We start from the raw sequence: 70,443 nt of genomic DNA, 5'->3' as shown, positions 1-70,443 counted from the left end.
GGTTACGAAACATTTGGACACAGGAGGAGGGGTGGATGTCGTATACTTAGACTTCAGGAAGGCCTTCGATATGGTATCCCACCCCATGCTGGTGAACAAGTTAAGAGACTGTGACTTGGATGACTACACAGTCCGGTAGGTGGCGAATTGGCTGGAGGGTCGCACCCAGAGAGTTGTGGTGGATGGGTCGGTTTCGACCTGGAAGGGTGTGGGCAGTGGGGTCCCGCAGGGCTCGGTCCTTGGACCGATACTCTTTAATGTCTTCATCAGTGACTTGGACGAGGGAGTCAAATGTACTCTGTCCAAGTTTGCAGATGACACAAAGCTATGGGGAGAAGTGGACACGCTGGAGGGCAGGGAACAGCTGCAAGCAGACCTGGACAGGTTGGACAAGTGGGCAGAAAACAACAGAATGCAATTCAACAAGGAGAAATGCAAAGTGCTGCACCTAGGGAGGAAAAATGTCCAGCACACCTACAGCCTAGGGAATGACCTGCTGGGTGGCACAGAAATGGAAAAGGATCTTGGAGTCCTAGTGGACTCCAAGATGAACATGAGTCGGCAGTGTGACGAAGCCATCAGAAAAGCCAATGGCACTTTATCATGCATCAGCAGATGCATGACGAATAGATCCAAAGAGGTGATACTTCCCCTCTATCGGGCGCTGGTCAGACCGCAGTTGGAATACTGCGTGCAATTCTGGGTGCCGCACTTGAAGAGGGATGCGGATAACCTGGAGAGAGTCCAGAGAAGGGCCACTCGCATGGTTAAGGGCTTGCAGGCCAAGCCCTACGAGGAGAGACTAGAGAACCTGGACCTTTTCAGCCTCCACAAGAGAAGGTTGAGAGGCGACCTTCTGGCTGCCTATAAGTTCATCACAGGGGCACAGAAGGGAATTGGTGAGGTTTTATTCACCAAGGCGCCCCTGGGGGTTACAAGAAATAATGGTCACAAGCTAGCAGAGAGCAGATTTAGATTGGACATTAGGAAGAACTTCTTCACAGTTAGAGTGGCCAAGGTCTGGAACAGGCTCCCAAGGGAGGTGATGCTCTCCCCTACCCTGGGGGTCTTCAAGAGGAGGTTGGATAGGCATCTAGCTGGGGTCATCTAGACCCAGTACTCTTTCCTGCCTATGCAGGGGGTCGGACTCGATGATCTATTGAGGTCCCTTCCGACCCTAACATCTATGAATCTATGAATCTATGAATAAAACAAGGCCAAGGGAATGCCCCCCAAAGCAGTCCCCAAGGAAAGGCCTGCGGGACCAAGAGCAGGATGAAAGGAAAGCAGATTAAACACCCAGGAAAGAGAAGGGCTCCCTGCTGTCCCCACAGGGCAGCACCTGGAACACAGTTACCACAGCTCCCAGGAAAGCATTTGGTGGGGCTGGCCCTAGCACACACAGTGTGGGATCCCACTGCCCATCCAAACTGACTACCCACAGCCACCTGCACATGCCCTACATGGGGCTGCACACTGCAGAGTCCCTACATGTCAGGGAAGTGTGGAAGGGGCTCCCCATGTGCCACCACAAAGGACACTCACCCAGGACATTCCCTCATTGTTCTTAAGGAATGGGAAGAGCTCCCAACCATCTACCCATCACAGAGCCCACACTGGGGAGTGCCCCTGTCAGTGCCTCACCTGTAGGACAACTCCAGCTGAATCCCTCCCCAGTTCCCCCACTGTAGAGTGACCTTCCTACACCCAGCCTTCAGAAAGGGCTACAGCATGAGGTCCAGCCTCCCCAGGCACCAGCACACCCATTCAGGGAGGAGTGTGAGAGGGTCTCAGCCAGAGTTCATTCCACACTGCTACTTGCAGTGTGGAGAGAGAAGGGGCAGCCTCTATTGTCCTCAGTGTGGGAAGAGAGAGACACTGTCCATTGCTCTCCACATGATGGGTAACTGGGATCTTTCCCTTGCTTTCCCTTCTAGGAGGCAGCATCCGCTCTCCATGTTGGTTCAAAAACTGTCTTTCCTGCAGGTAGGGGTGGGAGGGGATGCACTCCACTCTCCCCCTGTGGGGAGGGAAGGGCAATCTTTCGTGTTCTCACTGAAGCAAAGGTATTTTGAAAATGTAGCCCCAATTGCAGAGAGCTCACCTGCTGTAGCACAAGCAGGCCCCAGCTGCTGTAATGGGGCTCCACCAGCTGGTGCATTGTGTTACCTTCTCTTTTTATGCTAAGAATCAGTATAATTCTTCCACTTCACCCCTCAGTTTCTCAGAAAAATCCACAAGGCCATTATACCCAGCTTCTTGCAGATCCTCCTCTAACTCATCTGTTTTAGTTCCCACAAACACTCAACAGCTGCTGGCCAGCTGGCCTACAGGGGCTGCTCTGGCTGTCCTGGATCATGTTCTCTCACAGGCCCTTGTGCACCCCATCAACCCCTGTGATATTCCACATCTGTAAACTCTCCAAGGCTTATATCTTTTCATTCTGTGGGTACAGTGCCTGGCACAAGGCACCAATGCTACCAATGGGCATGGAGAAGATTCCTGGAGAGGTTGTTCACTCTAGCTCTGTTTTCTTCCTGTGAAAAGCCAGAGGAATGGAGTTCTTCCATCGCAGATAAGCAGGCACCTTTTGCTGTAGCTTGTTTTGTTGGAGCTCACTGGAGTTGTGGCTTGTCCATCTCCAGATTAGAACTAGCCCAGGAAGCAAGTGGATGCAAGAAGGAAAGGACCACACTGACTTCCCACTTTCCTATCAGCAATAGCAGAGGACACAGCACCTCAGGAGCATTGGATTTCATTCCCAGGCTAGGTACCTAATACTGTGAGGACACCATCTTCAACCTCTCTCAACAGGATGATCTGTACAAGACAGACAACCTGCTGGGGCTCTGTTTTCCTGTTGTGGAGGTGCAAAGAAAGCCAATAAAGCTTTTCAACCACAAAATCATTGTTCTGTTTATTTTTTACCTTAGAAATGTCAGGAGTGGTAGGAATCATCTCACTTGGTTTTGCTGGTGGACCCTGTGGAGGGCCTATAGAATAGACCTGACAACCTCCATCATCCTTAAATGAAGCAGGGGTCAGGGAAAGCTTTTGTACTGAATTTGTAACACAGAGAGCTTCTTTTCAACTGTGTACCAGATGTTTGAGCGAAACAGGGGTCAGCCAAACCTAGCAAACACAAAGGCCTTGAAACAGAGTGGTAGCACCCCTTCTTCCCTTGCAGTGGCTCCCCTGGTCCTGTGACATCCTTCCCCCATTAGCCCTCCAATGTACCCAAGCCCTGCATTTCTCATGCATGTGACAAACACAGACAAAGGTTCTGAACAAGGAAAGCCCCCTTGGTCCCTCGGTGTCCAGCACACAGAAGCAAAGGAAGAAGGGCTAAAGTAGCCTGATGTCTGCCCTGCCTGAACAGGAAATAAATCCCACAGTCAGGTGGGCAGATTCTGAGCAAATAGTGTCTGCTCCCTGAGCAGCTGGCCTAGCACTGCAGCTGCCTTCTCACTAGTTTCACCGCTGCTTTCCTGATTCCCTGGGCAAAAGAAAAACCAAGGCCAGTGGAGAGGAACCATCTCAGCATCTTTCAATACGTGTTACCTCCTCTGCATTCTTGGTGTCAACTCCTCTCCCTGAAACCCCTTGCTGCTCCTCAGTGCTGTAAAATGCCCTCAGTGTCCTTGTCTTGCCTGGCAAGGACCTCCACTGAATATCTGGTTACTCAAGGGCTGTGCAGGTGGACTGGCTGCGATTCTGCTGCCCTAACTCAAGCACTGACAGGATACCAGATACTTGGGATCACCATGTCAGGTGGATTAGTCACTCAGATACAGACAGGAGGAAGTGGGCAGGCCGACTGCCCTTTCTCCAAGCTTCCCCAAACCCTGGCAGGATAGCCATCAGGGCATGTCCTGGGGTTCATCTTTCCCCAGAGAAGCAGGAACTGGCCTATTGGGAACCAAACAGAGGGCAAGACCCAGGGTATGAGACCCAGGGAAGGGCTGACCCCATGCCCAGGGACAGGATAGAGCTTGATTACTCTCTCTCGCCAATGAGTGAAAACAAGCAGCCAGGGGATGAAGCTACCATAGGAGTTCCAGGGAAAGCTGTGAACCCTTTGGAGAGGTCAGGCCTGGGACACTGCCCACGAGTCACCTGGAGAGACTGTGCCTGCTTCCCAAAATGTTGTGCTGCAAAAATGCGGGCTCTTGGATACAGTGAAGTCCCTGTCAGCCCAGTCTGGCCCTCTCCATCCACTGGAGCAGGGAACTCTCTTCACACGCTCTGAACCTGGCGGCTCAACTCTGGCCTAGCCCTGGAAACAGCCTGCTCAGCCCTCAAACGATGCTTCAGCCGCACAGCACATGCACGGTCTGCAGCACCTGTTTCGGGGGAACTGTGGCTGGGTCGTCACTGTTTCCCGGCACAGCCCTGAGGGCTGCTGTGTGACTGGCTTCTCTTTGGAGGATGTTTTATAGGTTAAGTCTGCCTCTGGCCTGCAAGCTACCCGAGGATGCTCCTTCTCTGACTTCACTGCCAAGAAAGTAGCCAGGTCCAGGTCAAGCATGGCAACCCCGCCACGGGGGGTGGGGGTGTTTTGGCGACACTGGGGGCAGGGGATCCACCGCTGCTCATTGGCTACAGAGTCGAGGCGCCTGATGCAGGCCTGGCAGAAGGTGTGACCGCAATAGAGCCGGCGAGGGAGCCGGCTGGCCAGGTCATAGGAGGAATAGCAGATGATGCAGTCGATCTTGTGGCTGCCTCGGCTGGGCGTTGGGAAGTTACCCTCAGCTGCAGGCTCCACTTCCTCAGTATAGTCACTCCCCATGGTCTGAGACATCCTGAAGGGTAGAGGGGAGTGAGAAGCCTGTCAGCAATGGCTCCATACTGTGTTCCAGGGCTCCATGACCTCCCCAGGAGCTGCTCCAGGGACTCAGAACAAAGAAGGGTCTGGAGGTATAGAAATGCAGCCAGATCTGCTGCCTCACTGAGAGGCCACCGAGACACAGGGGCCTGAGACCTGGCATCCCAGCAGGAGGGAGGCACATAGCAGGGCAACAGGGATGAGTGCACAGGACAGAGCAGCATGTACAGGCCAATGGCTTTCACCTGAGGGACAGCTGGTGATTGGAACTGGAAACAGAAGTTGGGGACTCTGCAACTATCAGAAAAGAAAGGTGAGAGATGGTGAAAGAGGGGTCTGAGAGGGGGAGAATATGAGGGAAGTGGGGGAGAAAGAGAGAACATAGGAGAGAGGGGGAAGCAACGATAGGAAGGGTGGAGGTCCAGCACGGAGGAGCAGGAGGTGAGGCAGAGCTGGGAGAAGGGAAATGGGAGAGAAGCTAGATGCAGGTGACATCCAGCCTGGCCCAGGCCCCTTAGCCTACCTTGTCACCCACTTCTCTATGGTTTGGCATCCTTGGTCAGAGGAGAACAGTGAAGCCAAACTGCCTCAGGGCCTTTCAGGGAGTAGGAGTGCACCCACAAGTGCCGGCAAGCCTGCTTTGCTCCTTGGTGTGTGCCGGCAAGTGCCTGCACACACCCAGGGCCCAGCACATCTTCTGTGGGCCTTCACTTGCAGGACCCACTGCCTGATTCCTGCCCAGCTGCCCTTACATCCAAATCCTTCAATGTCTGACCCCAGCCTCTCAAGAGGGCACAGGTGATTTTTTCCCTTTGGCATCCAACTGGGCTCCAGCTAGCTGCTCCTTGGCACCCCAGCCTTTGGGGAACATATACTGCCTGGAATTAGTAAAGAAAGGGTCTGCTTTCTGGTGGGATATACACACCAGGTGGAGGAGGGGAGGAACACACAGAGCCAGTTCCTGGCAGAGCTGTACAACTGGGAGTGCTCTTTACTACGGTGGGTGGCTATAGAAATAAGAGGGGTCAAGCAGGAAATACTAAAGGGGCATGCATCAGAAGCTGAACACCCTAGTTGTGCAGAACCACAACATGGGCAGGGATGTCTCCTACCCCTTGGACAGGACCTGGCTCCCGTCACACACTCTGAGGAGGTGACTCCCCAGGAGCACACAGGATAGTGGTGCTTCTGCTCCCCCCTGCTATCCTTCTCCAGTCTCAGTGATGCCAAGTAATCAGGGTCCTGTGGAATAAAAATCCAATTCCTACCTGCCCCAAGGATGCTGTCACCTCCCCAGCAGGGCTCAGGCAAAGCGGTGTGCAGGTTGCACAGCCCCGGGGGGCTCTGGCTGCTGGGTGCTTCTTGTGAGGTGCATTGCAAGGTGCTGGTGTGTGCAGCTCTTGATCCAGATTCCAGCTGCTGCTCCTGTCTTTGGTAATTATAATGGGCTCACATTTCAGGACAGTCCCGCTATTGTATCTGCCACAAGGAAGCCAACCCTGTGAGATTGAGTTACAAGCACCTGCTAACAATGGCCTCTGAAATCCAATAACTCCCTCCCTCCGTCTTCCTATGAGGTTTTAATACCGAGATCTCCCATGGCTGATGGTAGGCAGAGGAACACTGTGAGAAGCCAAGGAGCCCTGGGTTTCACCCATATGACCAAACACCCAAAATATCAGCTGTCCCTCGGAGAGCAGGGCTAGCAGAACAGTCCATGTAGTTGGTCTCGTCAGCACAGTGCAGGGCTGCACTCCAGCCAGAAAGCAGAGTTCTCAGACTGCCAGAGGGATGCCCGTCACCTTTTGCCAAACAGCAGGAGGTAACCTGTAGCCTGCATGCAGGCCAGGGTGTCCTGCTCACCACAACAGAGGCCCTTCCACAGTAGAGCTCCCAATGGAAATCCCTTTTGTATCCAGGGAACTCTGTCACAGAACGCATCATCTGAGCTGTGTGCTGGCCAGGATAGCCTTTGAGTGACTTACCTGCAAAGTGCAGTTGCATGTGCTGAGTGAAGGGAGGAGCCAGAGGTCACAGCTCACACCAGTGCCTGAGATGTAACAAATGCTGGAAGAGGGGTAGGAACCAATATTGAGATCATTAAAGAAAAAGCTACAGTCGGAGGTCCCTGGGGGAGTTTTCTCTGAATGGGTTCCAGGGCCAACTGGACAAATTGGAACAAAGTCATTCCCAATGCACTGGAATTTATCATGTAACAGATGTTCTAGGTCTTAACCAGTGCTGTGACACCTCTCCAAGATGGTTATACTGGGCTACAAACTACACACAGAGAAAACAGTAAATCAGAGAGTTCAGAGGGCCACGCTGTGCTTAAAGGATTCCAGTGAATCTGATAAAATTAGAAAATAAGAGTGGAGAGGTTGCACAACTGTAGGTATCTAGATGCAAACCCCAAGCCATAAGATTGTGTTACCAGCCTCCGGATCAGGGGAAGAGTTAGACCTAGCAACCACACTTGACATGATTCAAGAAGTTAGTGTAACTAAGCTATTAAGCAGTGGTGGCCAGGGTAGCACTAGGTTCAGCATCCTGTGTTCAACATCTGTAGGTGACACTATGATCTACAAAGGGGGAATCAAGACCAAATGAGGAAGTTAAATGCTTAGACTCAACATAGAGGCTATTCAGGCAACCATGAAGGGCCTAGGAAAGATGTGAATGCCTACATGAGAAAGGACAGGTAAAGGCAAGAGAGAATAGTGTTGACAAATGGCAACGTGGCTTTAACCAAAGAGGGACCTCCCAAAATATGAGACCCAGCCCACATGACACCAGTGGAGGGCCCATGGAAGAGGAAGAAGAGCAAAGAGGCAAAGATATGAAAACAAATGGGAATTCCCCAAGCTGATCAGAGACAGGAAACCAGGGAAGGGTGAGGTAGGAGGGACAGGAGCCATTGAGAAAGATAAATAACCCTACATATCTCCTTCTTGCCTAAATGCTATGATGTTCCTGAAATGAAAATATTCTGGAATTTCCCTTCCTCAGTAAATGCCAACAATTCTGTCTTTTTTGCTCTGAATTGACAAGTCCTTGAATCTACCTGCTTTGGTTTGTAACACAAGTACCTCAGAGCCCCATGCCATGCTGGCAGCTGGGTCCTGCGGGACCCATCCTACCCATGCCCCTCTGGGAGGGGTACAGGGCATTCAGGAACCAAGCAGGAGCCCTGAGGTGGTTGGTTTCTCCATTCTTTTCTTGTTAGCATCCTCTAGAATCCAAGCTCCAGGGCAATATTGGTGCTGAGATTCCTATTGCCACGTGTGCTCTAACTGGGTAAGGAACAGCACATAGCAGGTACACATGGCAAGGCCAGGAACAGACCTGTTGTAATATGAAATCCAGGGAGATGCCATCTTCTTGACCATAGGGCAACGCAAGACTGTGACCCCATTAAATATCAGCTCAGCATCAAAGGTCCCAGCATGGGAGCAAAGAGTGGCAAATTTGCGTAACGCTGCTTCAGAACGAGCTGCACTTCACATGGAAGCCAAGGTCACCTAGGTTTAGGTAGGTTTCAAGCATCAGAACCAGAGTCAGTTTCTCACTGAGAGCCAGACCGGCCACAGCAAGAGGCATCTGGTCAAGGTAAGGCCTGAAGCAAGTCTGCCATTAAGCCAGTGATTCTCAGCCGGGGTGCTGCAGCACGCTTGACATCCTTTTAAGGGTGATGCACAATATTAGCACTGTTAGGTGTGCAAACACCTGCGTGTGATTCACAAGATAAACCCAGAGATTTCAAAAAAGAATCCATAGTGTCAGAAGCATTTCTGACCTGCTGTGCTCTTTCTGATATCTTTGCAACAGAAGAATTATTCTGTTTTTTTTCCATAACCAAAAAATGAGTGAAAGCTAAGAGCTGGCATTTTCCGAGGGGAGCCTGGGGTCTAAAGGGGCGCCTTAAGGTTAAAAATGCTAAGAAAAAATCATGGTTGTAAGCAAAGGTGCCTGGCTGCAGTGCCAGTAGTAGTCAGGAGAGAGCAGCAATGCCACGCTCCCAGGCATTGTTGGCCATATATTACAGAATGCTGGTGGAGCTGCTAAGGCAATGGAAAGCATGAGGCAGGGCCTGAAATAGTACAGGATTCACAAAATAGGAAACTCCACCTTGGTTCTTTTTTTTGCATCTGGCTTTGGAGTTTATAGGTCATGCTTATATCATGTCTCCAGAATTTCTTGGCAGCCCCAAGGGCAAAAAATAGATTTTTTTCTTCAGGGGCTAAGATGTCACATAATCTCAGGATTCTGGGAGCTGAAGCCTTAAGAAAAACACTGGTATCCTCATGCTCAAAAGAAGCCCATGAGAGCTGGCAGCACTGCAGCCCCAGGGCCTGAGAAGCCACCTCCCCTGTGGTGTCAGCCCAGATTATAGTTGGTGTCAACATGGGTCCCCACTTTGGAAGCATCTCTATGTTTTGGCAAAGTTGCCTGAATCCATACATGCTTCCCCCATGCTGCCAGTGAGGTTGTAATGGCACTGGGGAAGGGACTTCATCTATCTGTCAAAGGAGTGGCATCTCCCTTGCCTGCACCCTCTCCAGGCATTTACACTTGTGCTAGTGGGTGTGTGAAGGTCCTATTATCAACTGTACTCACTTGGCATCTGTGTAGCTATAACTCCAGGGTAGTGAGAATAATGCTTGTGCCAAGGACAGCCCCAGCTGTGAATAGTTATGCAGGCTGGAGAACAGACAGCCAAGACAGCCAGATGGGATGCCAATTCTTGGGCACCTTCAATGAGCTCACGTGCCAGGCTCAGGCAGCCTTCTGCTTTTGGTTTGGCATGTTTGTGACCATTCTGCTCCCAGTCAGGCCCCTATTCTGTGCGAGTGCTTTCTGGTAGGGTATCTTAGCCTCACCTTCTACCATCCCCACAGGGGCAGCAGAGACCAAAAACAGAAACCCAATCAGTTTGACCTCAATCCCTGGAAAAATCCTGAAAAAAATTACCAAAGAATCCATTACTGATAGTTTAACTGAAGGCAGCATTCTAAAAGATAGCCAAATGGCTTTGTTGCGGGAAAGTCATGCCTGAGCAACCTCATTTCCTTCTAAGATCAGGTAACACACCACCTGGATAAAGAAGATGAAGCTGATGTCATATATTTGGATTTCAAAAAGACCTTTGACTTGGTCTCCCATGATGTCCTCATGGAAAAATTGGGGAACTGTGGCCTCAACAACTTAACATTTAGGTGGCTAGGGAACTGGTTCTGAGGCAGGACCCAGACAGTATTAATAAATGGAACTGAGTCGACACGGCACATGGTAACCAGTGGCATCCCTCAGGGTTCAGTACTTGGATCAGTGCTTTTTAACATATTCATTAATGATTTGGATTCAGTTATTAAATGCGTACTGGCAAAATTCGCAGACAACACCAAATTATGGAGGAGTGCAGTTACACTGGAGGATAGGCTAGGGATACAAGCTGATAGAGACAGACTCACAAGGTGGGTGGATCAAAATCTGATGACGTTTAACACTGAGAAGTACAAAGTACTCCATCTGAGGAGAAATAAGCTGCAACACACTTACAGGCTCAGTGGCACTACACTTGCCAGCACCACAACTGAAAGAGACCTGGGGGTCATGATAGACCATAGAATGAACATGAGCCACCAATGTGATGCTGTAGCCAGCAAAGCAAATAAGACACTGGCATGCATCTACTGCTGCATCTCAAGCAAGACAAAGGATGCCATCCTCCTGCTCTACTTGGCTTTGGTGAGGCCGCAGCTGGAGTACTGCATTCAGTTCTGGATGCTGCACTTCAGAAAGAATGTGGAAAAGCTTGAGAGAGTCCAAAGGAGGGCTACACATATAATTAGAGGTTGGGAGAGCAGGCCATATGAGGAGAGGCTGAGAGCCTGGGACTGTTCAGCGTGGAGAAGAGAAGACTTAGAGGGGACTTAGTAGCAGCATATAAGTATATAAGGGGCGCACATCAGGGCCTGGGGAAGCATCTGTTCACCAAGGCACCCCAGGGGAAGACAAGGAATAACAGTCTCAAATTGCTAGAGGTTCACTTTAGATTGGACATAAGGAAAAACTTTGTTATAGTTCAAGTGTCCAGGGTCTGGAACAGACTTTCCAAAGAGGTGATACTATCACCTACTCCGGAAATCTTCAAAAAACGTCTGAATGCTCACCTTGCTGGGGTCATCTGACCCCAGCAGTCTTCCCTGCCCAAGCACAGGGGGCCTGGACCTGATGATCTTGTGAGGTCCCTTCCAGCCCCTAATGTCTATGAATTTATGAAACCCCTCATTCTGGGAGCAGGGCCCTGGCTTTGCCCAGCCAGCTCATTGTTTAAAACCCTGGGGCTCCCAGCCCCTAGAAGGACCCCAGCAGGGCTAAGCAGAGAGGGTTGGGAGGCTCCTGTTCTGAGCTTCAAACTGGGCCGGTGGGGATTGGAGCTGCGCTGTCTTCAAATGCCAGCCCTATGCTGTGGCAGTGCCGGCAAGCCTGGTCTGAACCTCTGCTGTGCTGGCTGCCATCCAAGAGGTGCAGGAGCTGCAGGCTCTGGTAGACCTGTGGCCAGAGACAATGTTCACTTGCCAGACTGGTTTCTGTGAAACCTGTTGAGCGAGGTGGAAGCAGGTCTCTTACCTGCTCAGGGCCAGAGCAGGTGTCTGCTGCTTGGGATTCCTGGGATTCCTTCAGAGCAAGGCTGAGCACCACCATCCCTCCACTGGGCCACAAGCACTGCAGTGGGCCCTGATGTCCTGCCCCTTTCACCAAACCCCACAGTGACACACCTCACTCAGCCCCTCAGCCTAGCCTCCTGCCCCATTTGGGTTCTCCTTTCCTCAACCCCATAGGGACACCCCTCATTGTGCCCCCCAGTACTGTCTCTGCTGTGTCCCCATCCCCCCACCTCATAGTGACACCCCAATTTCCCCCTTCCACAGTGCCCCTCACTGTGCTCCTAGACCCACCTGATCAGCAACACACTCCCATCCCCCCCACCTTATCTCCATCCTGCCCAGGTCTCAGCCAGCACAGCAGAACATGCCAGCAAGGCATCACAGGCACTTTGGCACGAGGACGCCAGGGCCAAGCTGCCTTGCCGAGAACAGTGGTTTCCATGGTGCTCAACAGGGTTGTCAGTGTTAATGAGCCCTGTGAATGGTGATTGCTGCCATCTGCACAGTGCATGATCCCTGACTCAGGGGGGGAGCCATGCTGCAGGCTCTTCTTCTCTTGTTCAGCTCCTTTGCCCATTTCCCAGAAGGCAGACGTGCATGCACACTCGCTCACAAGGTCCTATCGGCACCTGCACATGCCTGCCTGCATATATACATATAGCCGTGAGCACACACACAGGCATGTACACACACCGATTTATGACCTACTTGTGTACACCTTCCCATGTGCACGTGCAGACTGGCCCCAGACACACTGTGAACACAGAGGAGCATAGAAAGTCTGAGATTCACACAGGAAAACAATCTGTTTCCTAAAGACAGACAGAGTAGACACACTCTCCTGACGCATTGCTGGGCCTTTGCCAACTGCATAAGCTGTGCATTTGTTCTGGGCAATGGTAATTTGGCAGGTCACTGTGGAAGATTCAGGCCAGCGGTAGCTGCCTCCAAGAGCACTCAGAGTGAGAGAGGCAATGTCCTTGGTGCCAACTGACAGCCAGGGAGCCGGGCACCAACAACAACAACGGACAGGGCTCCAGAACTACCTCGTTTGCAAGGTGCCTGTTTCCAGGGACACCCATAACACATCAGGCCCAGAGGCTGTCAACAAACCATTCCCCACAATGAGTCACAGTGTAAACACCTGGCCAAGTTAAGTCATCTCTTCCCTGGGTGAGGTCTGGGCTGGGCACTTGTCTGCACTCACAGGCCACAGAAAACATGAGCCCTGCAGGTCTGGAGAGTGAGCAACAGTATCTCTCCCAGCTGGCGATATCAACCTGAGTGCATGGAGGGGGGTGCCCACACACTGCACCTGTGGAGAGACAGCTCCTTGTCAGCTGCACCTTCCCCCACTACTCCCTTCCCTCACACACCCTGTGCTATCAGGGCAGTCCCCTGCCTCCCATCATGCTGCCCAAGATTGGGCACACCTAAGCCTGTTAGGTTCTACAACACTGTTTTTCAACTCATGGATCATGACCCAAAAGTGGGTCACAAGAATATATGAAAGGGTTGCAAACAAACTTTAAAAATGGATTCTTCCTTAAAGGAGAAAAACATGGGAAATGGGGTTTTCCCCTGCAGGCTGGCAGAGTTCCAGCCACAAGGGGCTGCTTGAGGCCCCCCAGGCTCTGTACCCTCCCTCCCGCAAGAGTCAGGGCTGGGAGTGAGGGGCACCAGCAAGGCCAGGGGACTGTTTTGTATTTAAACGATTTACTGGGTCAGAACTGGCCATCAATGCTTACCAATGGGTCCTGGTACGAAAAGGTTGAGAATCTCTGTTCTACAGGCCCCGCTGTAGAGGCCAGAGTGCTGCAGCCAGACCTGTGCTCCTCCAGGAGCCCAGCTTCCCCAGGAGAGATGCACTGGACTGGAGAGATCCCTACACCTGCATCTTCCAGGGGCAGCAGGACAGCTGGCAGGATCCTGGAAACACCCTTCCTTTCCTGGGGGTTGTACAGTGAGAGGGGGGTCTCTAGCCCAAAGTTGGGGGATCACGCTGATTTCTCTTTCTTCCCAGCAAGGAGACCACATTTCCCTCCTGTCCTGGGGCAGCCCAATGGAGAAGAGAGCTTGTGTCTCTCCAGCTGCATGACAGAACACAGAAAGCAGGGTAGATATGCAAATTTATAGACTAACTAGATATATAGAGGGAGCACGGGTTTTTGTGAACCCAAATTCACTTCATCAGAACAAAGAAGCCCACGTCCATCTGCTATGCAGCCCCCAGGCAGCCATGGGGCTCCAACACTGGTGGGCAGGGGGCTCTCCCTGCTCTGTGCCCAGCTAACAGGGGGGCTCTTCCTGTTCCATGCCAAGCACAGCTAATCTCACCATGGGCGCTGATGGCCCAGGTAGCAGATACAGAGAGCCGAGCTGGCTTTAATTTATTTAATTCCCTTTCTGTTAGAGCAGGAAGTGGCTTTTAGGGCTGTGCAAAATTTCGCAGGCAGTTTCGTTTCGACGCTGTTTTGAGTGCAAAACAGCAAAATCAAAACGAAACAGAGAGCTTCAAAACAACCTCAAAACAAAACGAGGCAAGTCGAAACGTTTTGAAATTTTCTAAATGTTTTGTGTTTCAAAGCTCAAGCTGGGCTTGCCTGCAGGGAAACAGAAACTAAAGTAAGGAGAGGGAGGGGGAAGGAGGGCAGGGAAGGACTGCTCTCATTATTGACTGTGTAGCTGGCCAGTGACTGTCATCCTTTCCTGAGATGCCTTCCAATCCCAGTGCTCTGGGGGAGGGATGGAAAAACTGCATAAAAGGCAGCATTGTTTGATCTGCCCTTTCTGCAGTGGTGTCAGTTGAGTGAGGGTGTGCCTTGATACATACACACAGTGTCATCCATCCATGTAACGAGTTTTGCCTGTCAGCAGCCAGAGGTGCAGGTCCCAGAACCCAGCAGCCCCTGCACCGATCTCCTCAACAGCTGGCAGGCTTTGTGGCCTCAGCAGGGGCTAGCATGCCTGCAGCTTTCACCCTGCTGCGCCTTAACACACAGTGTCACCCCTGTCATGAGTTTTGCTTGTCCACAGCTTGAGATGCAGTTTCCCCCAAATCCCTACACCTATCTCCCTGAAACTTGGCAGGCTTTGTGGCCTCAGCAGGGGCTAGCATGCCTGCAGTTTTGACCCTGCTGTGGCTTAACACATACATGACATGAGTTTTTTGCTTTCAAGACTTTGAGGTGCAGTTTCCCTGAAACCCCTATACCTGCCTCCTTGAAGCTTGGCAGGCTTCATGCCCTCAGAAGGGGCTACCATTCCTGCAAGTTTCATCCAAATCAGGCCAGAAATGACAAAGTTATAGGCTGTTTCGAGCTTCCCTATTATAGCTTATGGGCAAAACGTCAAAACAGCGAAACTGTTTAGACGAAACAAAACTGAACAGCGTTTTCAAATCGAAACAAAATTTGAAACAAACCCTGCTCCATCAAAACATCGAAATGCGAGTCTAAAAAGAACAGTGCCGTTTCACACAGCCCTAGTGGCTTTATCAGCCCATGCAGTGCAAAGCCCTTGGTTCTGAGGCTGTGCAGACTACAGCCCTGAGAAGGAGAGAGCCCCTGCGGGTCGAGGGGGGACTGCCCAGTGCAGGCCCACATGTGACAGCCACAGGAGCCAGCACTGCCCAGCCACAACCAGAGCAGGCTGGATTGATATGCTGGGTAGGGACTGGTCAGGCCACATTCCAGGTCCCTGGGGAGGCTACTGGGGTTTGGGGCATGAGGGACTGGGAGAGCAGTCCTTCCAGGCAGGGAGGAGCACCCACCCCCACAGTGGAACTGAAGGTGCTGAAGGCAAAGGACATGCTGCTCTTAATCCCTGGCCCAAGGCAGGGAGCCTGCCCTAAGACAGAAGAAGCCTGTGTGAGGGCAGCCATTGCTTTCCCCTTGGCCTGCTACCAGGAGTTTGATAAAGGAGCAGCAAGCAACATTTGTACTATTCCCAGGGCTGGAGCTTCTGGATGTACCCAGTGGCCTCTGGACTGCCTGCATGGTAGCCCCTCTGGGGTTACATGCCCACACGGCTCCACACAGAGTGGGGCCTGCCATCAGCCAAAGAACAGAATGCTCTGCAGCAGAGCCATGACGTGGGGCTGCAGGGCACGATGGGAGACTGCATCCTGTGCAGAAAGAGGGGCTGGAGGGTGGGTCTGGGGCAGGGAATATCAAACCCAGTGCTCTCAGCAGGGCAGAGGGAAGGGTACAAAAGGCAGGCTGCCTGGCACACGTCAGTCCTGTTTGGCTCATTGCATGCACCATTCAGGTAACCTCCACAGCTCTCCCCTCCATGTGCCCTTGCCCCTTGGCACCTGCGTTCAGCACTTTTATTTAATCGTTTCCAAGCAGGTTGGTACATGGAGCCTCACCCAGCACTTCGAGCCAATTCCAGCCTCCCAGTCAAAGGTTAAACAAACAACCAGTGAAGGACAGTGTGATGTGTCATACTGCAGGTGAAAGACACCATTTGCTGGGGGCAGTAGTAGAACCTGAGTCAGGCCCGCAAACTTCTTCCCCACCACATGTGACCAATGCTGGGACTGCCTCAAAGGAGCAGAGTTGAGTGCCCATGGGCTGTTAAGTCATCTAGGGTCTATATGGTGCCAGGAACACGCTCCATTCCCCCCTCCCACCCTAGCTGTGGTTTGGAAACATTCCTGTGGTCTGTGTGACAGGGCAAGGGGCTGGGAGAGGGGACAGGTAGCAGAGAAACACAACAAGTGTCGGATTCAGGTCTATTTGTTTATTGACACTGAGAGTGATTTCAACACTTGAAAACACAGCAGGGTGTGAGCTGAACCAGCACATACAGAGGCAAGGCAGCAGTGCACAGCTTCATTCAGCAGCTGCCTGTGCCAGCTACAATTAGTGCCCTCCAGGTAGGGCTGGGATCACACCAGTCCTGCAGCACAGACAGCAGGGATCTCCTCCTTACAGTGCAGGCAGGGCCAGGCAGTCCAAGGCACTAGCACAGCTCAGATCCCATCAGCAATGCAAATCAGAACTGAACTGGAACCATATCCTGGGGTTAGCTGTGCTGTAAAATGGGGCAGACACATCCAGACTGGCAACACAGCCACGCTGCAGGCAATGGGTATCATGTTGGGAGTGCTGGGGCTCTGTGGGAAACTCCCAGGAGCCCCTCAGAGGCAGAAAACCCCATGGAACAAGACCTAATCTTTGCACAGCAGTTTACAATAAAATGAGGTTGGGAGTAATTAGGAGAGCCCTCTCCGGCTTGTTCAATAAGGCACAAACTGATTTCCAGAGGCACTTTGTAAGAGTTCAGCTAGACTAGCACTCTGGATCACTGAAGAGCAACACAGCTGAGGGACAAGGAGCAGGGAAGGGATCCTAGCTCTAGCATGGGTTAGTCTTTGCTGGTGATCCTGGCTGAAAGCATTAGGGTGAAGCAAACATTGAGCCTCAGCTGTGCAGCTTGGCCCCAGCCCTGGAACCCTGCCCTTCTCCTCCCGAGAAGCCTGTCCCTGCCTCCACCCCTCCAGAACGCAGGGATCACTTCTGGGCAGCACAGTGAGATACAGTCTAGGTATTTTATGCTGGCCCTCGTTTCTTCCAGTTCACTACAAAGCTGTGAAAAGCAAAAAGCTCCTTACAGCCCAATGGTTACAATCCTTCTACCTTCCACCCTTCTGATCCTTGTACTCTGCCTTCTCCTAGAATCATTCTAGCCATGGAAGCACCACACAGGCCTTCCTCCTCCCTCAGTGCTGCTCAGTGCCAGGATGCCTCCCTTGGAGACTGGGGCTGTCTGCTCTACAGACATGATGCAGTGGCACTAGATGTGGGGAAAATGCTAGCATAACCAGGGCACAGGCATTTTAGCTTGGCTCCAAACAACTGTGCCGCGGTAGGGACGTGCCCACCCTATGTAACCCTTACTCCTGCACAGCTGCTATGACACAGAGATGTCCTAGTACAGACTCTCCCCACCCAACCACACGGGAGCCAGCAACTGCAGTCACTGGAAGCAGTACAGCTCCAGCTGTCTGTAAAGGACAGTGCAGGTTTGTTTTAGGTTTCACATGAAAACAGCTTAGTCTGGCTCTGCCCAGAGCAAGTACAGCATCTGCCAAGAAAGCCAAGGCAGGAGTGACACTGCCAGGCTACAGAGGGGCTGTATTGGGGAGCAAGCTTGGATCAAGAGGTAAGAGAGGTACTGCCTCAGCTTCCTTGCACATTCCTCCCAGCCTCAGCATGAGGAGCTCCTTTATCTGCGCAGAGGGCAGGACTCTCAGATGGCCCAGCACCAGGACTGGGGCAGCTGATTTAGACACCCCCCCAAGGGTTATTGGCTTGATGACTTCAGTCACCTGGATCCTCTGGGGTTCAATGAGTGCCCTGGGGCCCAGAGACTCCTGCACAGGAGGGTGGGCTCCAGAAAACTCCACACACATCAAGCCACTCCCTCCCCTCCCGAGTTTGTTCTGAAAACCCCACTGCAGCCTGCACTGGTCCACAGCAGTACCCCCGCATGCTGCCACATCCAGCCATGCTCAGGTAGAGCCAGGGCTGCCCACTGACTGAGCTCAAAACTGCCTGGGAGCACAAGGGCAGCCCCTGACAGTTTTGTACGTCAGCTAACTCCTGGAAAGCTGCCTTTTGCTGCCATGCTTGGCCACAGCCCAGAGCAGGGGGAGCTAGTCACAAACACTTCCTAGTGCTGTGGGTTTAAACAGAGAGTCCTGTGTGCTCAGGTGCTGCACAGCCCTGGAGCTATGCCCAGCACCTTCCCTGCACTGGACTGTTTGTCCTGGGCATTTCCATCCCAGGTGCTGGGGGCAGGTGCAGTGAGGAACAGACAGAACTGCACTTAGGAAGGTCCATCCCCAGGCACTTAGCTGCTCTAACAGTGTTGATTAGAGGGCAGTTACGCTGATCCAAGTTTCAGTGTGGGTGCAGCTAGACTGGTGCTTCAAACCAGGAGAGCTTACTTCTATCTCACATGGGAACAGCTAGCCTGGGATAAGCCTTTTACACAATACAAATGCACCCACTAGGGGCAGGGGTGCAGCCCCTTTCTGAGTGTAGACAAGGCCTTGGCTTGTGGGGCCATATCCCCACAGAAAGCAAGAGATGTGTCCCAATCCCAGCCAGACAAGGCTATTTCCAGTATGATCCAGCCATGGACATGGGGGTGGGGGGCAGTAGAAAGCATAGGTCCCACAAACACTGCCTAAGCCCCTTCCCCTCCCTCCCACCCAGCACAGACTCCTGCTTCTTTGGTTAGTGCAAGCTCCTGCACTACTTTGTCTGTACTTGAGTGGGGAGCAAAAAATCACACAAGCGTAACAGGCAGCACAGCTACATTGGGGCTGTTCTGGGGGTTGGGAAGCAGGGGTTGTGGCAGCTAGGGTTGGGAAACAGGATCACAGCACTGCACCAGGCATGCAAGGTTTTGCTAGCATCCCCTGAACCTCTCCACAACCACAATCCTGGAAGCATATCACTGTTAGATGGCCATCACCAAGGTATTTGGGTAAACTGTCCATAGGATACAAAATAACTGGAAAACCAGCCTAAAAGCAGGGAGACTACAGCCCATGCCTCCTTTCAATCCACAAAGGGGCAAGGTGAGGCAAGAATCTCAGGAGATGCCAGGGCTGCCATCAGTTCAGCAAGTTTCTCACCAAGAGGGGTCTTGCAGTCCCAGCTAGCCAGCATGGGCACCTTATCTCTGGGATCAGCCTCGCTCCACTGCTGTTCTACGTATAGTACCAGGTGCCTCCCTGAGCATACTGGCTCAGGCCTGTGCCTCAGCAGGACCTTCATGGTGCCAGTTGGCTGGTCCTTGTTTGGTGTGTTATGGTTCAGGTTTAGCAGCGATGTGAGGGGAGGCTTTTAGGAAACAACACAGCAGCATTTTCTGCAACAGGGGCAGGACTTACAGCAGCAACAGCTCCTGCTCTCAGCTTTACCTGCCACCATCTCAGGACCCTTGAGTGGCTTGTCCAGGCTGATGCTGTAAAAGGGGTCTGGGGACACTTCTCCATTCAGCTGCTTCGTGCTGGCATAGGGGTTGTAAGGCTGGCCCCAGGACCCATTTGTCGGGATTTTGTGGCCATTCCGGCCATCCAGCGGCTCTGGTTTCCTCACGCTATTCACCTCCTCTCGGGCTACGTAGGTGGGCACAGCTGCAGGATTAGCGATCACAGTGGGCGAGGCAGGCTCCTCCCCGAGGTACTGCTTAATGAAGCTGTTCTTGAACTGCGCTCGTGGGATGTTCACACTGGCATAGGGGTTCTCAATAGTGACACCACGATCCATGTCACCCCCAAGGCAAGATAAGGTCATCACAGTCCCTCTCCAGACAGGAATTATTTGGTTGCTGACATGGCGTTACAGCACAAGAAACTGGAATTCAGTGCCCACAGCAACTATGGCAATCCACAGGGCCAGTGGCATAATCATCAGTTGGGCCAATAGTTTTGTCCCTTGCAAATCAGATCTCCCCAAATCCTAGAAGAGAAAGACTTCATTAGTCCAGAGAGATGATGTGTAGTTGCACAGGACAGGTCTCCTCAGCTCGGAAGCTTCCACGGGGAAGGCGTGGATCTCAGGGCAGTCACCGGGGGCTCAGGGAGCAGAGACCAGCGGCTGCTTGGGGCAGGGAGAGCGAGCCTCTCGCCCCTCCAGTGGCAAGACTCACGGAGGGGAGTTCGTGCTGCCCTGTCTGGGAGCCTGCAGAACGCTCCAGCACCTCTTCCCCTCCCCAGGCTCCTGGTTAAATCCAGCCCTAGCCCCCGGGGACTTTTTTAATTTAATTTGTATCCAAAGCCAAATTAGCCAAAACTAATTCCAAATCCAAGAGTCCAGAACCATATGTGGCCCTACTACCTGCAAACATCCACCACCCACACCTGGGGCTTCAGATGTTTCCAAGACCTTTGGCAGGCATCCTACGAGGCTCGGGATTTGGATGCCCCGAGTTTTGCTTGCCCTCAGCCATAAGGCCCTCCTCGGAGCAAGCTAGGGAGGAGATTTCCATTTCCATAAACGGGTCTTAAAACTGCTGCATCTCGCTACTGCAGCTGAGCCGCGCCAGAAGAGCAGGTCTCCTGCGGAGGATCCTCCGAGTTCCCTGGTCTCTGCGTGCAGCAAAGACCCCACCAGCAGCCTGCCCTGCAGTCCAGGCAAGAGGGCCGGGGCGCCGGGAGCTGCTTCGGCAGCGGGAAACGCCGAGCTCCTGCCCCGACGCGAGCGGGACGCCCGCACCTGCCCGGCGGGCGAGGCTGGTGCCCTGCTCCGAGGGCTCTGCCCTGCCTCCCTCGCGGCCGGGCCGGGCCGGGCCGGGAGATCCGGGGCTCGCCCTGCCCGGCCGACACGCACCGCCCGGCTTCCGCCGCGGCTCCCGCACGGGCAGGCGGGGTGGGAGCCCGCACCGGGGGCTGGTCCCGGGGGCTGCGGGCACTCACCGCGGGGCTGCCGAGCTCCGGCCCCTGCGCGGGACGCCGCTGCCGCTGCCACTGCCGCCGCTGCCGGCCAGTCCGCCGCCTCCTGCCCGCGGCCCCACCCCGGGCGGGGAGAGGCGAGGCGCCGGCAGCCTCCCGCCCCCTCGCTCCGGGCGTCTCTCTCCAGCTGTCCGCCCCTACAACGCTTCTCCGGCAGCAGAGGGTGGAGGCGGCGGCGGCCCGGGGGGGCGCAGGGCTGGAGCTGCCGCAGCCACCGTGGTACTAACAGCCTGTAGCTGGGTAAAGATTAGCTGTGTGAAAGGAATCAGGAACTGGGAATAAGGAACCAACTTCAGCCTTATTCACTGCCCTTCGCTGGAGTGAAGATGCAGGCAGGGCCGTCCCTGGGGTGGTGTGGGGCAAATCGGGGTGACTGCCCCCGGGCCCTGCACTTCAGGGGTGCCCTGCAGACAGTCACTCGCCACCCTCCGGCCCCCGTGCAGGCTGATATGCCCCGGGCCCCGCGCACCCCTAGGGACCGCTCTGGATACAGGCAGCAGAGAGCTGCTGCCTGTCCTGGCCTGCCCCGCTCAGCTTCCCCAGGGGGTGGAGGTTATTTGGGTGGAGGGGAAGTTTCCCTGGAATTCTCCTAAGGGGAACGTGCCCCTGAAAAGTCTGGCTTTCAGCGCAACCTGTTGCTGTTCCCCATCCCATCTCTGCAGCCATGCGAGGGTAGAAAGAAAAGCAGGTGGGAAACAAGGGAGGAATATTTCTAGCCATGGAAGCTCCACACAGCCCTTCCTCCTCCCTCATTGCTGCTCAGTACTAGGATGCCTCCCTCCGAGACTGGGACTGTCTGCTCTACAGACATGATGGAGGAGTACTAGATGTGGGGGAAATGCTAGCCCAGCCAGGGCACAGGCATTTTAGCTCTAGGCCCCAAACACCTGTGTCATGGTAGAGACATGCCACCCCCCATTAAGTTGAGGTGTGTGCACAGGGACCTAAGAAGCAGGGTGAACCCTGCCGGTGTTTTCCTTATGCAAATCAGCTGTGAATTCAGTGAAACTGGCTGGCAGCAGTTTCATACAGCCCAGGAAGGGGCCTCTCAGCCTGAGAGAGCCCTATTTCTTCTTGGTTCTAGTTGATTTTTTTTAAATGACTCAACCCTTGTCTATACACATTGTTGTACCTCTTCAACTACATCAATAGAGTCAAAGCAGTACAACCCTCCCTAGGGTAGACACAGCTATGTATGTACAGAAGTGCTGGCGTTGGGTTGGCTATTTCTGTGCAAGAGGCATGTACAAATCTCCCAATAAAAGGCACATGTACTAATATAGTATCCATGCTGAAGTTCATATTAATTTAGCAATTTTGGTGGGAAATCACCTGTAGCTGGAATCACTATACTATACACTATCCATCTCTAGAATGATCCTAACACTGCAACCAAATAGCGCTCTCAACATCTAAGTGCCTGCCCATTGATTTACACCAATATATATATAGACTAGCCCTTACTTAATAGTGAATCATAGAAACATAGAATCGGAAGGGACCTGTAAGATCATCAAGTCCGGTCCCCTGCAGTGGGCAGGAAGTTATTGGGCTCAGATTTTTTTTTTAATTAAAATATATTTCTCTCTATGTATAGCAAGTTATATATGTACATTCTCTATCATAAGCTTCTCATCACACATCCTAAAACCTCATTAAGAAACCTGCGCTTCCCATTACATTAAACACACCCACTCCCCTGTGCTTCTGCACACCCACCCTCCACCCTCACCTACCCAAATTGCAGTCCTTCAGTCCAAACCCTGATCTGGGGTTTACATTCTCAGTTCATTCTCTGTCCTTGTTGCTGTTAATGTCACTGTCACTTCTGCTGCTGCTGATCCTGTTGTTGTCCTTCTCACTGTCTCCAGGTCCAGTTGCATCTCTGTCTTCTTCATTCTCTCTGTCCACTTCCCCTCCGAGGGGGTCTTTAAACAACCTGTGCCACATGTCACTTTTCCAGATGAAGTTGACTATGTCTTCTCCATCCTCACACTAATTTTCGGTGGTAGGACTGAAGTTTGCCCAGAAAGATTTTAACACAGTCTGTTTTGTTAAGCTCAGCATGCCTGTATAACAGGAGGTTCCTACATTGCCACAGGATGCTCCTGACACAGGACACACACCGGTCGAAATGTGTTGTCTGGGACCCCTGCTGCTCAGTCAGGTGTCCGTACATCACCGCCTCCCTTGTCATCAGCCTGACTCCTGTCACTCTTTCAAGAAGCCGGCTTACATTTTCCCGCACACCCTTGGCATATGGGCAGTGCCATAGGAGGTTATCAATGGTCTCTGCTTCTTGGCAAGTTTCCCTGGGGCAATTAGGTCAAATCCCTCATCCATGTCCTGACTGTGAGTACTCGGTGCACTATCAACCAACCCAAGTTTCTGTGGTCCTTGCAGAGGTCCTTGTGGAAGATCCAGTTGCAGATGCCTTGGCAGTCCTCATTGGGGAGCATCTCCATGTTTGATAATTTGTCTCTGCCTCTGATTGCCCTCTGTATCTTTTTGTGGTTGGACATAGTTTCCAGGCTTTCCTTCTGTAACCCACACTCGCTCTGGAACTCGTTCAGGACCCTGTAGAACCAGGGCTGCTCCATGGTCCATGGTCTCCCATTGGTTGGTGTATACACCCCCCACCATCTCAGAAGGTGACCTGCAAAAAAAGTTGACTACACAGGCTGTTTTGGTCTCTGACTCAGTCACCAACTTGCAAATCTGGCTCATGTATTATGCCTGCAGGAACAGGTGGATGTCTGGCATCCCCCTGCCCCCGGGTCTTCCTTGCCACGTTCTCCATTCGGGATCCCCAGAAAAAGATGCTCATGGCTCTCTGGATTCTGTGGATGATGTGCTTTGCGGGGAGGAAGACCAGTGCGATGTACAGAAGCACTGGTAGCAACACCGCCTTTATGAGTGCCATGCCCCACCCATGGAGAGGTGACACCCGTGCCACACATTCAACCTCTGCTTCACCTTGGCCGCCTTCTTCTCCCAGGCCCTCCTTCCATTCAGCTCCAGGTCAAATTACACACCAAGGATCTTGACCCCCTCACCTGGGGCCGAGACCCCCAGGGACCCCTGGTCCCCGAGCTCCCCTACGGCCAGGCAGGTGTTTTTTCCTCCCATTGAGTTTGGCCCCTGCTGCCGCTTCATAAATCCATGTGTGCCACAGGACTCTTTCTACTATGCACTTATTCTTGCACAGGATGTTCAATCGTCCATGTAGGCCAGGACTTTGGCTTGTTCCTTACTTCCCCCAGGGATCTGGACTCCGAGGATCCCAGGGTCCAGCCCGATGCGCTGAGCCAGGGGATCAATGGCACAGATGAAGAAGATCGAGGAGAGTGGGCAGCACTGATGGACCCCTGACTCTATCACAATCCGCTCACTCAGGAAACCGTTTACCAGCACCTTGCTGCGTTTGTCCGCATACAGCATCCTTATCCAGCTGGTGAATGTTGGAGGGATGCCCATCCACTGCAGGGTCTTGAAGAGGAACCGGTGTGACACTCTGTCATAGGCTTTTTCCAGGTCCAGGTTCAGCACCGTCATCTTCTGTCCACTGTCCCATTCCAGCTGGAGCACGTGTCTCAGTTGTGGCAGAGCTCCGTGGATCTGGCATCCTGGTACTACACACGACTGGTCCTTGTGAATGATGGCACCTAGGACAGATTTAAATCACTTGATCAAGACCTTGGCCAGCAGTTTATAGTTGAAGTTAAGGAGGGCAATGGGTCTCCAGTTCTTCAAATCCTCCCTTGGACCCTTCTTGTACAGGAGGGTCACGAGGCCCCGGACCATCCCAGCCCCCAGGCACCCTTCCTGCAGTCGCTCCTGAAAAAGTTTCAGCAGGTTGGGGCCCATCAGGTCCCAGAAGACCATGTAAAACTCCTTGGGCAGGCCATCTGACCCAGAAGTCTTACTGTTCTTAAATCCCCGGAGGGTCTTCTCAACCTCCTCCAGTGTCCACTGTCACTCCAGCTGTTGCTGCTCCTCCTCTCTGAGGGCCCAGGTGAGCCCTTGCAAGCACTGCTGCCTGGCCCCCGGGTCCTCCAGTGTAGAGCTCCTGGTAGAAGGCAGCTGCCACATTTAGCATGCCCTCCTTGGACCAGTGCTCCACTCCTGCTCCATCTCTCAGGCACGTCATGGGCTTCTCTTTGCTTGTCTTTAGCCTAGTGAAGTAAGCAGACCACTCCTCCCCCTCCTCCACCCATTGGGCCCTGGCCTCGAAGATCTTTTTCCTGTCCTTCTCTCAGGACCAGGCACCAATCTGGGCCTTTGCCTCCCGCATGTCCCCCCTCACATCCCAGCCCGCCGCTGCTTGCCCATGCAAGGCCTGCAACTTACGGGTCAGGCGTTTGTGCTGCCTTCTGTGGAAGAAAGCTTGCCACTTGCCAGACTGCTCGAAGAAGCCTTTGGTCCTGTCTTTGACGCAGGCCCACCACTCTGTTTGGTTTGGGTACAGGGCCTTTAGGGTCCTCCAGCCTGCATATTGCTCTCTGAACCTGTGCTGGATCTTCTCATCTCAGATGAGCTCGACAAGGTGCCTGTCCAGCCTCATCTTGAGCACCTCCAAGGAGCGTGACTGCACCACCTCTGCTGGGAGTGTGTTACAGCTTCTGGTGATCCTTATAGAGAAGAAGTGTTTCCTTATATCTAACCTGAATTTACCCTCTATTAGTTTATGTGTCCCACATAAACATTTGCACTGATTTCACTAAAATGTGACATCAAAGTGATTTAAATCAACAGGTGCAGCTTTGTGTGAGAAGACTAATGTGCCAGTTGAATCTTAGTTTACGTGGGTTTGGCTTGTGGCAGTTGTGAGTGTTTCAGGGCAAGCTACACAGATCAGCCATATCCTGATATCTGGGACTCCTGCCCATATGGCAGGAAATACCCTAGACTCCAAGGGGGTGGGCAGCACCGCACTTAGACTCCTGGTGGCCCTGGGCGAACTTTAGTATCGAGCCCCCCTTCACCAGAGATGATGATAATAATAAAAATTACCATTTTCAGGCCCCCTTTCTGTCTGGGCCCCAGGCAGCTGCCCAGTTCATCCATGCCTGTGTCTGGCCCTGGGGATGGGGAAGAACAGGAGCTAAGGCACAGGCTGGGAGGGCCAGTGCCACTAAGCCAACTGCTTTTCTCTGACTGAGCACTCTACCCTGCACAAAGCCTGATGGGGAAATAAAGCAAATGAGAAATGCAAGGTACATTGTTAAAACAGGAATGAAAACAGAGAGTTGGGGAATATGGAGCAGGGTGGATGGAATGGGGAATTCAGGGCAGGGGGATGAGAGCGAGGGCAGAAGATGTGGGCTAGGAGGCCATAACTCATATCAGAGCTAACAGACTCCAGCACTCAGTAATTGATTGTGGTGAAGCTGAGCAGTGAAGGGCTGATAGAGCTGTGAGGAGCTGCTCACTTTCAGGAGGCCTTCCCTGTATGGGAATCACATACTGCCATACAGCTCACAGCTGCTATGTGGACACTTCTTCAAGGAGACGTGCTCTGGCAGCCAGCATCTCGCAGGCTCATGCTCCCCTGGACTGCATGCACCAGTCAAGCCAGATGTTTTCAGTAGCTGGGCTCTGAGACTGTTTATTGGGGGACAGCGTGCAAGCCTGGATTAGTTCAGGAATGCCATCCCTCGCCAACACAGGCCACAGATTCTGCCCCAGACACCTCTCAGCATCCCAGTGAGCACTTTAGGAGACCAGCCTGGGATCATTAGATGTGTGTGCCTGCCACGTTGTGGTGGGCTCTGGGAACTGCACTCCCACAGCTCCGCTGGGGCTAAGTTTTCAGAGCACATGTTAATGGGGATTGGGAATCCCTCCCTGTCCTGAACAGCAAGGAGCCATGGGCAGGGGCACCTGCGCACCTACAGCCAGCTTGCCTTGGAAACCTCAGTGGTTCTGGAGTGCTAGTGGGTTCACCCCAGAGATCCTCGGAGTGGTGGAGGTCTTACAGGCATACCTTGGAGCCCACACTATGATCTCTTGGAAGGAAGGCTGAGAGGTGAATGCAAGTCTCCTGCCCCTCCTGAGCAGCTCCCCACAGCCCTATCAGCAAGATGCCCCTACAGATGGAAAGTGTAAATTGGTGTCCCCCCACAGTTGATTGTGCCAGCCGGGGAGCACAAGCAGTGCTTTCAGAAGCGGACGCGGTGCTCCCAGAAGTGCCAGCGGTGCTTCACCTCGTGCCCCCACTCACCAGCCAGCACTCATGGGGGGGCACTACTGCTCCCACCTGCTCCCCCTGCCCATTGCCTAAGGGAGGAGCACTGCCTGTCAGGGGGTGCACTAGCATTCTCAGGGGGTGCACATGCACACCCGTGCACCCCCTATTTATCACCACTGGAAGCAACGAAGGGTGATTGTTGTGGGAGACTCCCTGCTGCGGGGAACAGAAGTTGCCATCTGTCATCCAGACCCCTTTGCTCAAGAGGTCTGCTGCCTTTCAGGAGCCAGGATCCAAGATGTAACAGCGAGGATCCCAAAGCTGGTCCACCCTACGGACCACTACCCTATGCTCCTTGTCCAAGTGGGCACCAATGACACAGTGAGAAACAACCCTGGGAGAATCATGTGCAACTACAAGACCATAGGGGCAAAGCTCAAGGAACTAGGAGCATAAGTGTTCTTCTCCTGAATCCTCCCAGTTAGGGGCCATGGTTGTCGGATGGAGGAATGCATTGACGAAGTCAACCAAAGGCTTTGGAGCTGGTGTCACTGTTTTGGTTTTGGATTCCTCGATCTTGGTATGCAGTTCAGTGGCACTGGTCTGCATGCAAGAGATGGTATCCACCTCACGAGCAGGGAAGAAGCTCTTTTCTATGGAAATCACTGACTTGCTGAGGAGGGCTTTAAACTAGGCATGTCCAGGGGAGTGAAGGTAGATTCCACTGCTGTACACAAATCCTCTGGCCAAGATGACCCAGGGGAGGATATTCACATAGGGGTCATCCAGATGAGTGCCAACACCCTGAGACAGTTGCACAGTGACAGAAATCCTGAGACAACTAGGAGTAAACTCAGGTGTCTTTATGGGAATGCCAGAATCATGGACAATAAGCAGGATGGACTATCACTCCTTCTGGCAGATGAGGGATTTGACCTTATTGGGAGACCTGGTGGGATGATACATATGACTGGGCAGTGAATATTGAGAGCTATAGGCTCTATAGGAAGGATCAGGTTGGGAAGAAGGAAGGAGGGGTAGCCCTCTATGTGAAAGAGCGGTACCCCTCCCTGCAGGTCAGGTTTGATTGCACAGGGAGGCCCCTTCAGACCCTCTGGGTCAAGATATAAGGGGGCTCAGGAGAAGGGGACCTGATGGTGGGAGACTACTATAGACCTCCCTACCAAGCAGAGGTGAGCAACCAGGCATTCTCCAGGGAACTGACCAAGGCAGCCAGCACAAAAAACTTGATTATAATGGATGATTTCATCTACTCTGACATCTGTTGGGAAGACCATTCAGCCAGCTCCAGCAAGTCAGCCAACTTATTGGCAGCTATAGACAACTTTTTCTTGACACAGGCTATGGAGGGACTGACTAGGGGTAAAGCCACTCTGGACTTAGTGCTGACTAAAGGGGAAGACATGGTAGGTGACCTGAAGATTGGAGGTACTCTACGCGACAGTGATCATGATCTGATTAGAATCACCATCCACCAAAAGTCTGGGAATTCTGTCAGCAGAACAGAAGTCCTAGACTTCAGAAGGGCAGACTTTGGTAAACTCAGGAGTCTAGTTAGAAAGACCCTTTGCAACCAGTGACTGGACGATTTGTGAGTTCAGGAATGGTGGTGCTTCCTTAAGGAGGCAATTCTCACTGCTCAAAAAGAGGCCATCCCCACGCGGTCAAAAAGATGGAAAGGGGCCAAGAGACCCACTTGGCTGAACAGGGATATTAGGGAACTTCTGAAAAAGAAAAAAGAAACATACCTGCAATGGAAAAACAGTTCAGCATCCAGAAAGAAGTACACTCATATGGCCAGGGTCTGCAGGTATGAAACGTGGAAAGCCAAGGCATGCATGGAGATCAAACTGGCAACCAAAATAAAAGACAACAAAAAGTCCTTCTATAGGTACATAGGGAGCAAGAAAAAATCAAGCTCCACTGTGGGGCCCCTACTGAATACGGGTGGGGGAGGCAGCCCACAGTTGATCCCCTTGAAAAGCCAGAGCTCCTAAATACTTACTTCACATCAGTATTCTTGAAATCAGATGAGAACTCATCACATGTAAAGAGGTACAGAGAATACGGGGAAAACAGCAGTCCACATGAAATCAGTCCTGAACAGGTGAGGGTACTCTTAGAACATTTGGACATTTTCAAATCTCTGGTCCAGATGACCTGCATCCGAGAGTCCTGAAAGAACTGGCCGAGCTCATAGTGGTGCCTCTGGCAAGGTTGTTTGAAGAGTCGTGGAACTCAGGAGTGGTCCTGAATGACTGGAAGAAGGCTAATATGGTACCCATCTTTAAGAAAGGGAAGAGGGATGACCCTGCAAACTATCGACCAGTCAGTCTGACTTCAATCCTGGGAAAAATCTTTGAAAAAATTGTCAGGGAGGCCATCAATAACAAGCTCATAACTGGTGGGGTATTAAGAAGCAACTAGCACAGCTTTGTCAAAGGGAAGTCATGCTTAACAAACCTGGTGTCCTTTTATGACCAGGTAACTAACCAACTGGACACGGGATGTGAGTTTGACACATCCACCTAGACTTCAGTAAGGCCTTTGATACTGTTTCCCATGATATTCTCTCAATTAAGTTGGAGGATACTGGCCTAGACCAGTCTACAGTGAGTTAGGTTGGCAACTGGCTCAGAGACTGATCCCAGAGAGTTGCACTCGATGGGTGGCCTCATCCTGGAGGTCCGCCTCCAGTGGTGTCCCCCAGGGATCAGTGCTTGGGCCAGTGCTCTTTAACATCTTTATCAATGACTTGAATAAGGGAGTGGAAAGCTCAATGATTAAGTTTGCGGATGACACCAAGCTGTGGGGAAATGTGGGCGCATCAGAGGCTAGGGCAAGGATCCAGGATTACCTTGACAGACTGGTCCTATGGGCTGAATACAATCAGATGAGGTTCAACAGGGACAAGTGCCAGGTCCTTCATCTGGGTAGGAAGAACCTTCACCATAACTATACGATGGGGGTGGTCCACTGACTGACACCCCATCCGAAAGGGACTTGGGGGTGACAATCGACCAGAGGATGAATATGAGTCAACAGTGTGAGGAAGTTGCCAGCAGGGCAGTTAGAGCTCTGGCGTGTATCAGCTGACATGTAGCCAGTAGATCCAGGGAGGTGCTCCTCCCCTCTATTCGGTGTTGGTGAGGCCACAACTGGAGTACTGTGTCCAGTTCTGGGCACCACACTTCAGGAAGGATGTGGATAAGCTTGAAAGGGTACAGAGAAGGGCCACCCATATGATTAGGGGCTGCAGGATAGACCCTATGATGAGACTCTGGGAACTGGGTTTGTTCAGTCTGAGTAAGAGAAGGCTGAGAGGTAACTTGATAGCTGCCTACAAGGATGTCAGGGGTGAACACCAAGATCTAGGGGAGGAACTCTTCAGAAAGGCACCCCTTGGGAGGATAAGAACCAATGGGCACAAGATAGTTGAGGAAAAATTTAGGCTAGACATAAGGAAAAACTTCTTTTCCATAACGGCATCTAGAATCTGGAACACACTCCCAGCAGAGGTGGTGCAGTCCCCATCCCTGGAGGTGTTTAAGAGGAGGCTGGACAAGCACCTCATTGAGCTCATTCGAGCCCAATTATCTCCTGCCCATGGCAGGGGGACCAGACTTGAAGAACCAGTGGAATTTGAAATCAATGGCCCCCAGGCAGTCACTGACATAGCAGCCTCTGCCACCTATGCTTCACCTTCCCTGTGAAGGTAAAACAAACAGCAGAGTCCTCTCCATGGTGAGATGTCCTCAGAGAGGGCTTCATGGATTGCTGCAAGGCCCCCGGAGCACCTCGCCACCATGCCTCTTCTGCACTCAGGCAGAGCTGCAGGCAGGCACTTGGTCTGTGAAGCCCTTGCTCTCCTCACTGTCAGAGAAGCTGGTAGCATCTCCCTCCCAGCCCCGAGGTTCTCCCTGCTGCCATTCCTCAGGCTGGAGCTTGTTGGTTTGTTTTGCTGCTTCTTCAGGATCAACTTGAAGATCTTACAGGTCCTTACTGGTCCTTCTATTCTATGATTCTGCAGGTGTCAGGGAGTGCCCAGAGCCCCTGACACCATGCATCTGCCAGGAGCAACAGTATCTAAGAGCCAGGTGCATACACAGCCTGTTGTGGGTCAGGACGTAGTGGCTGAAAAAAATAGACCCCACCTTCTGAATGTCCTGGGGCAACCCTTGCTGATTCCAAAGGCAGGACTCCACAGTTTGCACACCTCTTGGGCCCTGATCTTTTGGGGGCAGAGGCAGAAGTGGAAGAGAACCTTCCCACACCACTGGGCTTGCAGTGTGTCAGGCAGAGATGACCTCAGCCAGGGTATGGCCCATGCACTTGTCCGTCTGTGATTTACTGTATCACAGGAAGTATGATCTGGGGCTGGCATAGCCTAATATGTCTCCTCCCCTGGGAACCCACAGCCCCAGAATGCTGGTGGGGAACCTCACTGAGCATACTACCCAGCTAGCATGGGGAATTATATAGCCATGGCTACAGAGATAAGGTAGAAGGGGGAACTGGAAGAGGACAGCAGCATGACTTTACAGGGAGCACATGCACAAAGCTGCTGAAAGGAAAATGGAGGGAAAAAGGAAGGCGTGGGTGGCACTGCCTGGCCTGGCCGGCACAGATTCAAGGGTGCTGTGCTCCCACTACGGTACTGACAGCTGGATTTTAACAACTACACTGCTGCCATTACACTTTCCACAGTGCAGTAAGGATAGCCAGCTTTTTTCCCCAGCAGTACCAAGCACCCTTCCAAGCTCACAGGCATCTCAGCCCTCTGTTGTCCGTCCCTCCCCCCCCCCCCCCCCCAATACACAGTAAAGTGGCAGCCACTGGTGTAACACTGTGACTGAGGGCTGTGCTTCAGCTCTCTGGACACTGTGCTACTTGTGCAGCAGGACTTGCCGCGGTCAGTCACAAGCAGTTTGCTGCGGCCAGAACCAGAGTTGGAGCTGCAAACCTGGTTCTAGCTGGGGCAGTGCTGGACGACTCTGTACAGATCCTTCACCTCCCTGAGACTCCTTGTGTGCTGCTAGCACCTGCAGGGTGGTCTGCAGGGCTCACATCCAGTTCCTTCAAGAGCTGGGGGTTGCTACTTGGTGCTGCTTTCAGTCTCTCCCCCTCTCTGTCAGGAAGAGGGCTAATTGCCCCTTTTAAATATGGGGTTATGCCAAGCAAGCCACTTCCAAATTGGCTGCCTTGTTTCTAGTCCTGCATCTCCTATTTGGGCAGACTCTTCCACCTCTCTGTGTCCTGCTTTCCCTGGGAGATCTGCCTAAGATAGTTAAATGGCACCATCACCAAATTAGTTTTGCCTACTGAGACTAAAAATCCAGTTCCAGTCTCCACTACACATTCAGAGGCACTACACACCCCAAACAGCATCCATGCAGAGAAGGGGCCTATGCTGGGTTTTGCCCTATTGCTGTGTGGAAAGTGGCTAAACTGAAACCTTTCAGAACCAGACAACCTCCAGGTTCCTGCCACCCCAGCCAAGGTGTGGAGACAGGGCCAAGACAAGGGTGCTAGTTAGGCTGCAGACCTGGGAGAGGAAGATGCAGGTGTATTAGCAGTCCTTCCCAGTTCTCTCTGCTGTGAACTACGTTTCCCACTTCCCATTGCAAAGGAAAACTCCACTTCCTAGAGTGCTTTGCAAAAGAAAACTACGTTTCCCAGAGCCACTTGCAAGGAAAATTTACACAAAAGAGGAGAGTGGCCAGGTTCTCATGCCCACTGGGTTGCAATGAGAAGCTGCAGTCACACATGCCCCGCACGGGTCTGGGGCTCTCTGCCCTGCAGTTGTTCTGCCCCCCTGCAGTGGAAACTCCTCTAGATCTTGCCTCAGGTGAGTGTCACGGCAGGAGAAGCGGTACGTGGGGTGGGGTGGGGGAAGTGGGACCACTGACTCTGTGGAAAGCAGCAAAACAAACCAACAAGCTCCAGCCTGAGGAATGGCAGCAGGGAGAACCTCGGGGTTGGGAGGGAGATGCTACCAGCTTCTCTGACAGTGAGGAGAGCAAGGGCTTCACAGACCAAGTGCCTGCCTGCAGCTCTGCCTGAGTGCAGAAGAGGCATGGTGGCGAGATGCTCCGGGGGCCTTGCAGCAATCCATGAAGCCCTCTCTGAGGACATCTCACCATGGAGAGGACTCTGCTGTTTGTTTTACCTTCACAGGGAAGGTGAAGCATAGGTGGCAGAGGCTGCTATGTCAGTGACTGCCTGGGGGCCATTGATTTCAAATTCCACTGGTCCTTGCAACAGGGCCTGCTGAGAGCTTCCTGGGTGTGCCGGGTACTGTGCAAGAGCTCCCTCCTTCAAAACAGGATTACATAGAGCTTGCCACAAGCACCAGCAAACCTAAGCCTGGCTCAGCAGCTGATCCTGGACTCAGTTGTTCTGTTAGACCTTGCAACTAAGACATTGCCAAGTGGTGTGCAGTTGTGACCATCACAACACAGAGAAATGTGCAAGTGACTAATCCTGGAGCTGAGAAAAGGGCACAGGGGTAATCCTGACAACATTACTGGAAGAGCAGAAGGGAATCTCATGTCAAATTCAACTCTCTTCCATGGGCTTTAGGGCTCAGAGGAGTGGCATGGCCCAATAGATGCTGGTCAGGGAAGTGTTGGGTGTGATGTGCTCTAGGCTGTGTTTTGGCCGTGGAGATAATACTGAGCTGGTCACTTTTCCTCTCTCTGCCTCAGTTTCTCCAGCTGTCCTATAGCTAATAATGAGCCACCCATGCCCATAGCTCACAGAATGGTATTTTGTGGCAGTTAGCACCTTGTCCAAGAATGGGATTTTCACCAGCTTGGAATTGGTCCCATTCTTCTTTCAATGCAGTGAAGTTTTCACTGACTGTGACAGTAACCATTGGGCCGTTGCCTTTTAAAAATCCTGTTTCTTATATTCCTTGTGGAGAGACAGAGAGCTCAGAGAACATCTCTCCCCAGGGAGCCTGGGACTGTTCTGCTTGCAGTGGCATCTCCTGGGGGAAAGGGTCTCTTTACCAATGGGTCCCTTCCCATGTTCTCTCTGCTGGCGCATGAATCCAAGTAGAAAACTTCAGTTCCAAGCTGTTTGTTGAGACAAGGAAGATACCGTGTTTTTTGCCACTGTAGTGTTGCTGAACATGACTTCAGAAAAAAAGCCAATGTTATCTTCTAGGCTGGTGTCCTAGCTTCATGGGTTGTGAACCTTGTTAAATACTGTAACTTGAGTTTTAGCTAAGCAAAATGTGTACAGTATGCACCTATGCAAGGGTAATATGAGCCATTGCAGCTGTAGGGGCCTGGACTGGACTCTTTTAGATGGGGAACCCCATAGGAAAAACGGGGACCTGAATAAAGTTGTACCGGTGACATTTGATGGTCACTTCCTTCTGAGTCAACAGTGAACCAATACCCTTGGTCTGTGTGAAGGGAACTTTGGGCTGGTGGAGGAGCCCTCTTTCAGGTAAGAAGTAAAACCGAAGTCCTGAACAAACATGTCACTTTTTGCAAGAGCCAAGCTGGTGCTCACTGTTCCCATTTTCCAACTCAGGTAGTTGCATTTTGTCTTCCTAAATGCTTCCAGCACTTCCAGCTGGACAGGATCATTTTGATTCTCTGACCTAAGCTATCACAGGGCAGTACTGGAAACCATTACAAGTTGCTGTGTTCCACCCCAGAGACAGCTGTGCTTCTGAGTGATGTGGACTCTCAACCTGTGCCCCAAATATGCTTCTCAGTAGCATATCTGGTAATGGCAATGTCCCCTCTAGAGAAATGACTGGGCTGCCCAGCCAAACTATACCAGCATCCTACAGGACTGCACATGCTGAATGCAAGCATGAGGGTTTTCAGTCAGGCTCTTGACCCCCCCCCCCAACAGCTTCCCACACAGTGGTACTGACAGTGCTGCTGTTCCTTTGGTGGCTACCACCTCACTCAGGCCCCAGCAACTGTATTTCCTAGATGGTTTCCTAGCTGGCCAAGCTGTGCATTGGTCCCAGCAGCCACTCCTATCCCAGTTCCCTTGCCACTCTTGCGCAGCTCTTCCCTCAACCTCTCTGACCCTGTGCTGGATCCTCATCCTTCCCATGCTGCCTTGACTCTTCTTGGGTTTCCATGGCATCACTTAGCCAAGCATGGAGGGGCTGTGCTCACCTGTCCTTGAGAAATCTAGAGAAATATAATTCCTAGAGAAATCTTATTCCTCTGTTAAAGGGGCCCAGGCTGTGACCCTCAACCCACCCATAACTGGCTGACTGGTGCTCCCTGGGGCAGCCTGTAGACCAATGCCATCCTTCTAATGCCACTCTCAGGAGAAGGCCCTGTAAAATAGTTTTCCAGTTAATACCAGCGGGTGATAAAGAAGGTGGTTTGAATTAAACCAAGGGGCTGGAGAGCTCAGGCACTGTCTTCATGCCTTTTAGTGATGCTTGCGGGGCTTGGTCTCACCCCAGCCCTCCAGTTCAAGTATATTTCTATGCTGCAGATTCTTCTCTTTTTTCCCCATTCCAGGCCTGGGGGGCATCTGGATGGAATGGGCCCCAGGGCAATGGTGGGCATCGGGGGTGCCTGGGTGGACCAAGTGCACGGAGCCCTGGAGCATGGCTGAGTGAAGTTCTGTGGTTTCAGGTGCCGGTTACTTTGGCTGAGGTGTCTGAATCTCCCAGAGGCCCTGTGTGGCCAAAGGGCAGAGGCCACTCACCAGCATGCAAGAGAATGACCAGACTGTGCTCTCAGTTGGTAAGGGTTTGCTTGCAGGTAGACACTGCTCTGGCTGATGTGCCTGCATTGACTGTAGCTCATGCTTCTTCTCTGGGCTTTGATCTAGGGTGGTAAACTGGTGAGGCTGTCTTAAGTCACAGTAATAGCAATCCCTGGTGCACCTTATATGGAAGGCCAGAATGGCAGTGTGCCCAAGCCCCCATTCACTCCCTCTGTGTGGGCTGTTTCTCTCTGGAGCTCAAGCTCTCTTCATGGTAGGTGCTGGTCTCCAGGCTCTTTGTAAGTTCAGAAATGGGCAGTTGGCTTAATCCTTGTGTTGTGCCAGAACCTGGTCCCTGGATGTGAGGACTCAGCACATCTGCCATCAGTTGCCTTTCTCCCCTGGACATCTCCAGGCATTTTCCTTCCACCCAGATTGAATGAGTCCTCCAGCTGAGAAAGGTTTGGAGTTTGCAACATACTCCCCCATTTCTTTTCCTTGGGCAGGATTTCCCATTCCCAGTGCTGCTATGATCTCCTGCTTGGAGCAAGGGGAAAAACCGCGTGTCCTGGATCCTCTGGACTCAGAGATGACAGAGATTCCAAGAGTCACAGGTAAGGAAGAAAGTTGTATTGACTCAGGTCCACACTAACATGTCCATGCTGCAGGGCAACAGAATTGCAAGCTGTGTGTTGTGCCAAACAAACCAATTATGTGCTGGAAGACTGCCATTTAGGCACAGAAAGGGTAATGGAATTGTGCCCAAGGAGGCTGACTTCAGGGTGCAATGTAATCTGAATTCTGGTATTTGCTAATGTTTGTGTGTCTACCTCGACAGCCATACTGTTGTTTAGTATGTAACTCTCAGCTGGGCTTTAAAGGTAGCACCTCATGCCAGCTGGAAACCAAATGAAGAACAATTCATGGTAGAAGGGCTGGTGCATTCCAGAGAAAGGTACCCACAGAGTGAGGGGAAGGCCTTTGGTGCATATTCCTCAGGGTGCTGGGGTCTTGTCTCACCTGGATGGAAAGCAGGTGGGTTCTTTTAGCAGGGAGAGCGCACGAGCAACCAGCCATAGGTGAAGTGCCCACCCTATGTGGCACAGGACAATGCAGAGGAGGCAGCTGTCTTAAGGATGGAGTAAACACAGGAGCAGGTGACCCATTTGGCTGGTTCCGGAAGGAAACTGAAAGTTCAGATTGGGTTCTGGGAGGCTCTTCTTCCATCTCATCCTTTCTAAGGTGTTCAGTAGCACACAGAGAATTGGCTAGCTTATCTCTGAGGATGCTGAGGATTTTCAGCCGTAGGCCTGGTCTGCATGAGAAAGTTGTTCTGTGAACTTACGGTTAAATCCCCTGAGTGAAACTGTTACAAGTTCCTGCATATAGATGCTCCAGTTTCAGTTTGAGTGGCTTATTCTGGATACCTCCTACTTCCAACTATTTTGGTTTGTTTGTGCAAAAAAACCAACCTCAATCTGGTTTAACCTGAGGTAAGAGCATTTTCACAGGCTGGGGACTTGCCTGAATGGGGGACTTAGATCACATCTCAAGGTGGAAGGGGTTGGTCCTGTGTACAGGCAGGGTCATGGCATTAATGGCTCAGCCATGTGCAAGTCCCTTCTGGTGGTCCCTATAGCCAACAGGGTGAGTCACAGCCAGATTTCCTCTTTGCTTCTGCAGATGAGGGGATCCCAAGCAACAGCAAGGTGGATGCTCCTGACTCTGAGAAAACAGAACTGCATGAGATGCTGCTGAGAGGATCCAGCCAGGCCACTTCCTGGAGCCTGGAGAGCAAGTGCCAGGTACCACAGGCCTGTCAGGACCCTTCAGGCCAACCTGACCATGGGGAAGGCGCAGGGGAGCTCCATGATGTGACTCCACCCCCAAAAGCCCTGGCCGGGGAGAAGCCCTACAAGTGCATGGCCTGTGGGAAGGGCTTCAGCCAGAGCTCTGATCTCATCCGGCACCAGCGCACCCACACAGGCGAGCGCCCCTACCAGTGCCCAGCCTGTGGCAAGGGCTTTGGCGACAGCTCCACACTACTTAAGCACCACCGCACTCACACAGGGGAGAAGCCCTACAAGTGCATGCAGTGTGGCAAGGCCTTTATCCTCAGCTCCTACCTGCTGCAGCACCAGCGAGTGCATGGCCACGACAGGCCCCACCAGTGTGGCAGCTGTGGGCGCCACTTCAGGCAGAGCACTGAGCTGGTTCAACACAGGCGCGCCCACCTAGGTGAGAAGCCCTACAAGTGCCCAGCCTGTGGCAAGGGCTTCGGCCAGAGCTCTGACCTCATCCGGCACCAGCGCACACACACAGGCGAGAAGCCCTACAAGTGCCCAGCCTGTGGCAAGGGCTTCGGCGACAGCTCCACGCTCATCAAGCACCAGCGCACCCACACTGGTGAGCGGCCCTACAAGTGCCCGGCCTGTGGGAAGGGCTTCGGTGAGAGCTCCACACTCATCAAGCACCAGCGCACACACACCGGTGAGCGCCCCTATGTATGTGCCCAGTGTGGCAAGGCCTTCAGCCTCAGCTCCACCCTCTTCAAGCACCAGCGCACCCACACGGGTGAGCGCCCCTACCCATGTGCCCAGTGCGGTAAAGCTTTCAGCCTCAGCTCCAACCTGCTGCAGCACCAGCGCACACATGCTGGTGAGCGCCCCTACCTGTGTTCCCAGTGTGGCAAGCGCTTCACTCAGAGCTCCAACCTGCTGCAGCACCAGCGCACCCACACTGGCGAGCGCCCCTACCAGTGCACCCAGTGTGGGCGCCACTTCAGCCTCAGCTCCAACCTGGTGCAGCACCAGCGCACGCACCTGGGCGAGCGCCCCTACCAGTGCTCGCAGTGTGGCAAGCGCTTCGGGCTCAGCTCCAACCTGCTGCAGCACCAGCGCACTCACACCGGGGAGCGGCCCTACCCATGTGCCCAGTGCGGCAAGCGCTTTGGTGACAGTTCCACCCTCAGCAAGCACCGCCGGACCCATGCAGGGCAGCATCCACACACCTGTGCCCCAACCAGCAAGCGGGGCCCGGGGGATGGGACCATGTGTCTGCAGCAACCCTGTGGTCACCGGGGTGAGGCCCCTCACCAGGGCACCCAGTGTGGCAAGGTCTTGGGCCAGAGCATTGGTGTGAGCCTACACCAGCACACCCATGCCATGCAGGAGTCCTGCAAGGACTGGCCGCTCTGTGCTGTGGCATCCTGCCCTTGACCTTGGCTGCCAGGCTCTTCTGCACCATGGCACCCTGCCCCAACTTAGGCCAGCAGGTCTTGGGGGACTATATGTCTGCTAAGGGGGACAAAATGTCTGCCAGAGAGGAACAAAATGTCCATCAGAGGGACAAGATGTCCACATGGGTCTCTGCAGCCCAGTAGCCGTATCCCAGAAGCATGGGATGGATGAAAGTGCCTCAAGCAGACAACCCCTGGCTGTACAAGGCTGCCCAGGTGCCATCAAACCTCTGACCACCTGCTGGCCTCTTCTGTCCCCAGTGTTGTAGTCTCTGAAGCTCTGCAGGTGCAGAAAGGACCTCAGGCTTTCACCGTGTGAGGTTGGTAAATGCCTGCGTGAGGAGGGCTCTTCTGCAGTTAGGCTTCTACAGAGCTGGCCCCATGGAGGCACCTTCAGTATCAGCCTTGTGCCATTTGGGCTGGGAATAGCTACTGCTTCACCCCTGAGCGCTGCCATGGGGCACTGCCCCAGCCGTACAGCGTAGAATGAGGAAACCTGCTCGGGTGGTGTGCACTAAAGTCTGACTTGCACACAAATGTAGGACTTGGCTCCCAGTATGCCTCTGTGAGGAGGGGGAGAGGAACGAGCAGGGGAAGACCATCTGTAGGGAAAGGAGTGGCAATGGTTGAGTAGCTAATCCCCACTTCTCCAGTTTAGTGGAATAGAGCTAAGAAAAGGGGAAAAAACTAGGCCAGATCCTGAGGGGAAGGTTTCTGTGGGTGAGATCTGTGAAGCTATGAGGCTGGCAGGCCAGGTGGCCACCCTGTCACCTGAGTCATTTCACAGTGGATTGGATGTAAAGAGCTCTCCTCAGATGTTAATGGTCCTAGGAAAAATAATGTCTCTAAATGCAGGGAAAGAACTGGGCCAACACCACAAGGCAGGCATGACTCTGGGAAGACTTCGGTGTCACAGCCTGGCATGAAAATATTACACGGCTGTCACATGTCCATGGAGTCTGAAAAGATCCCAGGTGATAATTCTTAAGAAAAGCTGAACTGATCATGCATGTGCAGTTGATAGTTATGCCTACTTGGGAGTTGTCTGAACTGGAGGTTTCTAACCTGAAAGTAGACATCTTGGCTCCCTTTGTTTCCTTCCCAGTGAGCGCATGGTGCTATGTGGGATATTTCTGTGAACTCTGATAGAGAACTGTTGCAGTTTGCATCCAATAAAGAGACCTGATATGTTTTAGCCAATTGCCTTTTCCAGCACCTGGGAATTCTTTCTTTCCTTCACCCTGGTTGTTTGCTTTTTTGTAGTGCCCTGTAACACCCCATGTATTTGACAGACATAAACCAACAGTCCCCTTCCCAAAGTGCTAAGAATCTCTCATCAGCTCCCCTCCATCCCCTGAACAGAGAGCACAGCCCATGTCTATGTCTGTGGGGGAATTAAGTAGATACCTGGAGGATTTCAGCAGAATCTTAACGAAACAGGAGAAGCTTAAAGCGCCCCTCTCCTGACTTGACAGCTTGGTACAGCACAGGTGGCGACAGCTGTGAACATGCCCCCTCTGGGAAAGGAAACCAGCTCCAGTCATTCTGGAGAGCTCATGGCCTGCAGGTGCAGGGAGCTGTCCCAAGGTTGGGCAGCCTGGAAGGAACTGTGCAGTGTGTCAGCTCTGGGATATAGGTAAGGATATCCTCCATAAAACAGGACTGCCCTGTCATTATTAACAGAGAGGTATCTGCTTCCCCATCAAAGACAAAAGAACTGGGGTACTCTGTAAGCAACAGCAGGGACATTTAGCAGCTCCAAAGAACGTCACACAAATTAATTGAATGAGGCACCTTTGGCCATGTTTTCATGACACAAGTAAAACCACCCCACAACAGCAGAAGCAACAAGAAATGTGCAAGTCAGCAGTACTCTGTAAGCCTGAGCCCTGGGCTCTGCAGCTATCTGCCAGGTGTGCCATGCTAGCCTGGTGCAGTGGCTTGAGTCAGTCTGAGCCTATGCTGACCCCCAGGGGCAGATGTGCTTGCACCCCCCTCTGATTCCCTGTCTGCCCAAAGTTTAAAACCAGCTGACTAGCAGTGGCAGCAACATTTCAAGTCAGGCAGTTCTGAGGGAGTCATTTGACTTCATGGCTCATTATGAAGTACTTGCCCCTTTCTAAATTCATTCCAAAGGTGTTAACGACCTTTTCTTCTTTGTAATGGTCTTTGTGTTCCACCTGTTAAGCTCTCCTTTGCTTTGGATTTGGCTGTCTGGTAATGAAGTTCCTATTTCACAGCCCTGCAGATTGTTTTTAACTCATTCCTATGAAGTTAGATTTGTTTTTCCTTCAATCTTAAACTGAGTAATACAGCCCTAGGCCCCTAGCATATTAGTAAAGCTTTTAGTCTATTTTTAACTGGAAAAAAATATGTGTTGTTTTATATGCGATGATGCACCTCACTACCTGCACCCCCCTTTTCAAAATTATAGATCCATCCATGGTGGCACCAGTTCTTTTCATATATCCTCCCAGGCCTCTGTACAATCAAGGGCAAGTCCTGGGTCTCCATTCACTGTTTGGACAGTGCAGTTATGGTTCTGCACAGGGGTTAGAGAGTAACACCTCAGCCCAGGCCTGGAGACTAGCTAAGTACCTGGCTAGTAGGGTATGCTGGAAAACCACTACTGCCCCACCAGTCCACAGTGATAAAGCTCTGTGCTGGAAGCAGTGGGCTAATTGATGCAGATGCTAATTGAGGCAGTGACTTGCCTGTGTGGTACATCCATCATCAGCAATCCCTCACAGCTGAGGATGATGGTCTTCTATGATTGCCTTATCTGTGGGTCCAAAGACGGCTGACAAGGCCAATTCGGGATCCACGTGTTTTTCTGCAACTCAGGCACATGTTTCCGTGCAGGGTGTGTGGCTCTGGATTCTTGGTTTGGTCTGTGACACTGTTTCTGCCACTCCCACTTTTCTGTCTCCTGTTGTGAGGTTTCAAAGTACCGAAATCCCTGCGATTGACTCTTCTTCCATTTAGGGTGGTCCTGGGTAATACTCTCCTATGAGCTGATGCCAGTATTGCATTTTTTTCCAAGTTGGCCTTGAGGACATCCTTGCCCTCCTCTTAAGCATACCTCTTGACTGAGCTGGGAGAATAAAACTTGCTTTGGGAATCTGGAACTGGACATCTGGATAACATGGTCAGAACAGCAAAATTGATCTTGGATGATCATCGCCTCAATGCTTGTGGTGTTTGCTCATGAGAAGACGCTAACATTGGTGTGCATGTCTTCCCACTGGATTCAAAGGATCTTCCACAGGCAGCGTTGGTGGTATTTCTCCAGTGGGTTGAGGTGTCTCCTGTACATTGTCTATGTCTCAGCTCCATACAGTAAGGTAGGGATCATGACTGCTTGATAAACCATGAACTTGGTTTCCAATCTGATGTCACAATCTTTAAATATCCATTTCCTTAGGCATTGAAAGGCTGCATTTGCACATTTGAGGTGATGGATTTCTTTGTTGACATCAGCCTTCTGCAAGAGATGGCTTCCAAGGTACAGGAAATACTCAATGTTCTCCAGAATCTCACCATAGATCTGAATTACCAGAACTGGGGACTGCTCATTAAGATCTTGTTGATGGAAGACCTTAACAGTCAGAAGACAAAGGTCCTCCATCAACAAGCTCTGTGGCACATAGGAGCTGTATAAACCAGGTGGCTGCTGGGCTTCTCTCAGGAGTGCAGCCCCCAAGGCTTAGACAGCCTTTCCCACAGGACAGATTGGTGAGCTAGTGGCTTCCAGAGCAGCCACGGCCCCTACCATGGGAGTGCAAAAGACACAGCTTCACGTGGGGCTTTGTTTCACATGTGGAAGTAAGGTGCATAGAAAGGGTCCTCTCAGGTCAGTAAACACTGTTCCCCCTACCTCACCCACTCCTGAGCCACTGATCCCAGCCAAACCGGATAGTAACCTGCTTCCGCCTGGTTTGGCAGTGAACATAAAGAAGGCACAGAGCAGGGAGAGATCACATTGCAAATACAGTTGCTTCTCCCCATTTAAACCTGAGTGCACCCAGCTATGGCTGCATATTCACAAAATGTTCTAGTAGCTTACAGGCGCTGAAAACTTCAGGCTCTGTGACTTGTCTCAGTCCCATCCCCACCCCTCTGAGCCAAAAGGCAAATGTGTTATTGCCAGGAAGCCAAGGGACAATAAATCCAGTGGGGTAAATTGGTGCCCTGTCATGCTCACTTTAAGCTACTCAAGAGCCACAAAGGGGCAGAAATCCTGCAGGGAGCTCCTGGCATGTGGGAGTGTCTAGAGGGTACAGGCAGCTGAAGGTGTTTCAAGCTGCATATTAAACACCTGCTGGAGCAGGGACTGGAACCCAGGTCCTCCTGCACAGAAGCCCTAATGAAAGTAGAACTGTGCCAATTTTCATGGGGAAGGGCATGGCATTCCAGACTACTCTTATGGTATTATGCTTAGTACAGTCACCTCAGTAGTGGAAGACCCATATCCAAATCCACTCTCCAAAATCTCACACCTTTTAAGATCCCCTCCTGTTTTGTGCATCTAGCTCCAAATATTTTTTTTAGCTGAAAGTGGCAAATCTGACCTGAATTGGTGACTTTGGAATGACCAGAACTTAATTTTTTTCCAGCCAATGTACTATTTCCCCATAGGAAATATTGGAATTAGTAGTAGTACGTGTAACAGTAGGAGCAGTGAGCTAGTATATCTCTTGTGGTACCACACAGAGGCCAAGTGAGCTAGTCTCACTGTGCTGAGCATGGACATTGTAAAGAGAAAGCCTCTGTCTCGAACTGTTCCCAGTCTACAGAACAGGTAGATCAGGTGGACAGGTCCCACATCTAGGAATATAATTAGGCCATTTACTTGGAACTTGGGGCATTCCCGAGCTATGGAAACCCTCTGGGGGAGTTTTTTTCTTTCTTGCTGTTTTGGTGTTGTTATACACTGTTTTGCACTGTTATACACTGTATGTCTGGCAGCCCCGTGGTCTACCTGCTTGTCTGTAGCAGCTGAGGCAAAGGATGTCCCTTCCATTGGTCTCTGAGATGGGTTTTCTTCTGGAAATCGCACCTCACAGAGATGGTGCTCTTGTAGTGCAAATTCCCTGCAGCTCCCTCCATGAAGTGTGGCCGCCTGGGGTGGTGAAGTCAAGGAACCGTGGGCACTGTGGCAGAAGCCAAGACAAAAATGGTACTCTTCTTTCATTGACACGTAGTGTCCCCCTTTTCCCAGTAGAGGGCAGGAGCAAAACCTACCACCTCTTTTCATCTAAGTATATGGGGAGGGGGTCAATCTCAAAGCTGGCAGAGGTTTTGAGAAATCAGCCTCCCACAGGGCCCCGCAGAGGCTCCTGGGATCCAGTAGTGGGGAACCTAGGCAGGGAAATATACTGACAGCAGATGGCTTTTTGGTCTAGGATAAGCCATTGTGGGATAGCCTGAAGGAAAAGGGGCAACAATGGTTTCCTTTTAGGACAATCACTGAGTTCCATGTGCCCTCAATAGGAAAGACTGTGTGGTGTTCATTATATAGGCTTTATGCCTATGGATACATTTGCCATGTGATGTGTGTGTGTTGTACGTATGTGAATCATGTTGTATATATGCATGCATCGTGTTTTGTACATGTTATCTGTCCTCTCTCATATGTGTGTTGCATGTAATTTTGTTGTGTCTGTGCAATGGGCTGCAAATGTTGTGTGGCTTCTGCATATAGGCATGTGGTGGCCATGTCCTGTATGTATGCCTATGTGATGTGTTTTGTCTTCAGATGTGTGTTTGCCTGAAGAGTGTGGCATATGTGTGTGCAAGGGGTGTGTGATGTGTACCTGTATGCCAAGACTAAGCCTGCACATGTGCATGCAGTAAGTGAGCGTGTTTGTGAGCTCCTGATGCACGTGCACTCCCTGTGCTATATGCACTCAGGCCCCCCCAGCCCAGAAGCCTTTCTATTTTTGCAACCCCTCTGGGGCCTGGCCGGAGCACGCTTACATTCCTTGTATGCAAGCACTGTCAGATAAATAAATCTGAACGTCCGGGCTGGCACTATGTGGGCCATGCAAGCCATGAGTCATTCAGGGCCTGGCCTGCTGCCTGGTGTCTCCCTCGTCCTTGTGCTGGCCTGCAGGAACCTGGAGATGTTCTGATTTCCTTATCACCTCTCCACACTTTCCCCTCGCACCCAATCCCCTACAGATCAAGGGACTGTCTGTCTGATCCCCATGGCAGGCAGGGCCTTGGCAGAAGGGTGAAGGGAAGTCACATTGTAGCTGCCTGCTGTGTGCTTAGCCAGAGGAGAAAGCGAGGATTTCCTGTCCCAGAGCAAGTGCTTCCCACCTCCACCCAGAGGCAGCACCCCTTTGAGACTGTGGAGCAGGACATTCCCATTGGGCTTTGTGCAGAGAACCACCCTCTTTCCCTGTACACAGTTCCCTGGTGTGTCATGGGGAGGTACATATTACAGGCAGAACCCTGTGCATCACATGACTGTCCTGCCATGGAGGTGGCCACCTTGCTCCCACGCTGCCATGTGCCACTGCCTGGAATCTCATTCACCCACTGGAGGCTAGGAAATAACCCCCAAATGGAAATCCAATGTATACAATACAGATGCAGCCTAAGTCTGAAGACTGCCTAAAACTACTGCTTCAGGATCTCAGTGACACTAGGTGCATCTACATGTTCATTAATGTGCAGTAGTTATTGTGCATTTAGTTTAGTACTTGCTTAATGAAGTACTAAGTAAATGCACGGTAACTAGAGTTACTGCACAGTAGCGCCAGTGAATGCCTTTTTCGTGCTGCTGCTGTGCAATAGCCCAATAATACTGCACAGTAGCATATTAGCACTGTTTGTGCTGTGACATGCTACTGTGCAGTGTTATTAGGCTACTGCGCATTAGGGGGTCTTGTGCAGATGCGCCCACTGAAACCTAGTGGCGGTCCCTTCGGTATTGATGTGGGTAATTATTTCAGTACCAATGAATTAGTACAGATACATTCTTCTACTGTGCTCATCACCGGCTGCTGCGGGCTGGGAGGGGAGTAGGGTGCTGCTGTGCTGGGAGTGGTGGCCCATCTGATGGGGGTAAGGAGTGGGTAGTGGCTGTCAATGATTGCTGAGGTGAGGAAAACAGTACATCATCCTCAGACTGAAAGCCACCTTGCCTCTTGTCCAAAAGAGGGAGCCAGAGGAGAGGTAACAATGGTCTCTGTGGACAAACATGTCATCTTCCTCTTGGTCACCAAACCAAACCTGCCTTCCACACACTGCCATCCCTATCCAGGAGCCAAAAGCACTAGCTCCCCTGACTAGAGCAGAGGCACAAGATAAACCTGGGTCATGTCTGACAGCAGCATCACCTCTGCTGCATCACCACATTACAATGTGCAGTGTAGACATGCTGCAAACTGTAACACACTTTATTTACCCACTGATTCTGGGACACATCTAGTCCAACTATATGCAGACAACTTCCTTGACCAGGAGTCCCAGTCTCACACCAATGCCTAGCTCTTTGTGAGCACCTCTGATTGCTAGGCAGAGTGCTCCTGCTGCTCACACAGCTCTCTCCACCCAGAGCTGTGCATAGAGGAAGTAACACCAGGGCATTTCTTCCCAAGACTCAACAAGAACTTGGAAGATGATGTGGAAACGCCCCTGTGGTGATGCCTCCCGTGGCAATATTCAATTATATTCTCCTACTCTTATTATATACCTCTTCTTTCTGCATAGAAAGAAGGAACTGTGAATGAACAGGTAATTTAATCCATTGGTTTGTCAGCAAACATTAATTTTGAAATGGGATCCTTAAAAAAATCTAATGCCCTGGTCTGGACTACTTTCTGTACCAAATTATTTTACTAATGGTGCAAAGCAGTCAAACTTCCCACAGAGAAAAACCCGCTGCAATCTTGGGCTTCAGCTGGAGACATGTTTTAGGACCAGTGGCTATTTGCTGTCCTTCCTGAGTGATGATTTATCTGTGAGCACAGGCTGAAGGATGGTTTTCTACTGCAGAGAATGCCAGGAAGAACTTCCTCCTTTCAATAGCTGCCATCTCCTTTGTCCCCATTGGGGGTGAAATTACAGGCTGTTCATGGCCTGTCTCAAAAATAGTCACTGCCTCCTGTTGTTCGAAGCGGCGTTAGCAGGGCAGAGCAGGGGGTGACCTGACACAGCTGGGAGTGGGGGAGCAGTCAACACAGAGCAGAGCTCTGGGCCTCATCTCTCTGCTAGCTGCTGTCTGTTTTCAGCTCTGCAGTCCACTTATTCTCCCTCTGTTCAAACAGCTTCAATTTGTTTGGCACTTAATGCCGGCTGGAGCCAGAGCTGTGTGTCTGGGCTGCCCCAGCACAATGGCTCTTTGTTCCTGTCTGCTTGCTGAATTTGTTCCCTCCTTGTCTGTCCCTTGTCTGCTTCAGCAATTATCCTAATTAACAATGCTCCTTCCCTGTACTCTGCCTTATTGGCTGCTTTGGGCTGTCTCCCAGAGTCCTCTTCCTCCCTCCAACTGTGCAGGTGCAAGAGAGCAGTATCTGCCTCCAGCAAGAAGCCAGGGAGCACATGCAACACAGCAGGGCACAAGGGATTCACCTTCACAGGCCACAGAGCACCTAGGCCAGCAGAAGCCTCATGGCTGCCCTGTGGCGCGTCCCCTGAACCACGACCTGCGTACCTTGTTACAGCTGGGCCACGATGGCACATCCTGGAGACGCCACTGCTGAGATTCCAATATGGGGGGCAAAAAGGTTCATGCTGCTGGGCCCCTGTGATGGACCAAAAGGCCCGGAGGCCTCGGCTGCAAAGCTTGCCCTGACAGCTGAAGATAACTGCAACTTCCCGTTTCCTTCAGAAGCAGAAGGGCAACCAGTCTGCAGGGTAGGCTGCTCGGTCTCCTCCACAACAGACCCCCGAGGTTCTTTGAACCTTTACACTCTAGCACTGTGGCCTGTGTGTGATGGGTATGGATAGGGCTCCATAACAGGAGTCTGGCTGTAGGAGAAGAAAGAAAGGCTCTGGCTGGCTCTTCTCCACAGTGAATTGCAGCTGGCCTGCATCCATACTGATGCTGTTAGCAGGCATGTGTGTATGCTCCACCTGCTGGGCTGGAAACACATTCCCAGAGGTCCCTGGGCAGCTCTCTAAGTGAATGCTCCTTCCTTCTCCTTCTGTTTCACAGGGTGGACCTTGTCTGTGCAATGCTACTGGGACTTGCCCCTTAAAAGTCAACTTTAGGCGAGACCCAGTACCAGTGTCCTGACCACTATGTCTGTAGAACAGAGAAAGAGGCCTGGCCTGACCATAGCTTATGCAATCACCCTCTGTTCACCCGAATTCCCCGTAGCTGGGGTCCTCACCAGCACCTATCTACCCATCTCGTCCTATCCTGTTGTGCAGTGCTGCTGAGCTCTGTTCGAGAGCTGCCTCCTTCTTTTCCAGACGTCAGTTTATCTCAGATGTGGGCGAAATGAGTCTGCTTCCTGTGGGCTGTTAGGCCTGCCCTGCTGCTAACAGGAACTCTTCTCACCTGCAGTCGGTTGCTGAAAGCTTCAAAAGCGTGGTTGGAGTTTCCATTGCAAAGCTGAGCTGGGCCTGCCATTGACGTTGCTATGACTGACCTTCTTTTTCAAGATGGGGTAATCCGTGTTGCTTAACAGAAAGCCTCAGCTCACAAATAAACCATCATGCAGGAAGGACAGCAAGTGACCATGTCTCTAGCTGAAGCCTCCGCCTAAGATGCCAATGGGTTGCTCTCTGTGGGAAGTTTGACTGCTCTGAACCATTATTAAAATAATTTGGTACAGAAAATAGTTTGAAGGGGTGACCTATACCCCTACAGGTCATCTCTCTAAGGCTTTAGCAAGAGGGACCATGACTGCAGAGGAGAGTTGCCAGCACTTCTGCACGCAGGCATGAGGTCCCACAGGAGTGGTGGGTCTGCGTTTGCTGCTGATTCCTCTTGACGGATTTCTGGGTGTGAAAACAGCAACAGCACAACTCCGGGTTTGTGATTAAGTGAAGTCTAGTCCCTTGCTTTGGAGAGTCACCCCTGCTTGACCCAGGTGAGTGGCTCTGTGGAGAGGGCAAAGCAGTTGGCCCAGAAGTCTCCCTCAAATCGTCCTCTTTATGGCCATGCTTAGTTGTCAGCAGCCCGCATTGCTGCAGTCCATGAAGTTCTCTGAAGTGCCAGAGAGAGCTGGTGAGTGGTACAGCCACACTGACCAGGAGCTGGAGCTGACAGTCCTATTCTTTGCAGACACAGAGCAGGGAATATGATGAGTGCTGCCTCTTCATCCTGAAAGCACCCCCCCCCCCCACACACACACACACAGACACAGTCTCACAAGCAAGGCTCTGCCCAGTCCCCTTTCTCCCCCAACATCCTCCTCAGGGAGATGACAGAGGCTCAGCACTAACCTGATGCCTGTGGCACTTAGTTACACCTCATCTTCAGGGGACACAGGCAAGGCCATCACACAAGCTCCACATACATCCCCCAGGGTTGGTGCAAAAGGACAGCTTCACAGTTGGTCTGGATCAGAGAGGTGGTGCTGCTCAAATGAGGATGTGTCAGACCTTTCCTCCCACTCCAGGCATCAGCCTCTGGGCTCAAGAGTGGCAGTGGTCAGGTATGCTAAGCTAGGAGACTGTAACCTTTTCCTAAGGGATGCAAACCCAGTTGCAGTGATCCACATTGGCAGCTCCCCCCATCCTCCCCATCCTTGTCCTTTTGCTTTGTCTTGCTTGAAACATGACAGATGGTTTCTGAGCTGCTGGATCTTTGTGGGGCTGGCATGGCATCGCCACATGCCTTCTACACAGAGGGTGCTTGTAGATGGAAGTTAACATGCAGCCAACATAGGCTCCAAACATGCCCTGGGATGACCCTTGTGAACTACTGATGAGACAGAGCTAAGTCATAAGAGTCAGTGAAATCAGGATTGTCTTCTGGGAGCTCTCTCCTCTAGCAAGCTCCAAGCTGCAGGCGCTCTGGAGAAACATAATTAGCTCCCGTTAGCCAGCCATCCTACAGCCTGCTGCATGGCATCTGACAGCGGTGAAGCAGCATCATATTACAAGGACCGCTGTGTAGTAAACAGCACGTGCACATCCACCTGACAAACAGACAAACACTCCCTGCCCAGGCCCACACTGAAATCAGTGATTCAGTGCCCACTGCTGCCAAAGAAAGGCAGCCATTTTAGCATCTTTATCTGCACCCATAGTTCCTATGGGAGGTGGGTGGCTTATCACAAGTACTCTGAGGGAGAGTTTGCCTGTCAGTAGCAGGAATTAGTATGTGAGGTCAAGCTCCCACCAGCATTAGGCCATACCCAGAGAGCTGTTCCTTCAAATAGCCCTTCAGTGCCAGCAGGACAGCTAGCCTCAGGGCACCCATGCATAGTGTACCCAGCATGTGCAGGCTCCCTCACACTCCCGCTGCCCTGGTTCATTATTGAAAACAATATTTGGTGTCATCACAGTTTAGGGGAGCTCTGGCCCATCCCAAGGGAGAAACACAAGCAGTGGCTCCCTGAGGGAAACACATGATGAGTCCTGGACACCTGTGGGGACCATGACAGCAGCTGTGTCAGTGTTGCAGGATGTTTCCCTCCATCTTCACTTGCTCCTCCTCTACTCCAGCTTCTCTCTGCACCAGCCGCAACCCCTGTCATTGTGCTGTGGTGCTGCATCCAGCCTCACCTCTGCCTGTTGTTTGGCTACCAGAATTTGCGTATTCAGCCCTGGAGCAAAGAGGAAGCAATTACTTTATTCCAGAAGGATTCAGCCCTTCTTAGTCTTCCCACTCTCACTGGCCCAAGGGGAGCTGGGGCTGGGGAGAGCTAATGGTTGTGATCAGAAGCAGTGCTGGCCAATCCCTAGCCTTTCACCTCTCGAAGAATCGGAGGAGGGAAGGGGGAAAGGAAAGAGAAGGGAGGCTGAGTGGAGTCACCCATCCCCTGTGCCCTACCCCAGAACAGGCAGTAGATGTGTGTCCTGCAGGATGCTTCCTGTCTGGCTCAAGGGACTGTGCTCCTATCACTTCCCTGGCAAGAACTGCAGCTTCCTGAGCAGCCAAGAGTTTCCCAAATACACCCCTGAAGTTTCCCTTGACATTTTGCCTATACTTCACCCTCCTAATTCCCCTGTGCCTCCTGGTAAGACCCAGAGCTGCAATTCCTATTCTTACAGGTGATCACATTTGTCAGCAGGAAACTAGGACCAAACAGGGTGGACACAGGAACAAGGAGTCACCATCCCAAGACCTGTCAGAAGGGCTACTGCCTGCTGGGTACTACATGACCTGCTGCTTGTAAGTAGGCAGCCATGCCTATGCAGGCACCTGTGGGTAACTGTGGGTAGGTAGACTCCTGGGAACCAGGCACACTCAAATAACTAGGTCCAGCTGGGGGCAAGTTAGCCTGCCTGCTGCCCTGGCTCCTGACACTTCTACGTTTCCCCTCCAGCTCTCCAGAATGATCATCACTGCAGTCTACCCTGTACCAGGGACGCAATGACCAGCGTTCTCAGGCTAGTCCCTTGGACTCACAGTCCCAAAGTTCCTCTGGCCTTCAGGCCAGTTCTTCCCTACCCAGATATCCCTTTCTTCCATCCTTGGCCTAAGGATATGTTGGCAACTTGCACAAGGGAAAGCAGGTTCTGACAGGAACACAAGCCAAGGATGACATGTCTTCTGGACAAGCAAGGCCAATGGGGCATGTCTGCCTCTCCCAACTAAGCCCTGAGCCAGAATGCTCTATGCACAGACCCCTCAGCACACCCCTCCCCATCACCCTGAAGCACTGTCATGGGAGTGCTATATGAATGTCACCTGGCTGCATATGCCTCAGGGCATGTAGACAGTTAATATAAAAGGCATGATCTACTGGCACATGGAAGAATCAAATATTGGTCACAAGTCTGCAGGGCCAACAAAGTTGTTGTCATTATGCACTGCAAATAGCTTCCAAAATACTTAGTTGTGAGCAATTAGCTGGTTCCAGCAATTCATGAGGCCCTTCACTTCCTCTCCTGCATCTCTGGGCATTGTCCAGGCTCCCTTTGCCACTCAATGGAACAACCTCTTTTTCTAGTTTGCCAGGTCACCAGTCTCTCCTCATTCAACCCCGCTGGGCAAACCCAGCTCTTCCATCATGTGCATAGATGTGAGCTTGTAATGATCAAGCCAGACCAAAGCAGATTGCTCACTTGCACCACAGGCAGCAAAGAGCTAGGCAATATGCACATGCAAACCTTTTCCACACACTCTCCCCCTAGTTACCTCACAGGAAACCAACCACAAAAGAACAACTTAGTATGTACAGGTGGGCGGCTGCATAGTGGGCAAGGGAAGGGTATGCAGTAGCAAACTCAACTGGGAGTTGCAAGGGGAGTCCACAGAGAAAAGGAGCTCCAGGGGCTGCTGTAATACATGTCAATGGCTACTGTAAAATGGGTAGATGCCTGTGTGGACACTTAGTATGATTCAAGATAAAATCATCCGCAGGGTTTGGCAATGGCTTTACAACACTGATGTGTTGTAAAATCACATCTGTGGTTAATCCAGGACATCTTTCTGCCACAGACTTGGTCATATGAACACAACGGACACCCCTCTAAAGCTACTAGCATTATGTAAGCTCAGACTGCCTCAGTACCAGTCCAGTACTGCCCAGGCACAGCATTGTACTAAGGCAGTCACGCTACTTCTGGTTACAGAGCCCCTGCCCTCTCTGAGCTGGGAGCAGCAAAGCTACCCTGAGCTGGCTATACTATTTCAGCTAATGCACCTGGAGCAGGCTTTGTCCATCTCACTGTAGTGCTGCCTGGCACCAGCATGAAACAGGATGTGTTACTCTGGGGCAAAAATCTGAAATTTTTCAAGTCTTTTGGGATGCCAGGCCAGCATTATTCAAAATGCAACTGTCCTGGGCCAAACCAGATCATTTTGTAGCTTTACCCTCCTCCTCCTGCACTCCAGTGCTCATCTCTCATACTAGTATTTCCAATGCACTAAGCTCTGGTGGAACTGTGGTGTTCAGTACCTACCTACCTTTATAGTCTCAGGAAAGGTATTAGTCACTGTTTCCTATTCACTTATTACTGCCTTATTTAGAAGTATCAGCCTTCGAATCCAGGAGCACATACAATACCAGCTGACTATACTGATCAAAGGCAGACCACTCATAGCCATTAGTAAGAACGAATAGTCTGCAAACACTGAAAATTGCTCCTCCAAACTCCTTGCTTCAGACACCAGGTTCCCTGCTGAGACAGTCCACAAGCACAGAAAAGGCCACATGGGCTGGGGAAAGGATTCAGGATGAATTATTGGACAGCTCTAATTGTAGATGAAGTCAGAGCTGGCTCAGGCACTGTTTTTCATCTAATGAAGTGAGCTTCAGCTCATGAAAGCTTGTGCTATATCTATATAGATATATAAGTATATATCTATATATCTATCTATCTATATATATATATCTACTTCAGTTAGTCTGTAAGGTGCAAATCTATCCTACTTGCTGCAAGATGGATCAGCTGGCTTCGTTGCAATTTTCTGGGTAGAGCTTTCAGAACAGGCCTTAAGAGCTGAAGCTGTGTGAGTATCTGGGATAGTACAAAAACAAATCCCTGCTCTGAGGTTTGTTTGCTAACAGCTCCAGTTAAAGAGCTGTGCAGCATCTACCCCCATCCAGTATTTTTATAATCAGTCTCCTTTGGGGTCCGCTGATCAGGGAGAAATGAACAGGAACTTGAACAGACAATTAAATCCTCCCAAAATACTGTGTGTAGGTCTTGTGTATTGCATGGACAGAGCAGGCTCAACTTTACTTGAGCCTTCTCAAAACCTGGCTTGAAGCCCTCTGCTGTTAGAAAGTGCTATGTGTATGGCACTGCTGATGGGCACAGCCTTATACTCTTACCCAGTCTGAGACTCACTGGATATGTCTTACTGAACAGTGCTATGAAGTTACAATCATGAAGAGCATTAACCTATTTGAGAGAGTCTCCACAGCCAAAATACAAATATGTTGTGTCCCCCTCAGTCCCTTTTGTATGCTAAACTGATACCTCTGGAGCTTTTTGGCTCTATAGAAACAGTAAATGGCATTTGCAGCCATTTGCATCTGCCAGAACAGGTCCACAAGGTCACCCAGAGCTGCTCTTTCATCATCCTTTCCTGCCAGAAACCATTTTTGACATCTAGCAGAAAACACTTTTGCCTTTGCGAATCTTAGCAGGATCTCTGCACTGGCTGTGAAGGGTCAATGGGACTATTTCAGAGATGTGCAGAGTGGGCCTGTTTTTTAACAGCCCTCTCTTCACTGTTCAGACTGTCATCCACATGACATCCTTTCAAACTCCCAGCTTCACTACCATATTGTGTGTTTTAAGTTTCTGAAGTTTCACCTTGGAGGGGACTTCCAAGTTCTATCTCTGATTGCTGCAACCTATATGCTCTGCCTTATTACCTGTGGGACCTAAAACTCTCCACTCTCTAATAACTTCTTCAGCAAGGGAACCAGGTTTTAGTGAGGCAGCTAACGGGGGTGGGGGCAGTCTGGTTGCATAATGACTTCTAAGTTTTGTTTCGTGTTGATTTCTCATGTCTTCTATTTTACTCTAGGCAGAAGGTATTTGTCTAAACTGTCAGTATTTGGGTGCAATTTCCCCTTCTTTCTCTGGCGCCAAGGAAGTGCTGAGACCTTTAGAAGCAGACCATGCCCATTGCAGAATTCCAGGTGCCCTCTGACTGGGCTGTTCTCTTCCAGCCTTGCAACTGCTTCCAAGTCTGTGGTTGAGGCCCTGAAGAAGCTCCATATTTCAGAGACATCCCCACAGAACTGCAGCACAGCAGGGAGGGGAAAGGTGCATACAGTCAATCTTTACATGACTCAGTGTCTTCGTTCAGCCACAAGGAAGAGTTAAAGGTAAAAACTGTTTTACTTCTGAGATCACATTAGGATCTCTGAGTATGGAGTCCCTAGAGGAAGCCAGTTGCAGTGCTCAAGAAAGGTTTCATTAATCTACAGAATTGCAATACAGATTAAAAAGTGGAGAATATAATTTTCTACCTCCAATATGTATCTTAGCTATTATCTTTTTTTACCTGTACAGCTATAGAAAACTCCACTGGAAAAAAATTGAGATACAGATCTCACAAGATCATACTCATGACTGACTGACTTCTACAAGGTGTGCTTTCTTCCAAGCCAGGAATACCAGTGTCCATTATCATTAGGCACTGCAAGGCCAGTTCTTCTCTGAGCTGAGCTGGACCCAGGAATAAACAGAGGGTGTAGTCCTCACTGTTTGCATCTGTGGGCCTGTTTAGAGCTGCCCTCATCTGTGTCCCTACCTGCAGTAAGTCTATGGGCTTACATAGGAATAGGGGACTGGAAGGGCCTCCCAGACCATCATCTCCAGTCCACAGCTGGAACGCTCTAGAATATGCCCTAGATAAAGCAGGGGAGACAAGGGCACTGCCAGTGCCCTGCCTCTGCAGTGACAGGGAAATACTCTATTAATTGCCACTGGCATGGCACACAAGAATAGCTAGGGCATGTGAAAGTCATGGCCACACTTCCTCGTGCCACCTGCCAAATTTACAGGCATATGCTAAGATGATATAAACCAGATGTAAATGCATGGAGGAGCTCCCTCAAACAGAGATATGTCGGTTTAACTAAATTAATGTTATATTACAATGATCATTAAACTATTGCAGCTTCTGTATGTAGAGTAGGCTTTATGTATGTACCCCTGATTGGTACAGGGCCAAATCCTACCCTTAATTTCCTCCTTTGAGAAAACCCACTGAAACCATTGTTGATACATGTCATCTGCAGAATCAAGAGTCTCCATATGTGGCAAGCAGATATCAACCACTGGTTTTCACACTGATCAGTATTATTGCATTGTTTTCTTGTGTTCTGACCCTCTGCCTTAATCCACCTCTTAGCTCAGCTTATGAGCTGTGAGCTTTTCATGAGGGTTCATCCCTGGTCTTTGTCTGAGCAGCACCCAGCCTGAGGAGGTGAGGGGGTAAGTGAGGAGGTAAGGTCTGATCCATTACTGGGATACCCAGATGCTACCATGGTAGTAAGTAATGAAAATAGTTAATAATAATTTATCAACCCTTTGGCCTCCCTGTGGCCTTTATAGTATCTATACAGCTATGATTCCTTTGTAATCATTATACTGTCTGTCACCTGACTGGAGGGTGAGGGGGGTTATAATTGTCCTAATTCCAGAAATAGCAGGTTTCCAACCCTTTTATATCTGGCAGCCTCTTTGCAGATGGTGTAATAGCCACGAGCCTGGAAAAAATCTCTTCATCATCATCCCAAGCAGCATTATCTCTCTGTAGAGCCTGAAAACAGTTGCAAACCTAGAAATACCCAGTTTAGAACCATTAGGGAACTCCTTGAGCTTGGGCTGGGAGCACATAAATGGTGAGTTCCTGACCATTACAAACCCGTGGGCCTCTTTGCTGTTTTATAGAGCTGCTGGAACAGAAATAGCTGGCTTGCAACAATAAATGCCTTGGGCTTCTTGGCAGATTTTTTTAATAGCTTCTAGCCTTGAAATACTGTTTTTACTCCCATTGTGAGCACTGGATGTATTATGAGCTGCAGACAATTTATTCCATTATTTTAATAGCAGTTGCATGAACCCTTGGGGAAACTGGTAGGTGTGACAACTACTTTTCTTTCAGGATAGATGTAAGAAGCAGTTAGGCTCCTGTTTCGGTAGAGGGAACCATCCAAAGCACAGGCAGCTTGCTAGACTTATTAGAAGCTGGGTTGTGTGGCACTGGGTTTTTCTGGGGGTTGAATGCAAATGCCATGGGCTAGGTATTGTTTTGGTGGAGACATCTGTGTCTGTAAGCAAAAGTAGACAGAAGGAGAAAGGGGCAGAAACATGTAGCCCTGAGAGGAGCGGAGGGGGTAAGAGTCTTGCGGTGAGTCCTGGCTGCAGAGTGTCTTGAAACTATGAGCAAGGATATTGCTTCCTAATCTTCAATTCTTGCGGCATTCAAGGAAGTAGGATTTTTAACTCATTTGATAAGCTGGATAGCTTAAAAAATACCTGACACCACCACCAATGTACAAGCCCCTGGCCCTGCATATCGGTTGAGTACTCAGGCTAAAGCCCCAATGAACATTGGCCATTTTTCTCTTGGGCAACTTTTTCTGAACAGATTTTGCTTTTTAGGACTGTGCTTGTCATTCAGAATCTCTGGGCATATGTTTATCCAAACTCGCATCAGATGCCAGATTCTTTGAGACCTTGTTCACCAGGCCAGTCCTCTATTTGCTCTTGCCTCGGGGGAGTTGGTCACTCTTAGGACAGAGTATTGTTTCCACATCTTGTTTCCATTTCTTGATGGGATGGATGAGTGTGATAGTCATGAAGAGTGTGAGGGCACAGTCAACTTCCTGAGCTTTTCATTCCCTCAGGAAGTAGGTGGAAATAGCAGGCAGCCTTAGGAGCAGCTCATCTGGAAAGACTAGAGAATCAAACCTTTCCTTCTTCTCATCTGGCACATCCCTGCTTCCAGCATCCAGTTACTGTATTATAGGCTAAGACAGATTTCAAGTTAATTTCTCACCTGACATTCATACAAATTACCAGTACCTGAATGCAGGACATGAAATGAGGTCTTTGCTGTAGAGAGTGGGAGGATAAGGGGGGACACTGTGGACACATCTGTGCTGTGCTGTGCTGTGCTGAGTTGGCAGCAGGCTGCTGCTGGCCTAGCCCCAAGCACACCCTGCTGGCCTGCTTCTGCTGGCACAGCCCAAACCGGGTAGCATAGCCAGTGAGGCTATTTTAGGGCTATCCCCTGTGGCTGCTCTCAAAATCAAGGTCTTGAGAATAGCCACAGGAGTATGAATGTGTCATTTGGATCATGTCACCAGCATCAGGGGTGGAGGCATGCTCTGAGCTGTCTTGGCTGCCACACTGTAGAGATGCCCTGAGAGTGGTCTGAGAGCTGCTGACCCTCACCAGGTGTTCCCTGCAGCAAGTGGACAGCACATGAGGGCTTGAGCCACAAAAACTCTTGGGCACCTACCTTCTACTCTACTAAAGACCCAAATGTAGACTCTCAAAATCCACATTCTGCTGCTGCCCAGGAAAGTTCACCAGGTGCCCAAGTGCTTGCTGCTGCATGTACCTAGAACCATTCTAACTCTGAGCAGTTTGGCACTTAGTTCACACCTGACCTCCATCAGGATCCTCTGCCTCCCTCACCTGTGGGACCCAAGTAATTGGATATTCTCAGTGCACCCACCTGAATAAGCCTCGTGCAAACCATGGCTGGGGGAGGAGGTATCTCCCTTGCATCCTCACTGTTAGTACTAACTCAGTAGTGTACTGACCAAAAATGCATCAAGTGACAAATACACAACAAGCCACAAACACAGAACTTAGGGGAAACAGCAGCGATCAGTTCTATTGACAATTGATGTGGAAGCATGAACACATAATCACAAATATTTATATTCCATGTACAGATGGCTTGTGAGTGTTGAGATTCACTTATACAGGAGTGTTAGCTAATGCAAATGAACTGAAAATCACTTAGCTCCAGATAATACATGTGCAAAACTTTTAATCTGGGTATAATCAAACAGCACAACACTGTGCAATAAAAGCAGCCATTTTGTAGTAGTGTATGGCTCTTGGCACAAGTTGCAAAGAAATACCAAAGCACAATACATTCTTGAACGTGCAGCCAGAGGACAAAGCTCTTATAATGACTGATGAAGATGATGAGGTACAGACTTAGGACCAAATTCTCTACTGGCATAACTATTCATCTCAATGGAGTTACACCAGTGAGAGCACTTGGCCTGGAGTACTTTGTTGGGTCTCGCAATAGATTTACAAAGTGAAGCTCTGGAAAAGACTGACATAGAAGACAAAGGCATTTGTAAATACCTACTGGAGAAGAGTTACTGGAATCACAGCTGTCTGGTACTGAGGATCAATGATCATTATCTGATCTTAAAAACATACAACCTTGTTTTTTGGAGTTGCACTCAATGAGGGAATGGGGCAAAATTATGCTGGCAGGTCTTTGCAATGACAGGCAGCACTCAGCAGGGTTTAAAATGGTGGAATTGCTAGTGCGCTTGGCTTAAAGATCCACTTGTAAGGGCAGCTCAGCTGATCAAATCAGTGTACTGGATGTTTACTAAAAAGGGTTCCAGCAATTTTGGTTTATAATAGATGGGGCACATGCAGAACCTAATGCACTACCAAAAATACACTTGACCCACACCCCTTCCACCCAAATCTGCATCCACTCAGTGAAGCTGCCTTGGTTCATCTCAGGGCCATTGGTGACAAAAAGCTCAAGAGTGGGTACTTGGGATAAGCCCAGAGCCACTTCACTGGTGAGCTTCAGGGTCTGGACCATGTTTTTGGGTAGGTGGGTCATGCTCAGGACCTCCAGTGCCAGGACATACTGTCCTTGTGCTATAGACAACCATATGCAATCTCAACCATTGTGACATGTGTGTTGAGGGCCAGCCCTATAGAATGCTTGACAAGCAGTGTATACCTCCAAAGCACAGATTTAAACCCAACAGAACTATGATCCAACTGAAAAAAATGCAAGGAATGGACTGTAATCACTAGCAATTTCATGAGCAAAAGTACACGTAGAACTAGTCCAGGTAGAACAAGATCATGAAACTTTGGAAAATGTAGCATGAGAACTATCATTTAAAGCATGTTAGGCTGATAGAAATGAAATTGCTACAGATGGCGGGGATGATTCTGTGAGTAAGACATCATATTATAATACTACATGCACAATGAGAGGACCATGTAACCATCGGAGCTTGAGAACAGAGCTTGAGCAGTGCTACTCTTGTCTAGGCAGGAGTGCTGCCACTGACAGTGAGGAAATCTGCAGTTAATAGAGCCATTAAGACCACACGAGAATTCACATCATCCTGGCACAAATCTATTTTTATTAATCAGGAAAAAATCCCTCTTAGCAGACTGCTACTTAATATTTGTTCATATTGAAGCTGTTGTTCAACACCTTGAGTAACAATGTAATAACACATTATAAAGTTGGATCAACAGGAGATACCAGATGAACTAATGACAGAAAATGGCTCGCAATTTGTAAGTGGTTCATCTGTGTCATTTTCTTTGACCTATCAGTTCAAACACACAACATTAAGCAGACAAGTTAGTAAAAGTAGGGCTAAAAACCCTTCGCAAAACAAACCAAGTAGAGATAGAGTCAGGGGATCCACGCTAAGTACTGTTATAATAGTGCAAAGTGCTTCAGACTGATTTTTAGGATGAAAGAAATATGTTCAGAAGGACAAGCCATTGCTGCCAACAACTAACTGGTTTCTAGAGCCAAAGACAATTAACTCTAATGTTATACAAAACTATCCACTAGGAAACAAGACCAGAAATATCACAAGAATGCCAAACGGTTGACCAGACTGCAAGTGGCAGTGTTGGATTCCAGAAAGACAATGGTTGACAACCTGTTTAGGTAACAGCTATACTACCAATTTCAAGGCTGTACAAAACAACCACTTGTTAGGGTCAGGCCAACAAGAGGTCACTGGATCTCTGTCTCTTGTATACATCCAGCTGCTGCTTTGTTTCTGGGATTACAACACACAACTACCCAGTGAAAAACACAAGAAGTAGCTCACATACCATAGCATGCGCGGTTGCGCAGGTGCCCCTGGCGGCACAGCATGAGCGTGCCTGCGTGGCCGCACAGGGAATGCTGACGAGCATGTCCTCCTCAATGGCTCAATAGTCCACTGCAAAAAAAACAAAACCCACAAAACTGTTTTCAAAACAAGAAATGACTGTGTGATCAGGTTGCTGTTCTAGGTCAGAGATCTACCCAGCAGATCTGAATTTAATTTACATGGGTAAATTAATTTGCACCTTAATTAACATGGGTCAGGTTGTTTCCTGGCCTCTGTCTGAGACATATCCATGAGGGGCTTTGTTACCTGTGTAATGGCTGGGTTGGACAGTGGCAAATAAATTAGAGTATGGTTGTTGGCTTCAATTGTAGCTGTTGAGTTACAGTGTAGCTGTTTGGATTAAGTGTGCCGGTTGAGTTAGGGAGTTGCTGTTGCTTACGGTATAGCATTTAGTTATGTATGTTCATTGGGGTAGTGGTCATGGTCATGGCTTGCAGGGTATAGTTGTTCAGATGGGGTGTGGCTGTTGAGTTTGGCTCTTTTGCCTTCTTTGTATTTGGTTGAAGTCACAAAGAAGGAATGAAAGAAGACGAGGCCGAGTGAGTCCTGTCATGTGATGCGTGACAATGCTGGGAACATTTGTAACCCTGTCCCATGTGAAAGAACAGAGGAGACAAAGAGTCTTTCCTTACCAGCTTTCCCGGGTGGCACCTCCTTCTCCCGCAACCAAGGGCAGCTGCAGAGGCTAAGAGTTGTTTTCAGAGTGTTTGTCTCCCTGCCACTGTGTGAGGCTGAACTGGCCTAGCCATTTCCAGAGCCTCAGGTGAAAGTTTTGTTGCCTTATACCAAATGGGACTGCCAGAGCCCCAGATGCGGGGATTAATGGTTCAGAGAGGCTGCGTCTGGGTTACCAGGACTCCTGGCTATGGGGATTGTCTTGTATCAGCTGGGTCGGGCCATACCCAGGCGCGGGCTATAGGGGTTACAACCTGGCCGTCCCCAGGCTCAGGCTGAGGGCTTTTGAGAAACCTGTCCCTGGTGAGATACTTACAGCAGGGACACGTGTGGGTTTGCCAGTGAGTTGCTGAGTCACCGCAGGCCCCTTCCAAGCACGGACCCCAGCTCCGCACTTGCCTCTGCCCTGGTGTGCGCGGATGGAGACTCCCCAGGGGCGCAAGGCAGCACTGCACTCTATGAATGGACCTTCTGGCAACAGCCACGCTGGCCCAACGGGCCCCCCTGAAAAGCTTTTGTCCCTTTAAGAACAAGGGGAGGAGATAGACAGTGGCATATGTATTTGTGGGGAGGCTCTGAGGCTGACCTTGTGTGGTGAGGGGAGCAGAGGGACTCTGTATGGTGCCGGCAGGCGACTCAAATGGCGGAAAGCAAGCGTGAGGGGGAGGAAGGAAGCCCAGACCGCAGTCTGTGTTCCTCACCCGCTTAGCAGAGAGCTTGTTGGGGCTGCAGCCAGCCTGCCATCACTAGGGGAAAATTCCCCCCCCGCCTGAGTAGGAGCTCACGCCCCAAGCATCCTGCCCAGAGCCCACAGCTGCGCAGGCTGAGGAGCTGAGCGAAATGCTGCTGAGGGAGGGAAATGGCTCATGAATGAAGAGTGGGAGGGAGCCAGCATTGGGCGCTAGGGCACTGCGGCCCACTGGGCTCTGTGCTGCTGATTGAGAGAAATGTGAGCTGGCTGCATCACTGCAGTACCCACTGCAGACACCGAGCAAGAGGGGGAGAGAGAGCAGCTAGGAAACAGCTCCCTGGCTCGGAGCATCCAGGCAGGACCCGCACCCTCGGTGGCAAGGAAACGAGCCTGAGCACAGAGCATCCTGCGGGGGAGAGGCTGCTACAGCACCAGAGAGAGCAGCAAAGAAACAAAGCATCCCTGGGGGCAGGATCCTCTAGCAGTGGAAAGGATTCAGCAAGGCCGCCTCTTCCAACCAGCCCTGCACCTGCTGCACTGCCAAGGACCTTGCCCTTGCAGAGGTGAGCACAAGAAAGGGCTGAGGAGAGCCTGCCATCTCCCGTGTGCCACTGCTAGTTCTGTAGCCTGCACATATCTTGTTCACTTGCAGACATAGTGTTGCATCAGCTTCTTATCTGGGGAAACAAAATTCTGCGTTCTGCCCAGAGAGCAGAGGGGGCGTTTGCTCTCTTTCTGCTGCTGAGAGTAAAGGAGTCTGGTTGGAAACGAAAGCCCCTGGAAGAGGAGTTTGCCCTTCATCATCATAGCCTATGAAAGGAGTCACATCCTGGGATCTAAGAAGCATACAGGAGCAGCGCCTGGGGACCTGGCATCCTGGCTGGAACATCAGCAGTGTTATCTGCCAGGGATCAGATCCTATTTGCCTCCAGGTAGCTTGGACTCCTGGCTCTTGCAGAACATCTGGAACTTGTGGGAGGAGAGCCCTGTATCTGTGAGCTCTGCCTTTGTGTCCTGCTTCTTAAGGGACAATCGCCTTTTTGGGTGGCTGTCTATTTTCCAGCAGAGGAAGCTGCATTGAACAGGCTTTTGCTGGAGGCAGCCATTGAGAAGCTGGGCTGGACCAGAGACAGAGACAGGCTGGATTTGGGGAGGGTGTGGATAAGCAAGAGTGTCCCTGGGGAGCTGGGACTTTGTGCAGACAGAGCTGGAACCTGCATCCCATCTGCCTTTCAGATAACCTCTAGCAACTGGGGCCTCCAATCCACTGGCGATTTGTCTGGGACAGAGAGGGGCAACGGGTGCCAAGTCGGAGGTACCGCAGCGCAAGGATCCTCCTTGAAAACCAAGCAAGACTTCCCAGAGCTGTGGCCCATCACAGGTAACAGCATGCATCCACTGTCCTCTGCGCCTGTTTATTAGCATGTGTCAGTGCAGAATAGGCCTCCAAAAGCATGTTTGTATGTGCGTGTGTGTGTGTGAGCATGTCTGTGTGTGTACATGTACATGCATGTGGCATGTCAGTATGAAAGCTGTGCATTAGCATATTTGCATGCATGTATATCCTTGTGTGAGCTGTGTATTAAGAGGTGTATGCATCCTGTATACCAGCCCATGTGTGTTAATGTGAATGCCATATGTCTGCGTGTGTCAGTATAAATGCAGCGTGTCTGGGCTGTGTGTCAGCGTATGCTGTGTGGCTCGCCATGGTGTGTGTCGTAAAGGCTGTGCATCTGTGTACAGTGTGTGCTGTGTATCTCTGTGCCCGTTGTGTTGATGTCAGCACTGCCCAACAGCAAGCAACGTGCAGTGTGTGAGTGTGCATGCTGCATGCTAATGTGTGCTGGGAGCACAACCCGTCAGGCTGGATGGTGTATCTCAATGTGCACATTGCCTGCCAGCACGTATTGTGGGGGTGTGGGGGTGGGCATTGTGCTATGTGCCAGTGGGAGCTGTGCTCTCTCTCTCTCTCTCTCTCTCTCTCTCTCTCTGGGTAGAGGTAATGTGGAGCATTGCAGCCCAGGCATGGGTAGCCTGCTGACAAGGATTTATTGCTTCTCCCAACCCTAGGCTGTCTGCAATACAGGCATGTGCAGGCCAAATACTCTTCTCTCAGGCCCAGCTAATGCATAGGCTCTGCCACCCAGCTTCATGCTGAGAGATCTGGGGTGAGCAAGACATTTGGTAGATTGGAATGTGACAAAGTCTCTTGACCAGTCCTTTCATTTGTCCCTGGGATCTGGCACTGCACCCACGCAGGCCCCTCAGGCTGTCCCATAGTCAGCTAGTCCCTTGGACAGTCCTGGGTCTGTACAGCCCCCTCTGGGTGGTCAGTGGACTCTCAACCAGCTTCTGGAGAGTTCGACTGGAGCAAACTAAGGACAGCACCCCAGTAATGCAATACAGGAATTTAGCAGGCCTGGGGTAATGGAGAGGAGGATGGAGAGCTCCATCACGCTTTCCAGAGGAGAAGCAGGACCATAAGCTAGAGGATAGTGGTTACAGAGCATCACCCATTTGCCCTCTGAAATATGGAAATACTGTGCTCCCCTTGCCTTCCAGCCCTCACTCCAGGACATAGATGGGGACATGGAAGGAAGAGAAGAGCAAAGCCAGAGCAGAAGGAGGGGCTGATAATGGTGGGCAGCGAGCCATGGAGGCAGAGTGACAGAAAGACAGAGTGCTCCATGAGACAAGAGCGCCCTGTGTATTCCCAAAGCTGGAGAGGACCCCAAGCCCCTGAGAAGGGGCCCTGAGACTTCACTGGGGCAGAAGGGCAGCAGGAAGAGGAGGGTGAGCAGCAGAGAGGACAACCCTCCTCTTCCTCGGCTCAGTTGACAGGCAGGTACCAGCAGCGAGAATAGGCCTGTGGGAAATGCCTGGCTTCTCCCATTTTCTTAGGCCAGTACAAATCAACTGTATGGGTAGCTGGAAGGAGCCACTGGGGTCTGCACATGGGGGAGCAGAGAGCCGATCATAGCTCCCAATTAAAGTATGCATATTAAAAACCTCTCAAGAGTTGAGTCTCCAACTTCCTGTTGCTTTTTGTTTCCAGCCCTTTCCTGTGAGCCGCTGCAGGGAGCACCAAGCTGAGCCTGGGGCCACAGCACTGGAGCTGATCTGTGCCAGCGTGGAGAGCCCCTTGTACCTCCAGCGGAGGAACATGCAACTACAGAGGTGAGCCAGCTCTGCTCTCCACCAGTTGGGGATCCTGCCTGGCTGCAGGGCTTATGCTCAGCTGCTGGCTTGGGGGAGCTGTAGGCTCCGTGAATGTCAGTGACTGCAAGTGGGAGAGACAGGAAAGTCAGAGCAAAGGAATTCACAAACACATTCTTTTGGCCTGCAAAGATCCTGCAGAGAAACAGGAATACAGGCAGGATAGGGGTGGGGCACCTGGAGGAAGGTGCAGGCAGCCCTCAGCACAGGCTGCAGTGATCACATTCTGGCTGGGAGCCGTCCTGGGATGAATTGCAAGCCTGAGTCACCTGCTCCCAAGGCACCACAAAGCCCTGGGAAAGCCCTGCCTTCCCTAAGCCTCTTGTCACAGTTTGCTATTTACAGTTGCTACTGATCTGGCTTGGAAAGTGACAGCCAGCAAAGAGTGGGAGGTCTTCTGAGTGACAGAGAGGGACTGCAGGGAGCAGCCACTTTGATTATCCAGTTTGTGACAGGAGCATGTCCTTAGCGGCTTTGCTCTGCAGGATATTATTGTGAGCAGCAACTTCCTGTGCACGCCTCCAGCCTTGCCAGTGGCAACTTGAGGGCAGTGGGTGAAATTGGGGTGACTGCAATCCTGAGGCAGAAGAAGGACACTTGGCCCCATTGGTTGGCACCTTTCTCCCAGGATGTGTCCCCGCTCCAGTGGCTTTCTTCCACGCTATCACTTTACTGCCAGAAGGAGATTGAAAGCTCTGCATGCTGCCAGCATGTTCTAGCCTCATGCAGGCGACCCTCGGAGATCCCAGAGCAGTGGACAGTAATGTAAAGACAATACTCATGTCGTGTCTGAAAGGGCAACAGGTCATCATCAAAATGGAGGCGATGAAGATCATCCACCCGGAAAAGTTCTCAGAACTGCAGGGCTCCCAGTCACGCTACACTCCTGCACCCCGCCGGGAGCCACCACTCGTGGCCAAGCGTGCCTGGCCATCGGAGTCTGAGATCATTGTCAATCAGGCTTGCGGAGACATCCCTGCCTTGGACAGTAACCCTGGCTCTCTAGGGCTGCCCCGGACTCCACCTCTGCCACGACGAGAGCGAATATACCAAGGGCAGCGCAAGGGCAGCTCAGAGGTCTGTTTCCACCGTCAGCCACCATCAGATGAGGTTATCGTCAACCAGTATGTGCTGCACCCTTCCACGCCATGCGAGCCCCTGGAATGCCCCACCTGTGGCCACATGTACAATTTTACCAACAAGCGGCCCCGCATCCTCTCCTGCCTCCACTCCGTGTGTGAGGAATGCCTGCAAATCCTCTATGAGTCCTGTCCGAAGTACAAGTTCATCTCCTGCCCCACCTGCAAGCGGGAGACTGTGCTCTTCACTGACTATGGGCTGGCCGCACTGGCGGTGAACACCAGTATCCTGAACAGACTGCCTGCTGAGGCCCTCTCTGCCAACCCTGTGCAGTGGAGCAGCGATGCTGACCGCAGCTGCTACCAGACCTTTCGCCAGTACTGTGGGGCGGCCTGTACCTGCCACATTCGAAATCCGCTGTCTTCCTGCACCATCATGTAACCTGCGTGCCCTGCCCTGCCTTCCCCCCGCACCACTCGCTGCATCAAACGGCAGTACCGTGTGAGAGAAGAGCATTGGCATTGGCCTAGCACAGGGGACAACAGGACCCAGAGTTGACAGCAACAGGCCTGACCCTCTCATCAGCTCTCCCCATGCACCACAGGGGATGAGATCTTTGCTGTAGCCCAAGGTCCTGTGGTAATGCAAGGGATCTCCAGCTGCTGGGCTAGAGGCTGTTCATGGCTCAGGCTTTGGCAAGAGCTGGGGGGAATGCAGTCCTCCTTGCTGACAGGAAACCACTGGCTGTGTCTACTGGTGGAGGAGGGAGCTGAGATGAGGAGCTCCCCTTGTGCCCTGGCTGAGCTTCAGTGAGAGGGACATTGGGACTGGCAGCGGGTGTCTATCAGCAAGTCCGGGCACTCCTGTGCTCCCTTTCTGTGGCTCACGCTTTCCCCGTGTCTCACCAGGCACCGTGCCCCCCTTGCACTCACTACTCTGGGCAGCATTCTTTCTGTTTCTTTCCTGTGGCTCATGTGATGTGGTCTGAGTGGAGCAACTTGGCCCAGGAGGCTTCCCTGCCAGCAACACAGCTGAATGCCACTGCAGGCACCCTGGGGAACAGTGCACCCGACGCACGGAGGTGATGGGGAGGACAGCCTGGAGCTTTCCAGTGCTGAGCTGGGCAATGCGTGCGAACCGAGCCTGCCTCACAGGAAGCAGAAAGAGGCTGAGGGGGAGAGGGGGGAAGGGGAAAGAGGGAGGACCACTGGGCAGCCAGTTTTCTCTAAGTTATTTGCCAAAGCTTTCATCTCGGTGGCCAAGCTGAAATGCCTCTAAGTAATTGTAGCCAATTCAACCCGTTGCCATGGCCCCACAGTTACTAATGGACATGCGTCCCATTTCCTCCGCGGGCCCTTGAGGGAAGCTCCAGTTTATCCTCATTTTGGAGGATCTTTGTTTTCCCAACCCATTCCAGGACACTCCGTCCTTGGGATTGTTCATGTTAATCAAGGCGATGAGCTGGGATCATCCTTCTGTGGGTTCTGCGTGTGTGTGGGAGGGTCCCCTTCCCTGGTGCCCCCCCCTGCCTCCCCCGTGGCCGCAGCTCCCACCCAGTGGATGGAGAGTTTGGCTCTAAGTACAGAGGCTAAGGCCTTCCTCAGAGCTGGATATGCCATGTTCTTTCCGTCAGCATGGCGGTCCCCTCCAGTGAGGGAGGAGTCTGGCTAGCTTCTGAGCAGGGCTGTGGGAATGAGCTGGGGGTAGCTAGTCCTTGCCAAGGTCACCCCCTTCCCTTGTTGTGATACTAACTGCAGGGGTGGGGGGGAGAAGGATTTGATTCCAACAAAGTCCCCTTCATGGAAGGAACAGCATCAAGGGGGCTGAGGGAAGGAGCAGCTGGCACAGTAACATGCCTAGTGTTCCCATGGCGGGTGGAGGGGCAGGGGAAGCAACTGTCCTGTTCTCAGTGACTTTGTTCCTTCACAACATTTTGGAGGAAAGTTTGCTGCCAAAAAGCAAGAAAGCAAAAAAGAAACAAAAAGCCATATTTTGCAGGTGCTCCCCTGAGAGAGGCTGTGACAACAGCACCCCGCTGGGTAAGGCACAGTACAGTGTCCTGAAAGACAGCAAGGCTTGGGATTTGGGGGCTACTCAGCCCTGGGGGCAGCTTTGTCTGTGCATGGGGCCTGACTACTACCTTAGCTGAAAGCAGGCATGCATCTGGAGCCCATGTCCACTGGGCTGGCTCTGCTGAGTGAGATAGAGAGACACCCTCCCACTCCCATACCAATCAGCAGTGTTGCCCCAACCAGCTAATGAAGAGGAGCAACCCATCCACCCATTCCAGAGGTCCTCATAGTTGGCCTTTAGTGGCATAAGACACCAAGGGAGAGGAAGGGGAGAGCTGGAAGGTAGCCAGATTTGTCTGTGAACCCCTGAGAAATAAGCTGCAGGAGATCCCCTTGCTCCCAGCCCCTCTGCAGAGAATGAGGTGGCCCTGGGCGCCCACAGGGGAACTCAGGCCAGCACCCGGGAAGCATGTACACACTGGGCAGGGGAGAGGGCCAGGAAGAACAGGGCCTGGTAGCATTTTTTTTCTGCTCTGCCGATTCCTCCTGCTGCTGGTCGTGACGGTGATCATGTTTTATACCCGGCCTCGTCAATCCCTAATTGATCTCCCAAATAAAGATTATATTGGAACGAATCACACCAAGCTTTGCTGCAATGTGTTGCATGAGGGAAAGTGCGGGAGAAGGACCTAAGGCTGCAAGCACCAGCAGCAGGCACCATCTCTCCTTGCCCACACAGCTATTGTCCTGCCTGGGGTACAATCCCATGCATTGTTGGCCATGGAGCATCCCTTCCTGTTCCATCCCAGAAGGCCCTTCCTCTGCCAACCTGCTGCCTTTGTCAGCTACATGCTACCTCCTGCAGAGTCCAGCATCCTCCTCCTCAGTTTCACTTTGCCCAGGCCTGCTGGGTAAGGGGAGTTTTTTTGACCCACCCACCACAATGGAACATCCCCACTCCTGGAAGGCTGGTATGCCAAGATGTCATGACTAGGCTGCTAGCTGCATTGAGAGCCTGTGTACCTGTGTGCCAGTGCCCCAGGGGAGATCATCATACCCTGGGGGTCAGACTTGCTTGTGGTCTTTGCAATGGGGCAGTTGTAGCAATGTGGCTATGCTGCGGGGAAAATGGGTACACTGTCCCAGAACAGGCCTCTGTCAGCTCAGTGACATGGCTGTATTTCAGGGGCAGCTTCAGAACAGAACTGAAGCTAAACCAAACTGGTCCTGCGTGTGTCAATTGTTGATGCCCCAGTGTGATGCCAGGTTGGCCAAGTGAGTACAGAAACAAGCAGGAAGCTGTCGATACCCTGCTTGGCTTAGAAAGCCTAAACTTCATTTAGCTTTAAAGTAACCATTAGGATTTCATTAAGCCCTGATGTGGGGACTAGGAGTTTGGGGTTTTGTAGGGAGGGATGGGGGGTAGTCAGTGGGGAGAACTGGGCTGAGCCACTCTATAGCTGCCTTTCCTCCCTGGGAGCTTTGTGTTAAGCAAAGGTACAGTAGACATCAATCCCATGAAACTGGTTTCCCTGCCACACTGGGGGGAGAAAGAGTAAATCTTCCCTGACTGCAAACTCTTCCTACAACAGCAATTGGGGTCAATGGGAAGCATCCACTTCCTTTGCAATATTTTACAAATGAATGGCAAAAATCTAGGTTACTTAAATCCTAAAGGTATACAATGAAAATTAAAGAAGTCAGGAAATGCTGAGATTAAGGGTCTGCAGGGCTCCTTTTTATGTGAACAATGGTATGAAGCTGCGTATTTAGCCAGAGAAACAGGAACAGAATAAATACACAGCTAAGGTTCTAGCATCCACTCTAATTGAGCTGTGTGAGAGAGGGCGTATCTGTGTGTATACACTCATATATGCATGTGCAGGTACACATG

The 70,443-nt window shown here is 51.3% G+C and overlaps 2 protein-coding genes across 4 annotated transcripts; both read left to right on the top strand.

The window, feature by feature from the left end:
- Positions 1-32,860: 32,860 nt before the first annotated feature.
- LOC102571024 (zinc finger protein ZFP2) lies at positions 32,861-40,317 on the top strand. Of its 2 annotated transcripts, XM_059715436.1 has the most exons (4): positions 32,942-33,030; positions 35,807-35,917; positions 36,386-36,493; positions 37,563-40,317. In XM_059715436.1, exons 2-4 carry the CDS (start codon positions 35,884-35,886, stop codon positions 39,095-39,097), a joined length of 1,677 nt encoding a protein of 558 aa, XP_059571419.1. In that variant the 5' UTR covers positions 32,942-33,030; positions 35,807-35,883; the 3' UTR covers positions 39,098-40,317. The 2 variants fall into 2 exon arrangements, with proteins under 2 accessions (XP_019331482.1, XP_059571419.1); XM_019475937.2 differs by lacking the exon at positions 35,807-35,917 and having other exon boundaries at positions 32,861-33,030.
- A 21,878-nt stretch (positions 40,318-62,195) lies between these two features.
- RNF208 (ring finger protein 208) lies at positions 62,196-69,184 on the top strand. 2 transcript variants are annotated; one of them, XM_019475945.2, is made up of 3 exons: positions 62,196-62,804; positions 63,478-63,622; positions 65,297-69,184. In XM_019475945.2, the coding sequence occupies exon 3, from the start codon at positions 66,157-66,159 to the stop codon at positions 66,976-66,978; it is 822 nt and encodes a 273-aa protein (XP_019331490.1). In that variant the 5' UTR covers positions 62,196-62,804; positions 63,478-63,622; positions 65,297-66,156; the 3' UTR covers positions 66,979-69,184. The 2 variants fall into 2 exon arrangements, with proteins under 2 accessions (XP_019331490.1, XP_019331489.1); XM_019475944.2 differs by having other exon boundaries at positions 62,196-63,173.
- The last annotated feature ends 1,259 nt before the right edge of the window (positions 69,185-70,443 follow it).

The sequence above is a fragment of the Alligator mississippiensis genome, chromosome 12 (assembly GCF_030867095.1).
Source record: "Alligator mississippiensis isolate rAllMis1 chromosome 12, rAllMis1, whole genome shotgun sequence".
In the NCBI taxonomy this organism is placed as follows: domain Eukaryota; kingdom Metazoa; phylum Chordata; order Crocodylia; family Alligatoridae; genus Alligator; species Alligator mississippiensis.
This window is presented reverse-complemented; position numbering and strand designations above follow the sequence as displayed.

Bases quoted from the DNA above. Each gene is read 5' to 3' on its own strand.
- LOC102571024 (XM_019475937.2), top strand. From the start codon at position 32,949: ATGCCCCGCACGGGTCTGGGGCTCTCTGCCCTGCAGTTGTTCTGCCCC. The intron at 33,031-36,385 runs GTGAGTGTCACG...TTCCTTGGGCAG, and splicing joins TCCTCTAGATCTTGCCTCAG to GATTTCCCATTCCCAGTGCT. The intron at 36,494-37,562 runs GTAAGGAAGAAA...TTGCTTCTGCAG, and splicing joins AGAGATTCCAAGAGTCACAG to ATGAGGGGATCCCAAGCAAC.
- RNF208 (XM_019475945.2), top strand. From the start codon at position 66,157: ATGCTGCCAGCATGTTCTAGCCTCATGCAGGCGACCCTCGGAGATCCC.